At 47.2% G+C, this 54,555-nt stretch overlaps 1 protein-coding gene and 1 non-coding gene across 2 annotated transcripts; one reads left to right on the forward strand and one right to left on the reverse strand.

The window, feature by feature from the left end:
* Positions 1–523: 523 nt before the first annotated feature.
* ATP1B4 (ATPase Na+/K+ transporting family member beta 4) lies at positions 524–27,343 on the reverse strand. The gene is made up of 8 exons (XM_038748494.1): positions 27,032–27,343; positions 18,344–18,503; positions 10,387–10,515; positions 9,787–9,891; positions 8,397–8,593; positions 6,543–6,599; positions 3,909–4,004; positions 524–3,011 (listed from the first exon to the last, which is right to left on the reverse strand). The coding sequence occupies exons 1-8, from the start codon at positions 27,086–27,088 to the stop codon at positions 2,850–2,852; spliced, it is 963 nt and encodes a 320-aa protein (XP_038604422.1). The 5' UTR covers positions 27,089–27,343; the 3' UTR covers positions 524–2,849.
* An 18,766-nt stretch (positions 27,344–46,109) lies between these two features.
* On the forward strand, positions 46,110–46,166 carry LOC119930310. Its single transcript, XR_005451790.1, has one exon. It is a non-coding gene; the product is annotated as a small nucleolar RNA U82P (small nucleolar RNA).
* Positions 46,167–54,555: the final 8,389 nt, after the last annotated feature.

Here is a 54,555-nt window from a genome sequence, read left to right on the forward strand (position 1 = left end):
AGACTAGATGTGCCTGGATTACACCCCTTCTTCTGGGTCCAGGCTCCATTTTATGTTGGGATTCTTTTTCACCCAACTCTTCTGCAGTGCTCCTTCAAAGCGCAATGGATGCCAGAGGTCCGCCCATCAGAAACAAACTACAATAATCAAGCAGTATGCCCAGCAAAGATCTTCTCAGGAGCATTTGAAAGGGTTCAGTCACTCTAAAAGAAAATCATTCTCAGCTGAGACCCAACTTTCAGTTTCACCCATCTCGGGCCGAACAACCTTTTCTGCACTCCTGAAAAGGGGTTTTAGATGATGCAAAATTCTGAAATGTGGCCAACAGCTAGGCTAGCTTCAATAAAGCAGCTTTGACTTCCTGCACGTGATTCAATAGCCTTTTAGACTGTAAGCTGCTTTGAGGACAGGGATCGTGGTGACTAATTCTGTTGTTCTGTCCTAAACACTTAGTTCTGTGCTCTGCACACAGTAAACGTTCAAATGCCATTGAATGATCAAGAGCCAAAGCGTGTTACAGAAACGCCATGCATTTTATTTTCATTTAGGTTTATTAGGGTCAAATCCCCTATATAAAAAAATCAGGCTTTATAAGGAACAATATCTGAGGGCCAGAAATACCATCCAATACCAGTCTGGCCACAATGACAGGACATATTTGAACCAAGATACCTGGGGACTAAATATCTCCTTGACAGCACTTAGGTACCAATCTTTATTTTTCGATAGTAATGTCTGTCTCCCACTCTAGACTGTTAACATAAGAATATGCTATGTTGTACTCTCCCAAGCGCTTAGTGCAGAGCCCCGTAAGAGATCAATAAATATGATTGACAATAATGGAATATCTACTGGATAGTAGCTGGCAAACTAGGGTTTTGGGGTATGTACTGTGCTAGGATAAATTACAAATGGGGGAAAAAAAACCACCTCAGGGCGGCATGTTATTAAATTCACTTTCCAATGGCTCTGCACATACATTCATTCGTCCATTCAGTTGTATTTATTGAGCGCTTACAGTGTGCAGAGCACTCTGCTAAGCACTTGGAAAGTACAATTCGGCAATAGAGACAATCCCTGCCCATACCGGGCTTACAGTCTAGAACCACAGTTCCACTTAAAGGCATTTTTCAGTGACCCTTCTTGGTTAGTTGAGGTTTCCATCCTTGGAGAAAGTTGACCCAAATTACCCCTTCCCAGGGGAGTCAGAGTTGGCCTAGCAGAGTGCAACATTGGACACAAAACTTAAATGCTTTCTGGTGAGCTGAATTGGGGACCTGTAAATGCATATAGATGGAATTGTACTTGCACAGCCCTCCTCACTTTAAAGGTGGGAAATCTTAAGAATCATGAAATTGGCCACTTTCAATTCTCCTTATAACTGCAGCCAAATCTTGATTACTTGTGGTAATGGAAGCTAAAACAACCTGGACATTTTGAAATCCACGGCCAGTCCAAAACATTACTTCACTTCTAACGTTGCCAACGTCTAACTAGAATGAACATAAAATGGAACTGCTTTGAGTGCAGTTTCTCCTTTATTCCCCGCCCCTGTTTCCTCTCGGTTACAAGGAGCTACCAGGAATTACAATGAAGCCAGCAGGCAGATTGAGAAAGGAAGAGGAGGATACGGACCTCCTTGAAATTTGCTAAACTTTCTTGCCTTGCCACAGGCTGCGGCTGGATTCTTCCCCACCACCAAACTGATGTGTGAGGTAGGGGGAAAGAACATCTCTAGAGTGGGATTTGGTTCTTTTCTGGCCCTAAAGCTGAGTGTGGTCATTTCCAGGCTGTGTATCCTAGCAATATGTGGAAGAGAAAACCTTGCTGTTCTGCCAGAGGCTCAGAAATATCCATGGAAGAAAAACGGGGTATTTACCTTGGAATTTACATGTTAGGAGAGGAAAGATCACTGAAATTCATCCAAAGGACTTGTTATCAATATCAGCCACTCATCTCCCTCTCAGCCAACCGAGGCAACTGAGAACTAGTTAATCGTATTTATCGAGTGCTTACTGTCTGCAGAACACTGTACTAAGCGATTGGGAGAGTACACTATAACAAAGTTGGTAGACACACTTCCCACGTTGGGAGAGACATTGAACTAAACCCGAGCGCTTCCCTCTCACCTGCCGTAAGGCCGAGGCGAAGTGGGTTAGTCACAAGAATTTGGAGGCTAGGTACTTTTTGGAGGGGGGATTTGCCAGATTTGTGCAACCTGTGGATTTGTGTGGAGGTTTTTAATCTTTGTATTTGGCATTAAATGGTCTCAGATTGATGGGAGAAATTCAACAGCCCGGATAGAAAGCTAGTAATCAAAACTAGTTGGGACTGAGGATTGTTCAGGTAACTAAATCCCATTTGGCTCAGCTATCTGCAATTTGTTTCTCAGACAGACACATACCTAATTATTTCTTAGTACTGGGGCCTTACCTTGGCTCAGAACTGGCTGGTCAGTTAACCATCTTTCACATTATTTGATCTCTACTGAACTGGGAGGGCACAATAGTCAAGCTCTGAAGGGACCATCTGAAAATACTTAGAATTCAAAGGAAAGAGTCTAAATAGAAGTTCTGCTGCGGACTTGCTGCTTCTCTTTTGGAATTATACTACCCTATGGCTATAAACAGAAGGCTACTTTTATCAAGTAAATAGAAAACAGAATTCTGTTGATTTTTCACAAGGGTAGAGCCCATCCACGCAATCCAACAGTGCTATTTGACATTTCAAGTACAGAGAAATCCAAGATTGTCCGTTCTCCAGATTCTCCGAATTAACAGGGGGGAGAGAATTTGGTGTCTACTGATGGTGACGGCGTGGAACCGAGCCACAGGGTATCCGAGACGCGATTACCCTCCGATGTTCAGTGTGAAGAGAACTCGGCCCACAAAGCGGTCGTTGTTAACGTTATTCACGACGTCGTTGCCTAGCAAGAGGCACTGTAGAGCCACAGGATGGTTCTTCTTCACCTCAGTGAAGTGCATAGCCACCAAGGGGGAGGTGTAGTTTACCTGGAGGGGAGAAGATGTCTCTGAGTGGTGTAGGAGGCCGTCAGGGAGACTGTGGGACTCGAGCAGAAACCACAACCGACAAGCCCTGTTGGTGCCAAGCAGAGCGCAGCAAAGCTCCCTGAATGTGCTCACTTTGCCTGTATTGCCTTTCCAACCCGGGCTTTTTGGTAAAGATTTGGAGGCTCTCAGACTCTTGGGCCTGGAGCAGGGGCTGTGGTGAGGCCTTTGTCCGTGTCCCAGTGATCAAACGGTGGCAGCTTCTCGAGGGTGGAAGTTGGCTGCCCTCATCCCTGACTTTATCGCCCACTTCTTCCTTGTGCCCTGTATCACTGCCTCTTTTATAGGATGATTAGGAGGGACTTGTAAGGGCAGAATTAATAATAATTGCAGTATTAAACGTTTACTCTTTCAAGGGCTCTCTGTGCTAAACAGGAAAGAGACCTCGGTTTTCCCCCCCCATATCCCTCTAGGTCAAAATTTTGAAAGCAAAACCTCTCAAGGCAGGAGACTTTTTCCGATTTGGTGGCTTTGGACCAGTTCTGCTGAACTTAGGTGGGTCACAATCCCGGACTCCTCTGTGCTCACAGAAAGGATTACCCCGGTAGTCATCCTCACATCTCCATTAGATACCGACCGAAAGAAACTGAGAAACGAGGACCGAAAGGTCACTGAGCTTATCAGCCCTAGAGCTGGCTGGAAGACCTGAGAAGTTCTCACCCGTACTTCTCCTTCCTGGCTGCTTGACCACACCGTGGAGTAAACCCTTTGTGTTTCTCTCTGTGGTGGACTACTGCCTGTTTAATGCAGTCAGCCTGGGCTATTTCTGGTTGGCGTGCCCTTTGTGCGGAGAAACTCCAGTCAACTAAACGGCGGGGCTTCGTCTGAAAATCCACTTACGTGGGTGAGCTTGCCGTAATAAGGGTAGTACATGAGATCAAACGTGCCGTTCTCCGGATAGAAGTCCACAGTCTTGAGGTCGCTTTTGTTGCCTTTCTGAAATGAAAAAGTGGAATGAGGGTGGGGAACACAGAGGGTTTAGGGAAAACTCTCTTGAGCTTCCTCAGGCCAAAGAACTGTGGCAAATGCCGGGGTACTGGCTGTAATAACCGCCCTTACTGCAAACGAGGAATGCTACAGAGCTCGGGCTCTGGGTATTTCAGGCCAAGTATCTACCCAGCTTCTGCCTGGATCACTGAGGGAAAGGTGGAGGACTTTTCTGAGGTAGGTAAAAATTGTGTCCTACTTTCCAGCTCAGAAGATGTTTAAAGGGTCGGACGAGTGGGGAGAATGGAGAGAAATACCTGATTGTGATGCCTGAGATCAGACTAGACTGTGCGCTCCTTGTGGGCAGGGAGCGTGTCTATCAACTCTACTGTTTTCTCCCAAGTGCCTAGTACAGTTCTCCGATCCTATTGATTGATTGAGAAATCCAGTGAAAACCCTCTTCTCTGGACCCCGAGAAGTGAAGAAAACTGGGCCGTCGAGACTTTCCCACGACATCCACCCTTGCCATTAGATGCAGATGTTTGAACCTATGAAACTACTTATGCCCAAAGATGACGATGTTACAGAGCCCTGTACGCTACTGCAGAATCAGTGATGACATGAATTGGACAGGACGGTTCATTCAACTTATCTGCAAGCACGATCAATGGGAAAATACTGCTCGATGCACATTGAGACTTCAGTTATGTAGGTGAACTTAGGAAATAAATACGGGCGCGTTTCAGGTGAAGTAAACTCCATTTTCTACAGTAGTCTGTATCCAAACTTCCCTGGGTCTCAAGCTCTTACATTCTGGATTATTGAGAAGAGCTTTATAGAGAAGTAGCGTGGTCAGTGGAAAGAGCAACGGCTTGAGAATCAGAGGTTGTGGGTTCTAATCCTGGCTCCACTACTTTTCAGCTGTGTGACTTTGGAACAAGTCATTTAACTTCTTTGTGCCTCAGTTACCTCATCTGTAAAATGGGGATTAAGACTGTGAGCCTCACGTGGGACAACCTGATTACCTTGTATCCCCCCACCTTAGTGCTTTGAATGGTGCTTGGCACATACCATCATCATTATTATTATTATTAAGCATTTTCCTGTAATTGGGAGGAATAGGCCAAAGCCAGGGAAGGAAAGCTTAACTCCAGAATGTGAAAACGGGACGTAATTGGTGATTTTTAAAAAGAAATTCAACATGCCCATTTACTATTATTTCTTCATCTCAGCGAGGAAAGGCTGACTCCAAAAATCTTCAACAAGATTTCATTAACAATAAGAATAAGAGGGGCCAAGAATAAGAACAAAAACAATGAGGGGCCATCACCCTGCTGAAGAGGCAGTCAAGAGTAGGGGGACACAGGTCCTTAGGGGGACCAGACAGGACAACTGCCACTTCCAGCTTGGTTTCTGCCCTGCCAGAAATAACAATTCTGGAGTATCGAAGGAGAGGAGCTAGGTGGGAAAAGATTAAGGGGAGGCAAGACTTCCAGGTAGAGGATGGAAAAAATCCCACTCATCTGGCTTAATGGATAGAGCACGGGCTTGAGAGTAACGTGGTCATCGGTCCTAATCCCGGCTCCACCACTTGTCTGCTGTTTGACCTTGGGCTAATCACTTTACTTCTCTGTGCCTCAGTTACTTCCCAGTACTTTCCTATTGATGGTGCTTGCAGATAAGTTGAATGAACCGTCCTGTCCAATTCACGTCATCACTGATTCTGCAGTAGCGTGCAGTGCTCTGTAACATCGTGATCTTTGGACATCAGTAGTTTCATAGTTACTTCATCTGTAAAATGAGGATTGGGATTGTGTCCAATCTGGCTTGTATCCACCCCAGTGCTTAGAATAGTGCCTGACACATAATAAGCACGTAACAAATACCATAATAATTATTATTATTATCATTATTATTTTAAGATGTGGCCCAGACAAAACAGTTAAGGTTTTAGTCTAGGTTACGGCTTGGGCTGTGTGGGACTGACCTCATTTCTACACTTGTCTGCAGTATTGAAGCGTAACCCTTAATACGCCAGAGCTGTTGCTGCCTGAAAAGGAGCACCAGGCAAGAATATCCCTCTTCCGGCACTCTGCCTTTGTGCTCAAGTTATGTGAGTTTATGCCGTATATAAAAAGTAACGGAGTAGAGATTTGTGGTGGGACACTAAAGGTACTTGTACAATTTCTCACTGTTTAGGTCCTTCCTTGGAGGTTGGCAATAACACACTGCCTGAGCAATAGTCCCATAATCTAGTGCAGAGCATAAGACAGTCATTGTCAGGATGCTTGAGAGAGACTGAAAAGAATAGAAGCAAGAGGATGACTGCCTCTTCTCCAGTTACTTGAGAGATACCAGAGTCATTTCTTGTCACAAAAAGATTACACCTTTAGTTGAGGCCCAAAAACCAAAGTCTCAGTTAAAGCCTAGCAAAGGCCTGCTTGGAAAATAAGCTAAGTCAGTCATATTGTGACTTGAGGGCTGATGGGTTCTTTTTTGGGGGGGGCATGAAGTATTAGTGACCGAAAGCAAACTAAACATTTTTACCTGAACTTGGCAGTCAACATTCACAGGTTTTCCAGAGCCCGGTAGGAAGCCTATGATCTATTTAAAACAACAGGACAACAAAAAAGCCTGTTACGTCACAGCAATGTAAAAATCACAATGAAAATGTAAACCTATTGTTGGGGCCTGGAGGACCATTGGGGGATTTTCAGGTGGATTGAAGCGGCTGGAACCGCAGCCCTCCATCTAGCTGATGGTGGGGGTGGGTGGGTGGTGGCTTAGTACAGTGCTCTGCACATAGTAAGCGCTCAATAAATACGACTGATGATGGTGGCGGCAGCAAACTGTGGACTGTGTGAGTGGGTAATCCAGCCTCCTCCACTCCTGTGTGTTTTCCCTGCTCAATGGGATTTATTGAGCGCTTACTGTGTCAAGAGGGAGACAGAGCCTAGTCTGGAGAGGAAAGGAAGGAAGAAGGTGGGATGAGCAGAGCCCTCAGACTGTTTTTCAAGTATAAAGAGTCTGGGAACTGCTGATCTTCAAAACCACAGGTTTATCTCTTCCTGGCTTTGTTTCTCTGTCTGATCATTTGTTATCCGTTATTGTGGTTGCCAACTGGAAAGAGTGAAAACTATCTACGATCCCTACTGTTTCTAGGTCAGTGAATGGCTGGGCTCTCCTAAGTCATTTTCATTCAGGTCCTGAACTGCAGGAGGAAGGATCTGAGTGAGCTTTAAGGAAGAACTTCCTAACTGCAAAGGGGGTCAGAGTAAATGAGGGGGCCTCTAGAGTGGTGCCTATCAGCCTGGGATGCCTCCTTCCCGCCCCTGCACAAAAAGAAGGACTGCCCTAGGTTACTTGCGGAGCTGAGAGTCCCTCATTCTCTGCAGAAGGGAATGGCTCAGGTGCCATCCGTGTGCTAGTTTCCAGAAAAGCTGTGGAGGGATTCTGATTAGACTTTAAAACCCTCCACAATTCCTGGAAGAAAGCCAGTGCCGTACTGGCAAGCAGCGTGGCCGAGTGGAAAGAGCATGGACCTGGGTTCTTATCCCAGCTCTGACAAATGCTTGCTGTGTGACCTTGGGCAAGTCACTTGACTTGGACATGCCTCCGTTCTCTTGTACTCCCTTCTACTTAGACTGTGAGCCCCAGGCGGGACAGGAACTGTGTCCAACCTAATTCACCCATATCTACGCCAGAGCTTAGAACAGTGTTTGGCACATTGTAAGCACGTGGGGCTCCCAGTGGCTCAGTGGAAAGAGCACAGGCTTTGGAGTCAGAGGTCATGGGTTCGTATCCCGGATCCGCCTCATATCTGCTGTGTGACCCTGGGCAAGTCGCTTCCCTGAGCCTCAGTTCCCTCATCTGTAAAACGAGGATTAAGACTGTGAGCCCCACGTGGGATGACCTGATCACCTTGTATCCCCCCAGCGCTTAGAACAGTGCTTTGCACATAGTAAGCGCTGAACAAATGCTATCATTATTAAGTACCATTAAAAAACAAACAAAAATCTCATCGGTATTTATTCAGCGTCGGCCGCGTGCAGAGCAGTGCTGAGATCTTGAGTGCTCCCACTGAAAGTGATAGACCCGATCCCTGCCTTCGAAAGGCTTCCGATCCAACGGGGAGCTTACAACAAACTGATCGGCCAAGTGTCATCTTGCCCATTTCTGTGGCACTAAAAGGGCGTCTGTCCCGCCACCCGACTGGAGCATCCGAGAGGTTTCCACCACCATTCGTTCCCTCAGATTCTGGCACGGGGAGAGTGATAACGGTGAGAACCTACGAAGTGGCTGAAGTTTACCTCTTCCTGCCTAAGAAAAACCCTCCCAGGCTTATGTGAAGCCAGTGACCCACGTGGGGACGTGGCAGCGATGTCCGGAATGGAGTCTCACCCGGTTCATCTTCAGCAGGATGCAGGGTTGGCCGGTGGAATATCCGAAGGTCGGGTCCTCGATGCCGGAGCAGTTCCCCAGAAAGGAGCGTTTAAACTGGCAGGCTTTCTTCTCTGCGTCGTCTTCCCCATCCTGGAGAAAGTACTCTCCACGAAAGCAATTTATGTTCTTTTCGTCTTGAAGGCTGTCATTATATGCTGAGGTCAGAAGAGAGATCTGGTTAAGCTGATTCTTGGGGAGCCTGTGATTTCAGCGGTCTCCCTCGAGTCTCTTTCCAGCCTGGGCCCGCCCAATCTTCCCCCTCTGTTGGCAGCTTAACCTTGGGGCCCAATCCTAGGAACTGGAACCAGACCGCAGCAGAAATAGTAAGATCAGGGGGAGGTAAACTTGGAAAACTTCTTTGGCCCATTCTGACTTTCTGCAGTAATAGCTCTCATCTCCTGCTGCTCATTTCCATGGCATTAAAAGCTCCCGTGATATGCATGAAGGTGAAGGGAAAGAGAACTTAATGTAGATATATGGGGATATAACTGCAGCTACTAAAATTCTCTAGGGTAGTTTGAAGCCCACAGTCATTCAAAAGTCTAACCTGCTGCCACGGTGCAAGCCCCTGGAATTCTGAAATTCTCTTCATTTGGCTGAGGCCTCTGGTTTTCCAGTAGTTTTATATCTCACGCGGGGTTGTTTCCTTACCGCGCATTGGCCTTGAGATAAAAAGGTGGGTTCTCTGACTCCATGATGAGGCATTTTGCCCCCTAGTCTTCTGAAGAGGTCTATCTATCCTGTACATTTTACAGTTTCTTACTAAGCCACTTTGGCGCCTGGTTTTTCTTTGTCGGAGAACTGTGTTTGCATAAATAACTTTGAAAGAGAAGCAGCAGTCAAGGAGGAGCGGGGCACATGCTAATGTTTCTCCTGCAGTATTTCCACTACTAATAATGTGACAGTCTCTTGACCCTTCCTGCCAAACACCAAGGTGCAGGAAAATGAAACTGATATGGTGCCTGCGCGTTATTTTGGACTCTAAACCGTGCTCCTCTTTCCCAGCACCTATTTCTTACTTCCCGGCACAGAAAGCTTGATTAACTTGTCCGTGTGGTTGCCTCCAGTTTACCTGACCGAGGAGGTCAGTTGTTGGTTGAAAAGATTCTCATTATCTAGAGAGAACAAAGTCATTCCCCTCCCTTTCTCCCCTCCCTCTCAAAGGGTGTGTGTCCATATGGAGCACTTGAATTTCCAGTTCTCTTTATAACATCCCTGTGAGGTCGGGTTAGGCAGACATCATTTTAGAGATGAGATGAGAATGCAAAGTGGTCACCCAGCCAGCCAGAGCAGAGAGAACCAGAACTCAGGTCTCTTGACTTTCTATGCTCACTTACCTAGAACTTACCTTCCAGAAAGTGATGTAAGCTGTCCACGTAAGATGACCACGAACTGCGTTCCGATGCGTTGAAGTTAACGATGAAGCTGTGTGTGTAGGGTCTAATCATAACTCCTGGTAATGTAAGCAAGCACACGGACTGGGTGAACTCAATCCTGGATGTTTTATAGGTTCTTAAAAGTCTTAAGTTGCAAATCACAATTAAAAGGATCACAATAACAATGCCGGTATTTCCCGAGGGCTCACCAGATGCCAAGCTCCGTGTTAAGCACTGGAATAGGTACAAAACAATACCATCAGACAGAGTTCCTGTCCCTCATGGGGATCCCAGTCTGAGGGAAGGAAAACAAGTATTTAATTCCCATTGTACAGTTGTGGAAACTGAGGTCACACAGAAGGCCGAAAGAGAAACTCAGCTCTCCTGACTCTCAGTCCCGTGCTGCTTTCCAACCATAATTTGCCTGATGTCATTAAAATCCTACTCTTAATTAAATCCCCAAAGTTATTGCCAGAAAAAGCCAAGCCTAACCAGGCTGAACATCTTGTGGCGGAATATTTCAGGCCAGCAAATTGAGAAATAGCAGGACATTTGTCAGCTGCCTTACTTACCGGGTGGACTGACTCGATCTCTGTAAGTAGGTAGGTAAGGGCTGATGGTAAGCATCATTGTGTACATACAAAGTGTGAACATCCCAGCCAGAAACGCATATAAAATAAAGTAAAAGAGTAAAATCAGACCTGCAAAACAGCAAAAAGAGGGTTTCATTAGTGGGTTCCGAAGCATCTTGGGGCTCTTCCGATACTTTGGAAATGGCAAGTGGGCTTTCTCCCCTGAATTGGTATCCTTCCTGACAAAACTTAAGGAATTTCTCTGCTTAAAAGGGAACGATTGCAAAAAAGAGTAAGACAACAAATTCGGTTTCAAAAATTCCATGCACACCAGCGTGGGTCCGAAGGCCAGAAGTAAACAAACTTGGGTCCCGAAGAAACAAGGCTTGGGGAGGAAACGGATTGAGTCAAAAGAAAAATAAATAAATACGTGGAATCGGAATTCCAGCACCGACCCCCGAAGCCAGCTGCCGTCATCTGTATCGTTACGAAGACCCGAGTGTCTATGGGAAGGCTGGTGTGTAGTTTATTTTCAGAGCTGTATCAGACCGCGCTCACTAAAAGTCCAACCATGTGAACGGCATGAAAAGAAAACAAGAGCAGCACAGATGCATCTCTTCGCCCTCAGTAGCCCTTAGCCCTGACGTGACTTGGGCTGCGTTCGCTCGCTCAGAACCGGATTGTCAGCTGGAAACGTCTCGGGAGACTTCCGGGGAAAGAGCGTCACTTTCAGATAATAAAGGGAAACGCTAGAATGCGGCTCTCCCTAGGGAACTCTTCCCAGGCCGAGCTCAGGGACAATCAGATGTGCCTTTCCTCCTCCAGATGCTCGAGGTGCTTGTGTGAATGGAAACCAGTTCGTGGTGGGAACCGGACCACGGTAGGTCCGCGATCCACCCGGGGGAAACGGCCGGATGACGTGGTCCAGGTCGAACCCCTACCAGGGCCGGGCTGCTCCAGAGAACCTGGAAGCGTTGGCTGGATTTCTTCAGGCTTTTCCGGGAAGGAAGAGAAGCAGCAGCAGGACATTAAAATCACCCTTGCCCTGCTGGTTACCCCTGCTTTTAGTTACATATGGTGTAATTAATCACACCGTAAGGGAGGGCACCAATCCCCAAAGTTCCGCTCTGCTAAATTTAGACTCCTGGCATCAGGGGAATTTATTTAGAGTAAGGTTAGTTTAACCCCGGTCCTACCCAGATGGAGGGGAATTCAGCAACCTTGAGAGTCCTTGAGGGAAAGGCAAAATAGTGGTACTCTGCTCTCTCCCTTTATGAGACCCCAACTGTCCCCAGGGAAATTGCATGAGATGACCGGGCCTAGACGTCAGAGGATCTGGGTTCTAATCCCGGCTCTGTCACTTGTCTGCTGGGTGACCTTGGGTAAGTCACGTAACTTCTCTATGCCTCAGCTTGCTCCTCTGTAAAATGGGGATTAAGACTGTGATGGAACAAGGACTGTGTCCAACCCAATTATCTATCTAATAGATAATTATAGATAGATAGATAATTATATCTATCCCAGCGTAAGTGACTGAAACATAGTAAGCACTTGACGAATACCACAATTATTATTGTTATGAAGGACAAGATGGATTGCTTCAGCCTTAACTGTCCTTTATTCATTCATTCATTCATTCAATCGTATTTATTGAGCGCTTACTGTGTGCAGAGCACTGGACTAAGCGCTTGGGAAGTACAAGTTGGCAACATGTAGAGACGGTCCCTACCCAACAGTAGGCTCACAGTCTAAAAGGGGGAGACAGAGAACAAAACCAAACATACTAACAAAATAAAATAAATAGAATAGATATGTACAAGTAAAATAAATAAATAAATAAGAGTAGCAAATACGTACAAACATATATACATATATACAGGTGCAGTGGGGAAGGGAAGGAGGTAAGATGGGGGGATGGAAAGGGGGACGAGGGGGAGAGGAAGGAAGGGGCTCAGTCTGGGAAGGCCTCCTGGAGTAGGCCTTGCACAGAGGCGCATCAGCTTTTTCTCTAGCTTTAGAGCGAAGTTCCCCAGTTGGGCCCCTTAAAGGGGCTGGGCACCTGCTCACCCTCCTGGTCCTCATTTCTGACAATATCAAGGGAGACGGACTCAAACATCCCTGGAAGTCTAGCGCTAATCAGCACCATGTGATTGGATCAAGTGTTAAACAGTCACTTGGAGGGTTAGTACAGTGCTCTGCACATAGTAAGCACTCAATAAATACGATTGATGATTTATTTCCCTTCAAGGTCCTACTGAGAGCTCACCTCTTCCAGGAGGCCTTCCCAAACTGAGCCCCTTCCTTCCTCTCCCCCTCCTCCCCCTCTCCATCCCCCCCCATTTTACCTCCTTCCCTTCCCCACAGCACCTGTACATATGGATATATGTTTGTACATATTTATTACTCTATTTATTTTACTTGTACATATCTATTCTATTTATTTTATTTTGTTAATATGTTTGGTTTTGTTCTCTGTCTCCCCCTTTTAGACTGTGAGCCCACTGTTGGGTAGGGACTGTCTCTATATGTTGCCAACTTGTACTTCCCAAGCGCTTAGTACATTGCTCTGCGCACAGTAAGCGCTCAATAAATACGATTGATTGATTGATTGATTGATTAAGCACTTACTATGTGCCAAGCTCTGTTCTAAGCGCCGGGGAGGTTACAAGGTGATCAGGTTGTCCCATGGGGGGCTCATAGTCTTCATCCCCATTTTCCAGATGAGGGAACTGAGGCCCAGAGAAGTGAAGTGACTTGCCCAAAGTCACACAGCTGGCAGTTGGCGGAGCCGGAATTTGAACCCATGATCCCTGACTCCAAAGCCCGCGTTCTTTCCACTGAGCCACGCTGCTTCTCTGGTATTAGTTAAGGGCTTACTATGTGCCAACTGTACTAAACGCTGGGGTAGACACAAGCTATGCAGGCTGGATGCAGTCCAAGTACCATGGCGGGGGGGGACTCCCAGTCTTAGTCCCCATTTTCCAGATGAGGTAACTGAGTCCCAGAAAAGTGAAGTGACTTGGCCAAAGTCACACAGCAGACAAGTGGTGGAGCCGGAATTAGAACCCAAGTCCTTCCGACCCCCAGGCCCGGGCTCTACCCATTAGGCGACACCACTTCTCCCTCCTATTCTCCCAAGTCCCGGGGTTCCGGAGGTGGGGTCCAAAGAGTCCCCACCATTGCCAAACAGAAGCCTCACTCCCTTCCTCCTTCCTGAAGCCCATAAAACGGCATCCAGCGCTTAGAACAGTGCTCAGCACATAGTAAGCGCTTAACAAATGCCATGATTATGGTGCCACCAAACTAGCTCTCTTCCTCCCTTCAAAGCCCTACTGAGAGCTCACCTTCCCAGACTGAGCCCTGCCTTTTTTCCTCCCCTTCCCATGGCCCCCCTCCCTCCCTCTGCAATAATAATAATAATAATAATAATAATAATAATAATAATAATAATAATAATAACAACAACATTTGTTAAGTGCTTACTATATGCAAAGCACTGTTCTAAGCACTGGGGAGATACAAGGTAATAATAATAATAATAATGGCATTTATAAAGCACTTACTATGTGCCAAGCACTGTTCTAAACGCTGGGGAGGTTACAAGGTAATCAGGTTGCCCCACTTGGGGCTCACAGCCTTAATCCCCATTTTACAGATGAGGTAACTGAGGCCCAGAGAAGTGAAGTGACTTGCCCAAAGTCACACAGCTGACAAGTGGCGGAGCCGGGAATTGAACCCATGACCTCTGACTCCAAAGCCCGGGCTCTTTCCCACTGAGCCATGAAGGTGATCAGGTTGTACCACATGGGGCTCACAGTCTTAATCCCCATTTTACAGATGAGGTAACTGAGGCCCAGAGAAAAATAATAATAATAATGGCATTTATTAAGCGCTTACTATGTGCAAAGCACTGTTCTAAGAGCTGGGGAGGTTACAGGGTGATCAGGTTGTCCCACATGGGGCTCACAGTCTTAATCCCCATTTTACAGATGAGGTAACCGAGGCCCAAAGAATAGTAATAATAATAATAATAATGGCATTTATTAAGCACTTACTATGTGCAAAGCACTGTTCTAAGCGCTGGGGAGATAGAAGGTGATCAGGTTGTCCCACATAGGGCTCACAGTCCTAACCCCATTTTACAGATGAGGTAACTGAGGCCCAGAGAAGTGAAGTTACTTGCCCAAAGTCACCCAGCTGACAATTGGCAGAACTGGGATTTGAACCCATGACCTCTGACTCCAAAGCCCGGGCTCTTTTCCACTGAGCCACAAAGGTGATCAGGTTGCCCCACATGGGGCTCACAGTCTTAATCCCCATTTTACAGATGAGGTAACTGAGGCCCAGAGAATAATAGTAATAATGGCATTTATTAAGCGCTTAGTATGTGCAAAGCACTGTTCTAAGCGCTGGGGAGGTTACAAGGTGATCAGGTTGTCCCACGGGGGGCTCACAGTCTTAATCCCCATTTTACAGATGAGGTCACTGAGGCCCAGAGAAGTGAAGTGACTTGCCCAAAGTCACCCAGCTGACAATTGGTGGAGCCGGGATTCGAACCCACGACCTCTGACTCCAAAGCGCGTGCTCTTTCCACTGAGCCACGCTGCTTCTCTTATATGTCTACATATTTATTACGTTTGTACATACTTACTATATTTTATTAATGATGTGTGCATAGCTATAATTCTATTTATTCTGATAGTACTGACACCCGTCTACTTGCTTCTGTTGTCTGCCTCCCCCTTCTAGAGCGTGAGCCCTCTGTCGCTGTACGTTGCCGATGTGTCCTTCCCAAGCGCTTAGTCCAGTGCTGTGCATATAGTAAGCGCTCAATCAATCCGGTTGAGTGAATGAATGAATGCTGCTCTGGCTGCTTCTCCCCGCCGGCCCAGTGGGGGGCGCCATGCCTTCCCCCGCCTCAGCGGGGCGCCCGGGTGGCACGTGACCCGCGCGCGGGCTGCCAATTGGACGCGGGGATTCCGCGATGACGTCAGGGCTCGCGGCTGCGCGCGAGCTTCCCACCCAGGCCTGAGGGCGGGAAGCCCGAGGTTGCCCTCAAAATGGGGCTGGTTGTGCTAACCCTTTCCTTTGTCAACGGGGAAGGCCCTCAGGACGTAGCCCGTCCCTTTTTTCCCCTCAAGTTGCTAAACGCAGACCCCAGGGAGCTACCACAGTGATAGCTTTCAGCCCTGTCAGGCTGAGGCCTGAGGAGCGCTTCTTGGGCCAAAGGCAGGGGGGCGGCGGGGTGGCCATGTTGGATCCCCTCACGTCAAGGCAGGGTGTTGGCCATGTTGGAGCGAGTTGGCCATGCTGGAGCGACCGATCCTGTGGCAGGGGGCTGGCCATGTCGGGGCCCTGGGCCTAATTCAGGGGGTTTGTCATGTTGGAGCGAACCTAAGGCAGGGAGTTGGCCATGTTGGGGCCTTGGTCCTGAGGCAGGGGGTTGGCCATGTTGGGGCCTTGGTCCTGAGGCAGGGGGTTGGCTATGTTGGGGCCTTGATCCTGAGGCACGGAGTTGGCCATGTTGGGGCCTTGATCCTGAGGCGGGGAGTTGGCCATGTTGGGGCCTTGGTCCTGAGGCAGGGGGTTGGCCATGTTGGGGCCTTGGTCCTGAGGCAGGGGGTTGGCCATGTTGGGACCCTGGTCCTGAGGCAGGGGGTTGGCCATGTTGGGGCTTTGGTCCTGAGGCAGGGGGTTGGCCATGTTGGGGCTTTGAACCTGAGGCAGGGGTTTGGCCATGTTGGGGCCCTGGTCCTGAGGCAGGGGGTTGGCCATGTTCATTCATTCAATCGTATTTATTGAGCGCTTACTGTGTGCAGAGCACTGTACTAAGTGCTTGGGAAGAACAAGTTGGCAACATAGACAGTCCCTACCCAACAATGGCTCACAGTCTAGAAGGGGGAGACAGACAACAAAACAAGGGGACTGATCATTTTGGAACCCCTGATCCTAAGGCAGGGAGTTGGCCATGTTGGAGTCCCTGGTCTAAGGCAAAGAGTTGGCCATGCTGGGGCCCTGGTCCTAAGGCAAGGGGTTGGCCATGTTGGGGCCTTGGTCCTTAGGCAGGGGGTCGGCCGTGTCAGAGCCTATGGTTCTAAGGCAGGGGATTGATCATGTCGGAGCCTATGGTTCTGAGGCAGGGGATCGGTCATGTTGGAGCCCGTGGTTCTAAGGCGGGGTTGGCCAAGTCAGGGCCCCCGGCCGGGTTTGAGGCTCGGAGCTCTGGGCAAAGGCAGCCTGAGGCAGTTACAAAAAGCTAGCCTGGGCTGAGTGAGTTGGGAATGGCACTTGGGTCCCATTAAAAACCCTGGAAGAAATTCGAATGGACAAAGCTTCATAGAGCCTAATTGAGTCCCACATATTTCAATTTATCAACTCAATTTAACTTTTCAGGCAGGACTTGGCATTGGTTTAGTGAGGACTCTAAACTCTTATGGGCAGGGAATGTGTCTAACCAACTCTGTTATATTGTATTCACCCCTGCTCCACTTATCAGCTGTGTGACTTTGGGGAAGTCACTTAACTTCTCTGCACCTCAATTACCTCATCTGTAAAATGGGGATTAAGACTGTGAGCCCCATGTGGGACAACCTGATTACCTTGTATCTACCCCAGTGCTTAGAGCTGTGCTTGGTGCATAGTAAGCGCCTAACAAAATACCAGGGTTACTGTTATTATTATTACACTGCACTGCAAACAGTAATCACCCGATAAATACCGTTAATCAATTGATTTCTTTCCTTCTCTGTCTGCGCTTTCCTCTCTTTTCCCCATCTGTCACCATCCTCTTCCTCTCCAGACATACCTAACCCCATGGAACATATCTGGTAAAGCCCGCTTTCTCCTTAGAGCAGGCTCCAGCCTTCTTTAGATTTAGGATTTTACCTTATGTGAAGCTTGTTAAAGGCAAGCAACAGTTACCTGGTTCTGCGGTACGAGAACACTAAACCAGAGAGACCCACAGAATAGGTACTGCATGATAATCATAATTATGGTATTTATTCAGAACTGGGGTAGGTACAGTAATTATGATATTTATTAAGAACTGGAGGAGATACAATGTAAGCACAGTGGAGGCGGTTCCTCTCCCATTTGGGGCTCACCAGGGAAAGCATAAGAAAATCACTTGTTCCCAATTAGCCATTACCCAATCATTCCCACTAGTTTGATCTTCCTAAGGAATTCGACCACAGTGACCAGACTGTACCAGGTCTTCCTCGGGTCAGGCATTTCCCTTCTAGCTGTTCCTCACAGACTTTCAGGACTCCAAATCTATCAAAGAAATAATTATGAAATCTGGGGGAAAGGTGACTCCGGGAAAGAAAGGAGCTTCATCAGTATGAACCATCTAACAAAATCATCTACCCCAGCAGGACTCCAGCCACAGAAAACCCACGTCAATATGTCCTGCCATCTTAAATAAGATTTTACTTTCAGATCAGATTCAGGGCATTTGAGAAAAAAGAGAGATAGTTTTATTACATATTATATTATAAATGGCATTTATTAAGCATTTGCTATGTGCAAAGCACTGTTCTAAGCACTGGGGAGGCTACAGAGTGATCAAGTTGTCCCACTGAGGGCTCACAGTCAATCCCCATTTTACAGATGAGGTGACTGAGGCACAGAGAAGTTAAGTGACTTGCCCAAAGTCACACAGCTGACAATTGGCAGAGCCGGGATTTGAGCCCATGACCACTGACTCCAAAGCCCATGCTCTTTCCGCTGAGCCACGCTACTTCTCTTTTTATGATGAGTTACAGTCTCTGTGGCAATTTATTAGTACTTTTTAAGTATTATGCTGTCTCCCGAGACTAGAATAATACCACTTTTAACTGCTGGTCTAAATTGTACAGAAGGAATGCTATTTAAGGAACATCCAGATAAGTGCACCGAGCAGAAAGTAAAGCAGCTCTAGAAGCTCGAAGAAAAATAGAAATGGAATCTGCAAACCTACCCCAACTCTGGCCAGAGCGACCCAAAAATTCTCTCTTCTCTGGATCCCAAAGGTAAGTTTTCACTTGTTGCATGATGTCGTCCCAACTTCTCCTCGCCGTCCCGCTCGTCTCCCCCTCTCTGTCCTCTGAAAGCCGTTGGTTCTCTTCATCCTTATTTTCCTGGAATTGTTACAAAAAACAGCCCCTTTTTCATCAGAACATCCCATCAGCCAAAAATAAATGGAAAACTACTCAATAGTTGGAGACGTTTCAAGTTTTCGTTTTCCCATCATTGCATCCTTTGTTACTAGAGGCAGTATTTTTTCTTTTTGGAGGCTGTTTTATCAAGAGTTGTGTCTACTGGAGAGGAATTTTTGCTATAAATTTTATTTTGCATTTTACCAAAAGCTACGAAGCTTACTCTTGAGATGTTTTGCTCCAAGTTCAACTCTGTCAGTAAAGGGAAAGGGTTATATTTTCTTTCTCTAGTTTGTAGGAATTGCAAAGGTAGTAATAATAGCACTTATTGAGCATCTGTCTGGTGCTGTGCATTGTACTAGACGCTTGGGAAGTACAGAATGTCCAAGTGGTACATTTCCTGCTCACAGGCAGCTTAGACTCTAATGGAGGGAGAGGGAACAAACAAAAATGTTTCCAACTGGAGGTGTCAAAAATAAATTAGTTGAACAGATGCGTTAATGAGGACTAGTGAGGGGGTAGAATTGGAGAAGCAACGTGGCCTAGTGGATAGAGAACGGACCTAGGTTCTAATTCTGACTCTGCCACTTACCTGCTTTTTGACCTTAGGCAAGTCACTTCACTTCTCTGTGCTTCAGTTACCTCATCTGAATATTGGGGGTTAAGATTGTTTGTTCCAAGTGGGACAGGGATTGTGTCCAACCTGATTATCTTGTATCTACCCCAGTGCTTAGAATAATAATAAGAATGATAATTCATTGATTTGTTAAGTGCTTACTATGTGCCAGGCCCTGCACTAAGCGCTGGGTTGGTTACAAGCAAATCAGGTTGGACACAGTCCCTGTCCCACGTAGGGCTTACAGTCTTCACCCCGTTTTACAGATGAGGTAACTGAGGCACAGAGAAGTGAAGCGACTTGCCCAAGGTCACACAACAGACAAGTGGTAGAGCCGGGATTAGAACCCACGGCCTGTGCTCTATCCACTACGCCCTGGAACATAGCACATAACAAATACCATTTTTTAAAAAATCATAGGTACAAGAGGTAGCTGAGGGTGAGTAAGACTTAGGGTGCTGGAAAATTAATTGGGGAAAGTTTATTGAGGGAGGTGGGATTTTTTTTAGGAGGAATTTGATTGTAGGAAGAGCTGTGGTCTAAAGTGAGAAGGTGGGAGACGCTAAACTGGGGAATAACGCTTTCTGGCATATAGCAAGTGCTTAAATACCATTCAAAAACGCAGCGTGAGGGCAGGGGTGGAGGTGGAAGAGTAAAGAGGTGGGTCTAGCTAAAAGGACGGCTTGGGTGGAACAAAGCATTAACTGGGGACTAACGGTTGAAGAGGTAGGTAAGGTGGGGCCAGTTGGCGGAAAGCCTCGAAAGTGGTCGCGGGGAGTTTTGGTTTGACGCGGAGACACGAGGAGTCAGTGGGGGCTTTGGAGGAGAGATGTGGGTCGGGGGGTGCTTAAGGAAAATGATCCGAGCAGAAGTGTATTGTATGGATTGGAGGGGAGAGAGGCTGGAGATTGGAAGAGCAGCAGAGAGGTTAATGGAATAGTCTAACTGTGGTAAGAGCGGAGCCTGCTTGGGGCAGGCAGCAGGTGGGGTGGAGAGGAACATCAGCAAGAGTAACTCAATACAGCAGTGGCACTGCACATACATTCCCAATAATTATTATTAATCATTTTAATAGTACTAAGGTGGTATTTGTTTAGCACTTACTGTACTAAGTGCTGGGGTAGATACAAGATAATCAGGTCCCACGTGGAAGTAGAAGGGAGAACAGGTATTGAATCCCCATTTTGCAGATGAGGGAACTGAGGCATAAAGTTACAGTTGCAATTACAACCATCTTTCTTCCCTGAAGAGCTCAGGATGTTTCATCCGCAAGTACACCCACCCCCACTTTCAGGTTGGAGAAATTTAGGCACAGAGTGAGGTACCTAACATATAGACTCCCAGTGACAGTGGCAGGCACTGGGGCAAAGACTTGGGGTTTCCAGAGTTGGTCCGATGAGGAAAAGAGCTGGGAGTAATGGAGGTGGTGCGGAAGAGGAAGGAGGCTGGTGAGAAGGAAGGAGGGACCTGTGCCCTGCTGTCCTATAAAATCCCCAGGAAGTCAGGATTGCCCATTTCAAAATTTCCACCACCCCCTGAGGGCTGACATTCTGCAAATGGCTGATTCTCATCAACCCGCCTCTTGTAAACCAGGTTTTGAGAACTAGGGCAAAACCCCAACCTTCTAGGTGATTTTTTTTCATGCAACATTGTAGGAGGGGTTAGCTAACACACATCTGACTCTAGACACCTCCCCAACCTTGTCCAACTTGTTTGACCTTTGCTGCGGTTTGCAAGGGGGTCCGCTAAAAATTGCTGCTTCAGCAGTAGCAGGGCCGCCTTCCTTTCCTCTTACTGATGAGATTTGATTGACACCTACTCCTGTTGGAGTAGCAAAGGTGACAGATGATACCCATCCTGGCTGCCTGAAAGCTGGGAGGGGAGGGGGCACAGAACCCAGGAACATTCAATTTAAATGCACGTATTGTTTGTAATAGTTTTTGCCAGCTCTGGATCACTGAGAAGAAAAACATTCGGGCAGTACTATTTTTTTAATGGTATTGGGTAAGAGCTTACTATGTGCCAGGCACTGTACTGAGTTGTGCTGCAGACATAAGATAATTAGGTTGGACACAGTCCGTGTCCCACGTGAGGTTCACAGTCTTAATCCCCATTTTACAGGTGAGGTAACTGAGGCGCAGAGAAGTGAAGTGACATGCCCGGTGTCACACAGCAGACAGGTCGCAGAGCTGGGATTAGAACCCAGATCCTTCAGGCTCCCGGGCCCTTGCTCTGTATTTGAGCACTTACTCTGTGCGGGTATTGTACCAAGTGCTACAGTTAGCAGCCATGATTCCTGCCTTCGAAGAGCTGAGGATAATAACCCCCCATCACCCAATCCGTTTTTCTCTGTGTGATGCTAATCGATAATGCTGGCGATTGACTGGTTACTGGGAGACCAGTAGGCCTCTTGAATGATTTTAGGTTTGAGTCTGCCATTCCAGCCACCTGTCATGTCTTCCATCAGGATGAGAATTAATTCTCTAGGAGATGGAAACAGTGACTTCTGGGCATTGAGCGCATTGGTGTCCTTTCAATCGATAGTATTTATTGAGTACCTGTTGTGTGCGGGGCACTGTACTAAGTATTTGGGGGAGCATGATAGAATTAAGTAGATAGATTCCCTGATCTTGAGGGGCTTAAAATTTAGAGGTGGGGTGGGGCCAGACAATGAAATAACTTACAGGTAAGAGGAAGTACTTGCCTGCTGTGTGATTTTGGGCAAGTCATCTAACTTCTCTGTTCCTCAGTTTCCTCATCTGTAAAACAGGGATTTGAGTCTGTTCTCCGTTGTGCTTAGACTGTGAGCCCTGTGAGAGATAGTGTCCAATCTGATTGTCTTGTATCTATCCCGAGTGCTTAGTACAGGTGCTTGGCACAGAGTGCTTAACAAATACCGTGATTATTAATAGAGTATTAAAGATAGGTTCAAAACTGACACCAGGCGAGGTGGGGGGATGAGGGGTAAATGTCTAAATGTCTACGTGGGGTGAAAGTTGCAGGGATCAAAGTTAAGGAAGCTAGAAATGAAATGGGGACAGCCTCCTAGAGATGTAATTTCATAAAGACTTCGAAGAGAGGGAGAACTGTGGTCTGCTGGATGTGAAGGGCAGCAAGTTTCAGGAAGGAGAGATGGTGTGAGCCAGTGGTTGGTGGGGAGAGAAAAAGATGAAACGTATTGTGTTGAGATGAACAGAGAGCGCAAATTCTGTAGTGGCTTCAGTGGGAGAAGAGGTCGGTAAGTACGCGGAGAAGCTGAGTGAATTAAAACCAATGGTTAGGAGTTTCTGCTTGATGTAGAGAGAAGTTTTTGAGTTTTAAAAATGCGCAAAATGGCATTGTAGAAAAATCATCCAGTAAGCAGGATGAAATATGGACTGGAGAGAGGAGCAACTAGAAGCAGGGAGGTCAGCAAGGAGACTGATGCAGTAATCAGGCCACGATAGGACAAGCGCCTGGACCAGCATGGTGATATGGGATGGAGATAAAGGGGTGGATTCTGTAAATTTTGAGGAGGAAAAATTGACAGAATTTGGTGACAAAACTGAAAATAGGGGGCTGAAAGAGGCAAAAAGCCAAGGAAAATGGCCAGGTTACAGGCTTAAGAGATGGCGAAGATGGTGGTAGCATCAACCTTGATAAGCAGGTTAAGTGCAAGCAGGATATCCATTCAGAGAGATCCTGGAGGCAGGAGGAAATCAATCAGTGTTATTTATTGAGTGCTTAACATGTGCAGGCCACTGTACTAAGCACCAAGGGAGAGAATAATACAAAAGAGTTGGTATATCTGATCCCTGCTCAAGAGGAGCTTACAATCTAGAGGCACACACATTAAAATAAACTACGGATCTGTACATAAGTGCAGTGCGGCTGAAGGTGGAGTTGATATCAAAGGCTTAAAGGGGTACAGATCAGAGGAAATTTGAGATTGCAGAGGAGAGAGATGGGGACTAGCAAGGTAGATTTGGGAGTTGGTGGTTGAAGCCCTGGGAACGGATGTTACCTGAGGGAGTGAGGGTAGGTTTAAAGAAGGTGACCCAGAACTGAGACTCAAGAAACACCTGCATTTAGGGAGTGGGAAGCAGTGGAAGATCCAGAGCAGGAGACTGAGAAGCATTAAGCAGACCGGTAAGAGGAAAAAACTGTCAGAAAAACCAAGGTTAGGATATGTCCAAGAAAGGGGAAGGGTCCTCAGAAGATGCAGATAGATTATAATAGTTTACTAGGTCTCTTTTTTTTTTCCTCCTGATACCTTAGCCACTTAAAGTGTCTGGCTCCCGAGAGACGTCTTCCTTTCCTGATGACTTGTGGATTTGAACTTTGAGTAAAATATTAAGTCTAAATTCAGCAGAACATGTGGGTTGTTGAGAATGATAATAGTTTGACTCCTAAAGACTTCATTCCAATTCATAATCACCATCATCACAGCTATACAGTATTCAAAGCCCTATTCAAAATTGAGCCCATGATGACCCTAAGGCACGATCCTTGGCCTTCATAATGGGGAGCGGGCGGGTACAGAGACAGAGTAACTCTTAAACACTATATCAAGTCATCTAGACCGTGCGCTCCTCCTCTAGACCGTAAGCTCCTTGTGGGCAGGGAATGGGACTGCCAATTCTATTATTTGTTCTCTCCGAAGTTCAGGGCTCTGCACACAGTAAGTATTCAGTAAATACCATTGATTGATTCAATATCTCACAGTAACAACTTAAAATTTAAAACCAAATTTCAGCAGTTCATTACTGCTCAGATAGTGGTAGATTAGGCACTGCTTTGCTCATGACATTTTATAAATGAGGAATTTAATCCTATGGTACCTCTGCTAAAGGAGGAGCTCTTAAGGATTCTACTGTTTGTCGGCAGTCGTCGTCACCTTCTCTGGGTTTTAGGTGTTTTCCTTCTGCAAAATGAGGAGAATGTGCTAGTTTCCCTCACCAGGTGTGCTGACAGAAACAATGAATGAAAATGGGGTAACAAGTTTTGCAAATCCGCTTTTCAGTCTTAACAGGGGACTTGATTACAGACGGACGATTCCGCTAGTCTAGTCTGACACATCTGCGTATTGAAATCTGGGGCTGCGTAATTACTGTCAGCGTGATCTACACTTCATCCCACATAGTTGACTCTCTTGTCTATTTACCTTTCAATCATTCATTCATTCATTCAACCATATTTATGGAGTGCTTACTGTGAAAGCACTTAGAAGAGCAATTATTGGGTAAATCCTTAGAAGAGTACAATATAACAACAGACACATTCCCTGCCCACAGTGAGCTCACAGTCTAGAGAGGGAGACAGACATTAAATAAATAAGAAATGCCTTTGGTTTTCTGTTCAAAATTCTTTGTGAAGCTGCAGAACCCTAAAAGGGGTAATTGACTAGCCTTTCTCTTGGCAGGGACGGGGTGATGGGAGTATGGTGGGAATGGAAGAAAGGAAGGAAGGGGCTGGTGCTATATTTCTGTTTATTCTGATGACTTGACAACTGTCCGCATGTTTTGTTCTGTTCTCTGTCTCCCTCTTCTAGACCGTTAGCCCGTTGTTGGGTAGGGACTGTCTCTATATGTTGCCAACTTGTACTTCCCAAGAGCTCAGTACAGTGCTCTGCACACAGTAAGCGCTCAATAAATACGATTGAATGAATGAATAAATAAAGGGTGGAGCCTTTGGATGTGTTTCTCTCTCTCTGTTTCTCCCTCTTCCCCCCCTCCCTCCCTTCCCCTTCACTCCCCCCCCACTTTTTTGTTTCCCTCTTTCCCCTTCTCACCCCCTCTGATTTCTCTCCCCCTTTTAGACTGTGAGCCCACTGTTGGGTAGGGACTGTCTCTTTATGTTGCTAACTTGTACTTCCCAAGTGCTTAGTACAGTGCTCCGCGCACAGTAAGTGCTCAATAAATACGATTGATTGATTGATTGATTGAATTTCCACCCCAGCCTCATCAGTGAAACAACTGAGGTCCTCGGTGGTCGAAAGAACTTGGTTTGTCGAGTTTCTGTGCTTGTGATGAGACATTTCTTTTTTCAGCCTGGCAACCTATAGTCAGCTCTGATGAACATCTTTGATTTTATTGCTGTCATAGGGCCCTGATCCCTTGATTAACTTCCTGAGGGGAATGGGTACAGGGATGGAGGGAGTTAGGGGAGTCGAAGGGTGAAAAGGTGCAGAGGTTATAAGGTTGTGTAAGAAGGGAAATAATATATTTAGCCCCAGCCTTTAGGTACTAAAGGCTACCAGCTTTTCAAAAAGTTAACTTCCTCCCATTCTCCCTCACTCCCCGAGGCTATCTACAGTCTCTGAACACTGTGTTCTCCTACCTATGCAGCTGGGAAAACAGGGCCAGCAGTGCACAGAGGCTTTCCTCTTTTTCCACAATGTCCCTTCTCCTCCCCACCTCCAGTTCCTGCCCTCTGCTTTGCCCGCAACGTTGCAACCTGTGCAGGGAGCTTCCCCGCCTCAGTGCCATTTTGAAATGGGGACCACGTTGTGGGGAAGGTGATGAACCTACCTACAGTGCAACCCTGCGTAGACTACACTTTTAGATATCACGGACATGTCTTTCTTTGGGGCACATAAACCCTCAAGCCTGAGCCTCAGTTTACTCCAGGTAGCTCAGTCCTCCTTGCAGATTGAGGTTTCCTCGGGGGGCAGGGACTGCTGGTGCCCCAGCTGTTTTCCTCCTTTGGGGGGCCGACTCAGGGGCTCCTGCGCCTGTGTAAGAGACCCAGGTGAGATATCCTGGCCTTTCTCAAGGCTCAAGGAGTGCAGCTCTCCGCGACTTGCACTGCCAGCCTGGTAGGTTTGTTACCAACAGTGGCTCTCACTGCAGCTCACCCCCATCGGGGAACTCGGGCTCTCAAATTTCCTGGTGCTTTCACCTCCCAATATGGTGTGTTTCAGGGACTGCTCATCTTCTGGACTTAAACCACCAGGTGAATCTCCCAGGTACCCATATATAACACTTTTTTTAGTCTTTTCCCATTTATCTCTGTAGACAAGAGGGAAATGGAGAGCTACGTATATAAATACTCAGATACATATCCGCCGGATATAAATCTACACAGCTTACATGGCTAAGAGAAAGGGAGGTGTCCCTGCTAGGTCTCTGGTTTCCAGCCCAAGCCCATCCTCCAGAACAGAACAGAAGTTCTGCAATTCAGGTTTTAGAAAGGGCTCGAGCTGGTTTATACGAATTAGTTGGTCTTTAAGGCTGAAACCGACCAACATGTGATTGTAAACCCTGTGAGGGTCTCTGACTCTGCTTCAAAGGGAATTGTTAGCACTTCATTCAGTATTGTGCCCCCACCCCCATTAATAAATCAACCACGGTTCGTGGTCCTGGCAGAGAATGATTGTTTGCTTGTTGAGTGTTTATTAATGTTCTGCAGTAATTGGGACTCTTGCCAAAATAGAAAGTACACAGCCCTTGGTCTTGGACTGTAAACTCCTTGGAGTCAGGGTTCGTATCTACCAATTCTATTGTAATCTTCCAATACAATACTGCTTAGAGCAGTTCTCTGCACACCATAAGCACTCAGTAAGTACCATCGATAGATTAAAGGATAAGATTTTCTTCCTCTCCTCCTCCCATCCGAATACATCGTTAAAATCAGAAGAGGAAACTTTAGGAGGTGTTGGCTTGTCCCACTGGCTTGGATGTCCTGGCTGCCCCAAGAGTGTCCCTTCTCTTACAGACCAAGAAGAAGGCGCCCCAGGTCAGTGGCACAGGTCCGCCTTATTAAAATGACGGACCTGTGCCATCACAAAGTCGCTGAAACGAGATCATCCCCTTTATGCCACCCTATTTCCTACCCCCCGCCCCCCCCCCCCCCCAACACATACATCCCTCCCAAGAGGAGAAGCACACCAAAGCACTGTGGCCCCAGGACTCACCAGGTCGGGAGGGAGGCTCTGAGGAAGGGATTCCGCCTCCTGGGCCCTGGGATTCATTTCCACAGCTTGGTAGGGAATGCAGGAAAACGGCAATGTTAGAAGTCTCCGAAGCTCTCTCCGTGCCGAGGATACAAACTGCTGTCGGCACTTGCCCCCTCAGACCACTGAGCTCAGCAGGCAACGATTCTGGCCTCCCAGATAATCTTACCCTGCCACCACTTCTTGACCCTAGTCACCTGGAAACCTTTGTGGGGCAAAGTCCACTCATCGCTTACATGGATTCAGACAATCCTGGCAAGTGGTGAGAGGCTGTGCCCATTTCTGATCGCTGGAATCAGATGGATCGAGTGAAAGGCTTAGCTTTTCGCCCTGGCCAAGATGTGTTGGATGTTAGTGGCAGGCGGAGGGAACTGGAGGGAGTGGGGAGAGAGATGAATGGCTTGCTTTCATCACAGGACCGAACTGAGATCACGCAAAAGGATCTCCGGGACCCCGGTTACAGATCTCTTCAGCCCAGAGCCACTGACTTGTGGAGTGCTGTGTGGTAGACCTGCGTTCCAAGAGAAAATCCCAATCCCCTTGGTAAAGCGATCCATTCCTTTGGCCACAGAGGACTCGAACACTTAAACATTTCTGCCTTGAGCTATTCAATGTACATGTGTCAATATGGTCTTGTCAGTCACTGTCCCCCTCTCCCCCCTTTTGAATGCTTGCAAAATCTTTTTAGTGGTTGAAGTTCTATATTTATCACTTCGAATCAAGACAGGGAACAAACTGGGACTTTGCAGTGTCAGTTTCCCAGACATATATAACTCCCGAAGCCAGTGGGATCCAGCAGGGGGGAAAAATCCAGGGACACAGCCAAAAACATCAGGCAGCGTTGCTTTACTGCTCATTCTGCTGGCATACTGGGGTACATTAGCATTCAGTTGGGCATAATCTTTACCGGATAAGGCATTCTGTAGCATTTTGGACAATTGTGATGTAGCTCACAGTCATCACACCTGGAGAAGAACCAATGATTTCACCGAATTTGTCCTTTTTGGCTCCAATGGAAACAGTACTCATTGGAACAAAAATACCCACCCAGTATGTACAGACCGCATTAGCATTTCTATGAAACATAGGTATATTAGTAAGTCCACTCATCACAGTAGTTAATTTGGGCTAAAGCAGCATTATTTATTGGAGAACAAAGTCTTGGTGGAATAAGGTGAGATGATTCTATACCACTTCACTAGGAGCAATATTTACGATTTAGCATTTAAACACTCCTTTGCCAAATGAAAAATGTTTCCTGCTTATTTAGAATAGTATCCTGTAGGATCTCCACGACCCTGCCGAGGGCACTGGTTATAAATGGAGCAGGTGTGATTGCAAGTGAAATGTTCAGATTGTAAAGTAAAAAGTGAATTCCAGGGGTTGTTTCGGGCAAGTCCTTAAAAGCCCCTAAAAACTAGCTCTACTCAGTGCTAGGAGGGTGGGAGGATGGGAGCTAACAGCTGCTCAAATACTGCTGCTTTGGTTTTCTCCACCAAAACAACTTGAGGCTGAAAATAGCAACTGGTCAATGACTTGTAAATAAGCATATGCAGTAGTGGTTAGGCAATTACCCGAAGGAAGAAATTAATCAGCAAAATCCTCCTAGAATAGTGCCTGCTCGAGGGAGAATTTTACTTCTTCTACCTGGGCTGTAGTCATTTTTAGAAATCTAACGAAGGGCAACTGAAAGCTCGACCAAAGGACTGAATGGTCAATCATTTCTTTCTACTTCACCCCCCGCCTTCCTGGTTGGGGCTACAGCAAGGAGGAAGAAGTGTGGATTTGTGATTTCCAAGCATGCAGTTAAATAGTTATTTTTTACTATTAGTGTGGTATTTATTGAGCACACCGTGCTAAGCACTGGGGTAGATCTACTTGATAATCAGGTCAATCATAGACTGTGGCTATGAGGAGGAGAGGAGGGGTCATGCGTGACATTGCCTCTTCTGCCCCCAAAACACTCAAGTTGCTACTATTTTATCCTGGAAAAGAAAAAGAGCCATGGTCCAATCTTAACAAATCTGGACTCCTCTCCTCCTCTTCAGTATCAGTGGCACATTCTCCACTCTCTGTGCTAATGGCACAGATAATGAAAAATAGCAGATAAAGGGCCACCCCCAGAGTCTCCTCTCCCTTCTATAACAGTCTAAGAAGCTTCCTGGGAAGAAGGGGGCACCTAGTAGAAACAGTAGAAACCTGGGAATCAGGGGACTTGAGTTCTAGTTTCAGTTCCACCACCTACTTGCTCTGTGGCCTTGGACAAATCACTTCTCTGCACTTCAGTTTCCTCCAATGTATGTAATCCAGGGCTTGGCACATAGTCTGTGCTTAACAAATATAATAATTACAGTTATTATAAATTTAAAAATGAATCCTTGATTAAATCCCACACTCTTCTAACTCTGGCTTTAAAGTAAGCATCATCATCAGCAACGTTTATTGAGTGTCTCCTGGGTGCAAAGTGTTGGTCCTGGGGACTCGGGAACCTAATTTCAAACTCAGTTTCCCACTCTTTCCTCTGCCCATCATCAGAGAAAGACCTGTCTCTGCTCTGAACTCTGATGTGAATAGCACTCACCATTATTATCAACATCAACAAAAATATTTCTTGAGTGCCTACTATGGGCTTGGTACCTGGGAGAGTACAAAATAGGAGACCCCAATCCTGCTGTCATGGATCTTAGAGACCTGCAGGGGACTTTCTGGCAGAGATGGGAAAACTTTGAATTTGGGAATTTTTTAAAAAATAGGTTCGTGAAGAAGGTGTCTGGGGTTTTTTGAGCTTGGAGCCCAGATCCTTCTCAAAAGTTAGCAAAGGTTAGCAAGGGAAGAGAGACTTAGAGATGAGTTTTTTCTATTAGACTTAAAGCCTGAATTAAGAGTCCTTTTTTGGTCTTTAATTAGCGGTAGGGGTGGGGAGAAGAGAAATGGGCTTCAGTACCAGTTGCAGAGACCCCCCCTTTTGAGTGGATAATCCACAGTGTGGTTAATCCACTTGCAGAAAATTGGCAAGGGCCCCATATAGGTGTATACAGGATTCTTTTTTTTTATGGTCTTTGCTAAGCACTTACTATGTTCCAGGCACTGAACTAAGCACTTTTGTTCTGTATGCTAATAAATGTTCTCTTACTGCGATACTGAAGATCATAGTTCATTCTAGTGGTAAAACTGAGTCACGAACCCCTCCGTCCCTAATTGACTCTACTGGGATGTAACCTGGTGGATTTCTCTCCCAGAAATGGGAGGGATTAAAAACCAACAGCAAAATTCAAAAGCAGTTTTATAATCCTATCGCTGCCTTGGAGCATCAAACAGGGGCAGTCCTGGAAAATTTGCTGATTCACAGTGACTTTATTGCTTCAACAGTATTTATGTCAACACACTAAATGTCTTAGTTTGCCACTGCGACTGTCCCATCTTTTGAGTTTTATCATTATTTTAAGTGCTTGGGTCCCAGGGACTGGGGTAGCCATGATTCATGTTGATCCTTGGAACAGCAGCTGCATTTTGCATCCATCAGTGGGTCTGCCGTTCTGGTAAGTCATGCCATCTTTCCATCTGAGACAGGGTTACCAAATGACATACATTTGACATTGTTTGACATTGTGTGGCTTTGGGCAAGTCACTTCTCTTCTCTGTGCCTCGGTTACCTCATCTGTAAAATGGGGATTAAAACTGTGAGCCCCCTCGGGGACAACCCGATCACCTTGTAACCACCCCAGTGCTTAGAACAGTGCTTTGCACATAGTAAGCGCTTAACAAATACCATTATTATTATTATTATTATTATTATTATTATTATTATCTGAGGTGAGTGACTCTCAAGAAGGTTCTGGGAAGCCAAGAGGTAGTGTGATCTCACGAGCATCAGACTGGCCACTGACCCCTGAGCAGCTCCTTTCTCCTCTCTGTGCCTCACCCGGTTCATCTGCTTGAAGGGGGGATGCTGGAAGAGGGGCTCGGGAAGTTTGGGGAAAAGGATCTCTTTATTGAGAAGCCATCGTTTTCTCCTAAAATAAAGGAACACCAACCTTTTCCGTCCCTTTCCGGATGCCTGGGATGGTGACTCTGGCCCATAAGAGTTCAAGCACATTCCAAATTCCTTCTCCCTATTTTCCATTCCATATATACTAACTTCTCCTCAGGGGTTTTTTCGAGCAAGTTCCCAATCTACTCGTGCTGCTCCCTGAAATGTTTTTCAGATCCCTGGACTGCTCCAAACCAAACAAACCCGGGATTCCAAGTTAAATGTGTTCCCTTCCTGCAAGATCAAACCAACTGCCTCGTAGACAGAGACTGGAGGAGCAAATGTCATAGGGAAATGTGGTCCTGATGATTAAAAAAGCCCATCCTTCCCCACTGTCTTCACTGTGGGCTTCTCTGAACTGGAAGCCAGCTTTTTCTTTGTGCTAGAAAACAGGTCTGTGTTTCAGAACAATTTTGTCAGTGGGTTTTTTTTTTTTTAATGACATTTTTAAGCGCTTACTATGGGGCTGGGGTAGATACAAGATAATCAGATTGGACACGGTCCCTGTTCCATGTAGGGCTCACAGTCATAATCCCCATTTTAAAGATGTGGTAACTGAGGCACAGGGAAGTGAAGTGACTTGCCTAAGGTCACACAGCAGACACATGATAGAGCTGGGATTAGAACCCAGGTCCTATGACTCCCAGAACTGTGGTCTTTCTGCTAGGGCATGCCGCCTCTCTAAAGAAATCCAACGGCCTGCGGCAAATGGAGAGTGTATTGGAGTCATTTGCCAAACGATGCTGAATTGGAATGCTTCGAGACTATTCCCTGCTCGACGTGCCCTGGCAGGATTTCTTCACGGACCAAGCCAACCATGATTTAGGGCTTGTGAGTCTTAAATGAAATGCCGTTTCTCATCACCACAGCCGTAATTGAAATGGTGCTCTGGCCGGCTGGAGCCCGTTGGCTAAACCCGGGGTCATTCTGGAATAAGAGTCGGGAGGGAAGAAGGTGGTTGACGTTAGGGGCTCCTAGGGTGGGAAGGGGGCAGAGCGTGAGGTCCGATTCCCTTGGGCAGAAGCGGAAGTTTCCCCCTGGGGCGGTCAGCCTTCCCGTACCTTCGGAGCCAGCACCTGTGGAGCTGAAAGCCCTTTCAGCTCTGTGGAGGAAAGATGCTCTAAATTTAAATTCTATATATAATGTTAACCTGACTCTGGGGTCGCTGCGGTAGAGTTACCCTGGATACTGGCTGTGGGAGGGAGTTCAATCTGGACCTTTTTCCTTTTTTTATGGTGTTTGTTAAGTTCTTACTATGTACCAGACTTTGCACATAGTAAGCGCTTAACAAATGCCATTATTATTATTATTATTATTACTAAGTGCTGGGGTAATTGCAAGATAATCAGGTTGGACACAGCCCGTGTCCCAGCAGTAGGAGGAAGGGATAAAGTATAAAGATATATACATAGGCACTATGGAACAGCGGTGAATACCCAAGTGCTTAGGTGAAGCTGAAGTGACAGCAGGGGATGAAGCGGGCAGACTAGAAATAAATCAGGGAAGTCTCCCTGGAGGGGGAGTGATTTCAGTGGAAGCAGCGTGGCTCAGTAGAAAGAGCACGGGCTTTGCAGTCAGAGGTCATGGGTTCAAATCCCGGCTCTGCCAATTGTCAGCCGTGTGACTTTGGGCAAGTCACTTCACTTCTCTGGGCCTCAGTGACCTCATCTATAAAATGGGGATGAAGACCGTGAGCCCCCCGTGGGACAACCTGATCACCGTGTCACCTTCCCAGTGCTTAGAACAGTGCTTGGCACATAGTAAGCGCTTAATAAATGCCATCATTATTATTATTATTCAGTAGGGCTCTGGAAATGAGGGTTCCAGGAAGGAGAGAGGGAATTCCCAGCAGCAAGGAGCGTTTAATCGATCAGCGATGTCTACTGAGCACTCACCGCATGCGGAGCGCTGTACTAATCGCTTGGGAAAGTACGAGACAACGGTAGACGTGGTCCCTGCCGCCCAGGAGCTTAGCGTCTTCAAGAGCGAGAGGCTGGTGGCAGGAGTCCCAAGAGCGGGGCATAGTGAGGAGGTTGGATTGAGAGAAACAATGCCCGTGAGCTGGAGTGAAGTGGGAGAAGAGAGCGAAAAAGTCAGAGAGATTGTGCTGAGAGAGATCCTTAACTCCAAAGTCAGACTGCTACAGGACAGGAAGCCTCCCCAGTTTAATCTATCTCTGAAATTTAGCCGGTTCTTCCTCTACCCTCTTCTACTCCCTGACTTCACCCCCACAAACCTCCCAACTGTACGTCACCTCCATCTTCTTCACCTTTCTCTGGGTCGGAATGCCCTTCCACGCCACTTTGCCCTCCCTACTCCCGAGCCCCCTTTGCAAAGTCCTCCTAAAACCTCACCTTCTGTAGGTGGCATTCCCAGTCAAATCCTCCGCCTTCCCGTTCTCGCCATCCCAGCACCCGTGTGTATATTGATCGATTTTTCTGGCCCATTATTGGTATCTCTTCTCATTCTTCCTCCTATCGTGTCTCTGACAATTTCGGTCTCGCTTGGCTGGAAGGCCCTGGAGGTACGGATCGTATGTTTTCCTTCTGTCGTATGTTTCCCCACGTACGGTGCTCGGCACCCAGCAGGTGCTCAATAAAGGCTGCCGAAGCCGGTGATGATAGACTAGAACTGTGCCAGCCTGGCTGCTAGAGTGGGGACACTTCCTAGTCAATGCCACCCCATCCTTTCCGAGTTGATTTTTTTAAATGGTATTTGTTAAGCGCTTACCCTGTGCTAGACAGTGTATAAAGAGCTGCCCTACGTACAGGCTAGACGTGGGGCTCACGGCCTTAATCCCCATTTTACAGATGAGGGAACTGAGGCCCAGAGAAGTGAAGTGACTTGCCCAGGGTCACACACCAGACAGGTGGCAGAGTCAGGATTAGAACCCAGGTCCTTCCGAATCCCAGGCCCACGAGGCCGTCCTGCTTCTCTGTCTCCGAAACCCACAGCCTTAGCATTGTCCTTGACTCCTCGTCTATGTCAGCTCACCAAATCCTGTCAATCAGCCCTTCTCAGATCCCCTCTTTTCCCTCCCTCTCTCACCGGGGGGTCAAAAAACTCTGTGAGAACCGCCGCCACGATTGTGGAGCGGGGCTGCGGCAGCGTGGCCGATCTTGTGGTGATATTTTGCTGTAGCAATGCATCAGAGCCTTTTGGATGGTTGGTGGGAGGGGTGAGGAGGAGGACTATTAGAGATTCTCATCCAGAACTTCTCAACGGGCTGATCTTTGCCAAAAGCTCAGTCATTTGAAGCACAACCTCGGGAAGCCAGAAAAAGCACTGTTGTCGCTTGCTTATGGTACTTGTCAAGTGCCTAACAGGAACCGTACTAAGTGCTGGGGTAGATAACAAGCTAATCAGGCTGGACCATGTGGTCCATGTCCCACATGATGATGATGGCATTTATTAAGCTCTTACTATGTGCCAAGCACTGTTCTAAGCGCTGGGGAGGTTACAAGGTGATCAGTTTGTCCCATGTGGAGCTCACAGTTTTCATCCCCATTTTCCAGATGAGGTAACTGAGGCACAGAGAAGTTGTGACTGGCCCAAAGTCACACAACTGACAAGTGGCGGAGCCGGGATTTGAACCCATGACCTCTGACTCCAAAGCCCGGGCTCTTTTCCACAGAGCCACGCTGCTTCTCCTGGGGCTGACGTGACAGCCCACATGGGGCTGACGGTCTTTCTTTAAGAGAAACAGCGTGGCTCAATGGAAAGAGCCCGGGCTTTGGAGTCAGAGGTCATGGGTTCAAATCCCGGCTCCGCCATTTGTCAGCTGTGTGACTTTGGGCAAGTCTCACTTAATTTCTCTGGGCCTCATTTCCCTCATCTGTAGAATGGGGATGAAGACTGTGAGCCCCCCGTGGGGCAATTTGATCACCTTGTATCTCCCCCAGCGCTTAGAACAGTGCTTTGCACATAGTAAGCGCTTAATAAATGCCATTATTATTATTATTATTAATCCCCATTTTACAGATGAGGGAACTGAGGTACACAGAAGTTAAATGACTCGCCCCAGGTCGCGTAGCAGACGGGTGGCGGAAACGGGACTAGAAACCAGGTCCTCTGACTCCCGGGCCTGTGCTCTTTCCACGAGGCCACACTGCTTCTCGTTCCGGTTGTTCCGAATATTCCGACAGTGCAAGGCTGAGGCGGCTAAAACCAGGGGTTTTCTAAAAGCAGCAGCAAGCGGTTAATCCATTTCCCACTGTGGGCTGAAACTCCTCGTTTGATTCGGTCTTAGGTATCCCTGGCACCAAAGCAGGAGAGCTCTTGGATGGGAAATTGCTACTTAAAAAAGGTCTATCCCCTGCCACCTCTTGAGAGGGGAGTACCAGGTGTCTGCAGAGGTCGGCAAATCATATTTATTGAGTGCTTTCTGTGTGCAGAGCAATCAATCAATCAATCGTATTTATTGAGCGCTTACTGTGTGCAGAGCACTGTACTAAGTGCTTGGGAAGTACAAGTTGGCAACATATAGAGACAGTCCCTACCCAACAGTGGGCTCACAGTCTAAAAGCGCGGGACCAGAGGAGGGAGGACGATAATCACCACAATCACTGCGACACTTGTTTAGGGCATGCACTAGAAGGAGAGAAGGGAGGTGAGATTTAGAGCACTGTACTAAGTGCTTGGGAGAGTATAATAGAACAGAGTTGGTAGACACGTTCCCCGCCTGCCTAACTAGCTTACCGACTAGAGGCGGGGACAGACGTTAATATAAATAAATTATGGATATGCTCATAAATGCTGTGGGGCTGAGAGGGGGTGAATAAATGGTGCAGATCCCAGTGCAATCAAAGTGCAAGGGTGATGCAAGGCGGGAGTGGGAGAAGAGGAGATGCGGGCCCAGGCGGAGAAGGTGGGAATGTGTTTCCAGTGCGGAGCGCCGAGAGGCAGCCGTCTAGCTTGGAAACAAATCCACAGCTACTGGGCCTCTCCCCTTCTCTCCCCCTACCCTATCGAACCCTCCCACCATAGTCGATTCCACACTGATGCACTAACCCGTGGGTCAGCTGGCAGAAACTCTCTTTGACCCTCTTTGGAAATGAATCCGAGAGGACCGGACAGAGTACTTGAGGATCATTTGTTTTGCCTCCAGGAACTGTCAAGATGGAAAATAAATCACCGCGGGCCATTCAGACGAATGACAGAGCGAGCGCGATAAAGTGCCCGGTCGGCATCTTAGGAACCGAGTGCGATCGTGGTTGGGAAGCTCTACAGCTGAGAGGATGGGACTGCGGGGGGGCACAGGGATGATGGAGTCTCCTGTCGAGAATCAGTCTAGTCACAGAGGTCCAGGAATGGCTCCTGGCCGGTCCAGCCTCCCCTGGGTGGTTATTCCCACTCCAAGTGATCCCACTGGGCCAGAATCGCTCAGCTAGCCCAGCCTCAGGCTGGCAGCCAGTCAACCTGCACTCAGCTCCCTGCTTCCAGCTCCTGCTTTTACTTGTACATATTTATTCTATTTATTTTATCTTGGTTAATATGTTTTGTTGTCTGTCTCCCCCTTCTAGGCTGGGAGCCCGCTGTTGGGTAGGGACCGTCTCTCTGTGTTGCCAACTTGGACTTCCCAAGCGCTTAGTACAGTGCTCTGCCCACAGTAAGCGCTCAATAAACACGATTGAATGAACGAACGAACCCTTAGTAATTGTACCAGGTTATATATTGAATGGCTGGTTTCCCAGGCCAGGATGAAGATTGACTGAGCTGTAACTGGAAGCAAAGACAAAGAGGGAGACCGAGCGAGAGAGCCCAGGAATGTTCCCTTCACAGGGAAATGGGCTGGGGTAGGGGCAGTCTCCCGGGAAGCCCTTAATGAGTTCAGCCCCAGGCTGGTCTGTCTGGGAAACTCCCATCTCTGTCAGGGCACTTAATAATAATAATAATAATGATGGCATTTATTAAGCGCTTACTATGTGCAAAGCACTGTTCTAAGCGCTGAGGAGGTTACAAGGTGATCGGGTTGTCCCACGGGGGGCTCACAGTCTTCATCCCCATTTTACAGATGAGGTCACTGAGGCACCAGAGAAGTTAAGTGACTTACCCAAAGTCACACAGCCGACAATTGGCGGAGCCGGGATTTGAACCCCCGGCCTCTGACTCCAAAGCCCGGGCTCTTTCCACTATTCGTGGACAAACACTCCGATGGTTAAATCGGCAGCCAGGTTCATTCATTCAATTCAATCATATTTATTGAGCGCTTACTGTGTTCAGAGCACTGTACTAAGCGCTTGGGAAGTACAGGTTGGCAACATATAGTGATGGTCCCTACCCAAGAACGGGCTCACAGTCTAGACGGTCTAGAAGGTTGAGGCAATGGGGCCGGGGTGGTGGTGGGGAGACAGCTGAAAGCAGCGGACTGCCGGCAGCCTGACTCTCCCCTCCCCCAGAATCCTTGGATAGATATAATAGACAAAGATATCTAATTAATAGATATCTAATTTCCGATACCCAGCCCAGCACAGTGAGTATGGGAGTGTGTCTGATGAGGCCCAATCAGTCAGTGGTACTGACTGAGTGTCCATTATGTGCAGCGCACTGTAGTAAGTGCTTGGGACAGGATAATACAGCAGCGTTAATAGAAATGTTTCCTGCCCACAATAAAACAAATGACAGATAATGTGCATAAGTGTTATGGGGTTGAAGGTGGGGAGGATATCAACTGCTTAAAGGGTATAGCCCGGGCTTGGGAGTTAGGGGACGTGGGTTCTAATCCCGGCTCCGCCACTTGTCTGCTGTGTGACCTTAGGCAAGCCACTTCATTCATTCATTCATTCAATTCATTCAATCGTATTTATTGAGCGCTTACTGTGTGCAGAGCACTGTACCAAGCGCTTGGGAAGAGCAAGTCAGCAACATATAGAGACGGTCCCTACCCAACAGCGGGCTCACAGTCTAGAAGGGGGAGACAGACAACAAAACAAAACATATAAACCAAATAAAATAAATAGAATAAATATGTTCTCTGGGCTTCAGTTCCCTCGTTTGGAAAATCAATCAGTCGTATTTATTGAGCACTTACTGTGTGCAGAGCACTGTACTAAGCGCTTGGGAAGTACAGGTTGGCAACATATAGAGACGGTCCCTACCCAACAGTGGGCTCACAGTCTAGAAGAGTGGGCTCACAGTCTAGAAGTCTATTCTAGAAAATGGGGATGAAGATTGTGATTCCCACGTGGGACAACCTGATTACCTTGTATCCATATAGTGAGTGCTTGACAAATACCATCGTCATCATCATTACAGATCCAAGTACATAGGTGACGTGAAATGGAGAGGAAGTAGGGGAAATGAGGGCAGGCCTCTTGGAGGAGATGTGATTTTAAGAAGGCTTTGAAGGTGGGGAGAGTGGTCATCTGCCACGGTTGAGCGGGGAGGGAGAGGTCGGCCAGAGGGAGGACGTAGACAAGAGACTGTAAGCAGGTAACTATGGGCAGGGGACAACTCAGGTTGTGCTCTTCCAAGTGCTCAGTACAGTGCTCTGCATACAATAAGCACTCAACAAATCAGATGGATTGAGTTGGACAAGATCAAGATACAGCGAGTAGGTTAACGTTAGAGGAGCGAGGTGTGCAGGCTGGGTTATCGTAGGAAATCAGCAAGGTATGGTGGGAGGGGACAAGCTGATTGCTTTAAAGTCAATGGTCAGGAATTTCCGTTCGATGCGGAATTGGATGGGCAGTGCCTGGAGCTTCTTGAGGGGTGGGAAGGTGTGGACTGAACGGTCTTAGAAAAATGATCCAAGCAAGAGAGTCAAGTGTATAGACTGGAGAGGGAAGAGGCAGGTGGCACTGGGATCAGCAAGGAGGCCGATGCAGTAGAAGACAAGTTGGGAAATAAGTTCTGGGATCAAAATGGTAGCAGTCTGGAGGGAGAAGAGGGGGTGGATTCTAGAGATGTTGTGGAGGTATAACTGACAGGATTTGGTGACAGATTCAGTCTGCGGATTGAATGAGAGAGGTGAGTTGAGGAGAAGGCCAAGATTCCAGGCTCGGGAGGCAGAGAGAATGGCGGTGTTGTCTCCAGTGTGAGGAAAATCACAGGGAGGACAGGGAGGTAGGAAGCTGAGTTCTGCGTTGGACAGGTTAAATTTGAGGTGTCGGCCGAACGGGCAGATAGAGATGTCGGGATGGCAGGAGCAAACGCGAGACTGAAGAGAAGGAGAGAGGGCAGAGCTGGAGGTAGATTCGGGAATCTGCCCTGGTAGAGATGGCAGTTTGAAGCCATGGGAGTGAATGAGTTCTCCTCATGGAATATTTTGCAAATCTTCTGACAAGTTCAACGAGGGAAAACACGGTAGCATATTTAGAAAGCTACATAACATGCCAAAGAACATAATCCTTTTCTATCTGGCAATCTGATGAAATGCATAATAAATACACAAGATTAAATTGTGAAAGCTAAGGAACGACCGGGTCGCGGAATGTAGCGAGCATCCGAGTAATATTTAAGCCCGAGAATGGAGCTGGGAAAAGTTGTCTTGGCCCGGGCAGAGCCAGAATTTTGTGTTGTAGTTGTTTTTGGCTTCCTGGATGCCTCTTTGCCCTAAACCCACCCATTAGAATAGCAAGCTATTTTATGCAGCAATCCAACAATATGTACCTCCAGGTATTGCAGGCAGGAAAACTCAGGTGAACTGAACTGAGGTTACCTGCCGGGGTCGTGGTCGCATGATGAGTCCATGATGGAGCTAGGAAGAGAAACAAATTTCTTCTACCAATCTTCTGCTTTAACCACTCCATAAGGTTCCCTCTCTGCCTAATCTCCTATAACCCTTCTCCTAGAGTTCGCTTCTCTAGGGAAAAATGTCGGGGCCAGGGTGTTCCACATGGAGGGGCGGAGGAGCTGGAATGTCAGACTACAGCAGGGTGACACCGTGTTATTTGTGAAATCAACTCCAGAGCGATTTTTCAGAGAGGCTATTATGGCAAATTTTTCTCTAAGAAATACAAACCGCAGGCTGACTTGACTTGGGAATCACAAAGGCAAAATTAACTGGCAACGTACACATGACCCTCTCTGAGGACTTTGGAGAGTCAGGCAGAATTTCCACTGAATTGAGAAATACAGAGCGTACGGCGAGTTCGACTTTAAATCCCAGAACAGGTGTAGTCTATGTAAGGAAAGTAATGTAAGTCTCTATCACGTGTACGTCACGTAATCCTAATCCCTTGCAATGCGTTTCACTGGCTTCAAATTTTAACGGCTGTAACGAATGTACTCTAGCATACCAAACTGTTCAATATATCCTTTCCTATCAAGTTGCCATCTACTCTGCATTTCAAATTGCGTTATGTTTTAAGTAAACACAGTGTTATTCCATTATTGATACAGTGTTGTGGTGTTTTAATATAACAATACCCAGTGTTCTGTCTGCAAAGACAAGATGCTTGGCTTCTCAGAACGGAGCAGAACTGCCAGACCCAGCTAGTGGGTATTTGGCCAAAAAAGAAATAACACAATCTAACTACTGTATTCCCCTCTTCCAGTTATGCTGAGAATATCTCCCTCCGGGAAGAGTAGCTGGAGATAAGATAATCATTTGAACATGATAACTGTTCTGTAGGCATGAGAATTGGAGAGAAAAGCATTTAACGCCAATGCACTATTGACAGTGTTGACGTTTTTGCTTCAGAGGGGCATTTAAAACCGTCATTCTGTTTTCAGTTTGGGGGTCCCTTTCATTCTCTGAATGACCGGGGTGGCCCGGATACTTCATGAAATTCTAACTAGAAGCTTCAGATGGAGTACTGTATTTCTAGATGTCATAATGTCATTAGTTACACAGCCCACAGGGACTGAAACATTGATGAATGTCATTTCGTTCATTTCCAGCAACAGGGAAATTTAATTTCCAGAATAATCACGGTAGGAGACGCCTCGAGGCAAATTTAGCTGTTAGAATTGGGCCTGTTCTGGCAAAAATAGAACAAATACACAAACAGCAAAGGCCCTGAGAACAGAGCCCCCTTCCTCTTCCCTCCCCCAGGGGACCTGCTTGTCTTTCTATCCACACTGCTTTCCTCGGTTCTCTCCCCGGGCCCAGAACAAGCCTGCCTTTTACAACCTCTACCCCAGCGAGGGGAAGGCAAGGGAGGTGAAGAGGTAGGGGTTGAAACAGCTCCTTCCCTGGCCCGATGTCTTGCCTCTATTTGGCCCCTGGAGCCTTCCCTGGACCGATGTCTTGCCTTAATTTGGGGAGGGGGCAGTTTAAGGAGTGGGTCAGTAGTTCCGCCGTCTTTTAGTCTGCCCTTCTGACCTCCGAATGCTGATTGCCCAGGGCCACCCTACTCCCTACTCGTGGAGAATGGATTTGGGAGTACAGCAAATCCTTTCCAGATGCAAACTCCTTGTCCCTTAGTCCTTGCTTTGTGAAGCCAGGCACCGGGACGGATCATATCGTTCCCCCTCACAAGCGGGAAGCAGTTACCAGGATCCGGCAGGACAAGAATTCCCAGCCCGTTTCCCCTGTGCCCACCGAAAAAAAGAACCGGGTCCGAGGCCCTGCCGGAGCGCACGGGCTCCCCAGAGGGACGTGTTCTGCACTTGGGCCAGCAAAGCTACAATAGGAAGAGATCCCTTGGGTCGAGCGCTCGGCACAAACCAGACGCGTAATGGGGGATCGCTTCCAGGATCTCCTTGGCCTCGGCGCTGAGCCGTCTGACGCTCCTGACGGAGCCGATCCGGGGTCAAGTTACTGACGTCGGGACGAGAAGTCCGCGTCCTGTCCACGGAGGCTTTGGCTATTAATAACGGGCAGCATAACGTTTCCTGAGGAGCAGCGTGGCTCAGTGGAAAGAGCCCGGGCTTTGGGGTCAGAGGTCACGGCTTCAAATCCCGGCTCCGCCGATTGTCAGCTGTGTGACTTCGGGCAAGCCACTTCACTTCTCTGGGCCTCAGTTCCCTCATCTGTAAAATGGGGATGAAGACTGTGAGCCCTCCCCGTGGGACAACCTGATCACCTTGTACCTCCCCAGCACTTAGAACAGTGCTTGGCACATAGCACTTAATAAATGCCATCATCATTATTATTATTATTATTATTATTGTTACCGTGTATCAGAGAAAGCTGCGGGAATCCCACTGCCCTCTCCTGGGTGCCTTGCTGGCTAGAATTCCAGAGCCTTTTCTGCGTACTGCTGGTCCGGACTCCCTTGCTCTTGGCACAGGTCCAGGGGTGCTCTTACCCCGCTACACCTTTCTGGGGCTTCATCTACACTGATCTTAAGTATTTATTGTAAGGGCGATGATAAGTCACTTTGCCGCAGGTAACGCGGAGTCCAGCAGACACATCTGCAACTTCCCTTGGTCAAAATAAAGCTAATTATGTAGGGTGTCCCTTGAGGCTATGATCGTCCCCCTGTCTCGCCAAAGAAAGGGCCCCATTACGCGTCTAAATAAGGGACAGCCCGTTCTCATAACAACCTGAGTTAGACTTGACTCAAAACAAACTCGTTCTGGTTCATTCATTCATTCAATCGTATTTATTGAGCGCTTACTGTGTGTTCAGAGCACTGTACTAAGCGCTTGGGAAGGACAAGTTGGCGACATATAGACGGTCCCTACCCAACAACGGGCTCACAGTCACCAGACCCAGTATGGCTCAGGTTGGGGATTGAAATGGTTCCAGTTGTTGGTTATAATGTTAGTAAGGAGGCTGCTGTGAAAATGTCAGTCTTTTGCCTTCCCTCAACTTGATTTTATTATGATTTTTAGACTGTGAGCCCACTGTTGGGTAGGGACTGTCTCTATATGTTGCCAATTTGTACTTTCCAAGCGCTTAGTACAGTGCTCTGCACATAGTAAGCGCTCAATAAATACGATTGATGATGATTATGATGTAATTAAACTTGACTTCTGCTTTCTCCTGCTCCTGCTGATCCACTCACTGGTAAATCAAATTGTCTTTCAGCTTTGGAGTTGAATCTTGCCCCCATGAGCTGCTTCAGAACCTTAATAATTGTGGTATTTGTCAAGATAATGATAATAATTCTGGTATTTGTTAGTCGCTTACTGTGTGCCAAACACTGTTCTAAGCGTTGGGGTAGATACAAGGTAATCGGGTTGTCATTCATTCAGTCGTATTTATTGAGCGCTTACTGCATGCAGAACACTGTACCAAGCGTTTGGGAAGTACAAATCGGCAACATATAGAGACGGTCCCTCCCCAACAACGGGGTCACGTTGTCCTATGTGGGGCTCGCAGTCTCAATCCACTTTTTACAGATGAGGTAACTGAGGCACAGAAAAGTGAAGTGACTTGCCCAAGGTCACACAGCAGACAAGTGGCAGATCTGGGATTAGAACCCACGACCTCTGACTCCCAAACCCGTGCTCTTTCCACTAAACCACGGTGCTCCTCGTGCTTACGATCTTACTGCGGGCCAACCACTGTACTAAGCTCTAGGGCGGATATAAGATAGGCCCTGTCCCACAACTCCTGAGCCCTTAGTACAGTGTGCTGCACACAGTTGGCGTTCAGTAAGTACCATTGATTGGTTAATCTTCTGAAAACAGCAGCATGGCCTAGCGGAAAGAGCGTGGGCCTTGGAGGAGGAGGAGCTGGGTTCTAATCCCGGCTCCGCCACCTGTCTACCGTGTGCCCTTGGGCAAGTCACTTCACTTCTCCGTGCCTCAGTTCCCTCATCTGCAAAATGGGGATTCACTGCCTGCTCTCGCTCCTGCCTCGACAGTGAGCCCCCATGTGGGACCTGATTATCCTGTACGTACCCCAACGCTTAGGACAGCGTTTGGCGTATAGCAAGCGCTTAACAAATACCCCGGTTATTATAATCTTCACTAAAGCAAGAGCCCCAGGATGTCCCGAGCAAAACAGTCATCAGCATTCCGACCCGCCAGACCTCAGTGAACCATTCTGGTAACATTGAGCGCCACAGATTCTTATTTCTACTCTATGGTCCACAGCGACAGTCCAAACGAATGGGAAAAAAAATTTTCAAAGAGGTTGTGAAGAAGTAACAGTAGCATCCCATCAACTTGGCCAATGAACAACCATTTAATATCAAAAGGCACCTGCATTTGAGACAAAGAAAAATGTAAGCCAATTGGCTACAAAGCGAATGAAAAATGAACTCTGCTTCTAAGTGGTTCCTTTTGCCAGTTGCTAAAACAAGTTGCTCCCGTCAGAAGAAAAGCGGCCTTGGGTTTATCGTTTTCTACAACCTCCTGGTTCCTCTCTTCACATTTATTTCTTCTCCGTCACGTCTCCTTCCGTCTGGGTCCGTTATGGGTGTCCCTGGGGGTTAATGTTCCTACTGGGCTGCAGCTGCAGTTCCCTAAGCCAATTCCAGCTTTTCTCCTGGCCATCACGCAAGTAGTCCAGGGGCCATTGAGATTTTTATTAAGCTTACACATCAACTGCCATTCATCTTCAGCTTTCCTCACTCCTGTCCCTTGGAGCGAATTCATCGCTTCTTGTCCAAGGAGTTCAAAACATGAGACAAATGTCAGCTGTATTTGAAAGATGAACGAGTTGCCTGCCTCGTCTTGCAGTAGGGAAATGAGAAGCAGCAAGGTTTGGGGGGCAGGGGAGGAGAAAGAAGAGGGACGAAGAAACATTCCCTAGATTAAAGCATGTAACTTGGGGGCAGAACTGCTCTGGGGGGGCTGTAGAACCAAAATTTTTGGCTCTTTGGTCTCCAGCTAGTGTCCCCCCACCCCCGGCCACTTTGGTAGTAGGTAAAGAATCCCCCAGATTCCAGCCTCAGTTTGACCCAACCCAAACCTGGAGAGGATGAATGGAAATCGGGTTCAATCCTCCAGCCAGTAGCCAATCCTTCACGTTTCTACCTTCAGCTACAGACTGACCAACCTCTCTGCTAATTTTCTGAGAACACAACAGCTCCCAAGGAACGGCAACCCCCTGGAAAGTCTGAAAGAAATGTCCAGGTAATAATCGTAGTTCTTTTATGGCCTTTAGAGAAGCCGCGTGGCTTAGCGGCGAGAGCGCGGGGTTGGGAGTTGTCAGAGGACGTGGGTTCTAATCCCGGCTCTGCCGCTGGTCTGCTGCTGTGACCTTGGGCAGGCCATTTAACTTCTCTGTGCCTCAGTTACCTCATCTGTGAAATCGGGATTAAGCCTGTGAGCCCCATGTGGGACAACCTGATTATCTTGTATCTACCCTAGCGCTTAGAACAGTGCTTGGCACACAGTAAGCGCTTAACAAATACCATCATCGCCTTGCCATAGTTTTCGTACTGAAGGATCCCTAAAGCGTTGATCAGTGAGTATTCCCTTGCTTCACCAATGAAATTCAGCCTCCCCTAAAGGGAGGAGCAGGAGTTCGGAGGCACACTACCCACACCAGGCTGCAACGAGGCCTTACTCCAAAGAAAGCTTAATTCAATACATTTTTAAAAACCTTATCGTTTACCTCTTTCCCCACAAGTCCTCCCAACGAAACCATGCCTGGAGTTGAACAGTGTCTTGTCTCTTTTTCGTTAGAATAAATAACTGAGAAATGCAATGGGTGGACAGAGAGATCTGCCTGAGATCCCTGATGTCAGAGAGCAGGGTCCCTGATTCCCAGCTGAGCTCTAATGGCCCTGGGCTTTTCTGTTGCAGCACAGTTCCCTCCCATTAGGTAACAGTCTGAAGTACACCCCTTAGTCGTTTCTCCTCCTTACAAACTTCTCCTGGCTAACCAGATCTTCTTGCACAAAATAAAAACTCCTGACCATTGGCTTCAAGGCTGTCAGCTGCCTCCCTGTTACCTTTCTGCTCTCTTCTCCTGCCATACTCCAGCTCACCGTCACAGGATCCTTGTTCATGTCACTCCCACCTCTGATCCATTGTCCACACTCTCCTCCCCATCTGGAACGTCCACCTCAATTCTGCCCAACTAGAACTGCTCCGCTCGGCTCTGGCGATCCCGCCTCCGCCCGATGAGCTCGGCTCCGCTTGCCGGTGGAAAGGGCTCCTTGGAAGCCGGCAATGAGCCAGGACTCCTTGGCCCCGGCGCCTTCCGCTCGCCCCCGAGGGGGGCCGATGAAGGGCCGAGCCGAGACCCCCCTCCCCAACTGTGCTCTGCTCCTGAAGGCACAAATCCAAGAAGAAGGCCTTCACCAAGTACTGCAAGAAGTGGCAGGATGAGGAGGGCAAGAAGCAGCTGGAGAAGGACTTCAACAGTATGAAGAAGTACTGCCAGGTTATCCATGTGATTGCTCACACCCAGGTGAGTGGCCCGGGGTCCCGCGGGAAGACCCCCGTGGGGATCAAGGTCAAGATGTATCCAACTCTAGTGGTTCAGGCTCTACTGAAGCCTGACCGGACTAGCCATTGGAGCAGACTGGACTAGCCAGAAGTTAGTAGCCATTGGAGCAGACTGGACTAGCCATTCTGCCCTGGCAGCCAGCCCTTCAGGCTAATAATCGTCCCCCTCTCCATCCCCCCCATCTTACCTCCTTCCCTTCCCCACAGCACCTGTATATATGTATATGTGTTTGTACATATTTTTTACTCTGTTTATTTATTTTATTTGTACATATCTATTCTATTTATTTTATTTTGTTAGTATGTTTGGTTTTGTTCTCTGTCTCCCCCTTTTAGACTGTGAGCCCACTGTTGGGTAGGGACTGTCTCTATATGTTGCCAATTTGTACTTCCCAAGCGCTTAGTACAGTGCTCTGCGCATAGTAAGCACTCAATAAATACGATTGATGATGATGATGATTCCTTCCCATCTTCAATACCCTGATAAAAATCAATCAATCAATCAATCAATCGTATTTATGGAGCGCTTACTATGTGCAGAGCACTGTACTAAGCGCTTGGGAAGTACAAATTGGCAACACATAGAGACAGTCCCTACCCAACAGTGGGCTCACAGTCTAAAAGGGGGAGACAGAGAACAGAACCAAACATACCAACAGAATAAAATAAGTAGGATAGAAATGTACAAGTAAGATAAATAAATAAATAAATAAATAGAGTAATAAATATGTACAACCATATAGACATATATACAGGTGCTGTGGGGAAGGGAAGGAGGTAAGATGGGGGGGATGGAGAGGGGGACGAGGGGGAGAGGAAGGAAGGGGCTCAGTCTGGGAAGGCCTCCTGGAGGAGGTGAGCTCTCAGCAGGGCCTTGAAGGGAGGAAGAGAGCTAGCTTGGCGGATGGGCAGAGGGAGGGCATGAAGGATGTGGGCCGGGGGTCGACGGCGGGACGGGCGAGAATGAAGTACAGTGAGGAGGTTAGCGGCAGAGGAGCGGAGGGTGCGGGCTGGGCTGGAGAAGGAGAGAAGGGAGGTGAGGTAGGAGGGGGTGAGGTGGTGGACAGCCTTGAAGCCCAGGGTGAGGAGTTTCTGCCTGATGCGCAGATTGATCGGTAGCCACTGGAGATTTTTGAGGAGGGGAGTAACATGCCCAGAGCGTTTCTGGACAAAGACAATCCGGGCAGCAGCATGAAGTATGGATTGAAGTGGAGAGAGACACGAGGATGGGAGATCAGAGAGAAGGCTGGTGCAGTAGTCCAGACGGGATAGGGTGAGAGCTTGAATGAGCAGGGTAGCAGTTTGGATGGAGAGGAAAGGGCGGATCTTGGCAATGTTGCGGAGCTGAGACCGGCAGGTTTTGGTGACGGCTTGGATGTGAGGGGTGAATGAGAGAGCGGAGTCGAGGATGACACCAAGGTTGCCACCTCCTCCAAGAGATAGTCCCTGAAAAATACCCCACTTTCTCAAACTGCCCCATCAGTCGCTTGCACTCATATGTAGAACTGAATTTATTTATCTGAATATATACTTTTGTTACAGGGGTTTAGGATTGGTATCTATCCCTTTACTCTTTCATCTGTTGTTCTGGGCAGTTGGCGTTTGCTACTGCCTTACCCCAGCTCACAAGATCCCCTTCTAATTGTGTTGATTTCTCGATTCTCCCGTCTCCAGCCCTTTGCTCACGTCCTTCCCCGTGCCTGGAAATTCCTCCTCACTTCAAATCTGCCTGACCTCAACTCTCCCCATCTTCAAAGCCCTTGTGAACTCCCACCTCCTCCAGGAACCTTTGCCCGATTCAATCTTCTCATTTCTGGATCACCTGTCTACACGTTTTGTTTTGTCACCTGTCTACATGTTTTGTTGTCTGTCTCCCCCTTCTAGACTGTGAGCCCATTGTTGGGTAGGGACCATCTCTATATGTTGCCAACTTGTACTTCCCAAGCGCTTAATACAGCGCTCGGCACACAGTAAGCACTCAATAAATACGATTGAATGATTGAATCATCATCATCAATCGTATTTATTGAGCGCTTACTATGTGCAGAGATTGAATCCACCCAACTGTTATCCCAGCCCTTTGAATCAGCTCAGCCCTTATTCATTCATTCATTCAATCATATTTATTGAGCGCTTACTGTGTGCAGAGCACTGTATGAAGCGCTTGGGAGGTACAAGTTGGCAACATATAGAGACGGTCCCTACCCAACAGTGGGCTCACAGTCTAGAATGCCCTCACAAAGTCACTTCACACTATTTACATAGCTTTAAGCGCTTCTTCCTCCTATTTGTAAATTCTTTTCTATCTCTTCTGTTAGACTGTAAACTCTTTGAGGGCAGAGACCGTGTCTCCTAGAAGCAGCATGGCGTAGTGGATAGAGCACAGTCCTGGGAGTGAGAAAGTCATACTAATAATTATAGCAATAATTATAGTATTTGTTAAGCGCTTCCCCTGTGCCAGGCACCGTACTAAGAGCCGGGATGGATGCCAGCAACTCCGGTTGGACATAGCCCCCTGTCCCACATGGGGCTCAGTCTCAATCCCCATTTTACAGATGAGGTCACTGAGGCCCAGGGAAGTGAAGTGACTTATCTAAGATCACACAGCAGACAAGTGGCGGAGCAGGGATTGGAACCCATGGAAACAGCATGGTGTAATGGCTAGAGCACGGGCTGGGAGTTAGAAGGTCATGGGTTCTAATCATGACACGGACTGTGTCCAACCCGCTTTGTTTGTACCCACCCCAGCAATTAGTACAATGCCTGGCACATAGTAAGCACTTAACAAATACCATAATTAATTAATCAGCGCCTGTTCTCTATCAAGCCCTTAGTACAGTGCTCTGCACACAGTAAGCACTCAATAAATACGATTAAATGAATGAATACAGTGCTCTGCACACTGCAGACTTTTAGACTGTGAGCCCACTGTTGGGTAGGGACTGTCTCTATGTGTTGCCAACTTGTACTTCCCAAGTGCTTAGTACAGTGCTCTGCACACAGTAAGTGCTCAATAAATACGATTGATGATGATGATGATGCAGGTGCTCAATAAATATTATTGACTGACAGCCACCTCAACGATGGAGAAACTGAGGCTTAAAATGTTTAAGCGACTTGCCTCAGGTCATCCAGGGATTCAGCAGTTGCCATTTTCGAAATTTCTGCTAAAGCACTATATCTGTCTTGGATATAGCGTGCAGCTTTACCTCCCCTAGGAGGGTTTTATATAATCAGTGTAGTCATTCATTCAGTTAATCGTATTTATTGAGCGCTTACTATGTGCAGAGCACTGTACTAATCACTTGGGAGAGTACAGTACAGTAGAGTTGGTAGACGTGATCCCTGCCCACCAGGAGCTTATAGTCTAAAGGGGGAGACAGACATAAAAATAAATGACAGAGAGGGGAATGGCAGGGCATAAGGATATGTACATGGGTGGTGTGAGGTTGTGGTGAGGTAAATATAATAATAATAATAATGGCATTTGTTAAGCGCTTACTATGTGCAAAGCACTGTTCTAAGTGCTGGGGAGGTTACAAGGTGATCAGATCGTCCCACGGGGGACTCACAGTCTTTATCCCCATTTTACAGATGAGGTCACTGAGGCCCAGAGAAGTGAAGTGATTTGCCCAAAGTCACACAGCTGACAAGTGGCGGAGCCTGGATTTGAACCCATGACCTCTGACTCCAAAGCCCGGGCTCTTTCCATTGAGCCACGCTGCTACATTAAAGCGCTTAGTACAGTGCTGTGCACACAGTAAGTGCTCAATAACTATGACTGAGTGAATAAAGTGCTTAAGGTATACAGATTCAAATGGGCAGGTGGCCCAGAAAGTAGAGCAAATAGGGGAAATGAGGGAAATATTTTTTAACACCTGCCCCCCGCCCCCCACCTCCCTGTAGGCAGGGCACCCGTCCGACCTGTGCTCTCCCAAGCACTTAGTCCGGTGCTCTGCACACAGCAAGTGCTCAATAAATACGCTTGAATGGATGGATGAATGATTATGGCAACTTGTCCTTCCCAAGCGCTTAGTACATTGCTCCACACACAGTAAGCGCTCAATAAATACGAGTGATTGATTGATTGAATGGATGAAATCCACAATTTTTAAAATACCTCTCCACCTCCACGCCGTCCAGCTCCCTGTAGGCAGGGCACCCTTCCGACCTGTGCTCTCCTAAGCACTTAGTCCGGTGCTCAATAAATACGCAGTAAGCGCTCAATAAATACGATTGAATGAATGAATGAATATGTCAACTTGTCCTTCCCAAGCGCTAAGTCCAGTGCTCCGCACACAGCAAGCGCTCAATAAATACGATTGAATGAATGAATATGGCAACTTGTCCTTCCCAAGCGCTTAGTACATTGCTCCACACACAGTAAGCGCTCAATAAATACGAGTGATTGATTGATTGAATGGATGAAATCCACAATTTTTTAAATACCTCCCCCGCCCCACGCCATCCAGCTCCCTGTAGGCAGGGCACCCTTCCGACCTGTGCTCTCCTGAGCACTTAGTCCGGTGCTCCGCACACAGTAAGCGCTCAATAAATACGATTGAATGAATGAATGAATGAATATGTCAACTTGTCCTTCCCAAGCGCTAAGTCCAGTGCTCCGCACACAGCAAGCGCTCAATAAATACGATTGAATGAATGAATATGGCAACTTGTCCTTCCCAAGCGCTTAGTACATTGCTCCACACACAGTAAGCGCTCAATAAATACGATTGATTGATTGAATGGATGAAATCCACAATTTTTTAAATACCTGCCTCCCCCCCGCACCTCCAGCTCCCTGTAGGCAGGGCACCCATCCGACCTGTGCTCTCCCAAGCACTTAGTCCAGTGCTCCGCACACGGTAAGCACTCAATAAATACGATTGAATGAATGAATATGGCAACTTGTCCTTCCCAAGCACTTAGTCCGGTGCTCCGCACGCAGTAAGCGCTGAGGAATATACCTGTGTATATGTATATATGTTTGTATATATTTATTACTCTATTTTTCATTTATTTATTTTACTTGTACATATCTATTCTATTTATTTTATTTTGTTAGTATGTTTGGTTTTGTTCTCTGTCTCCCCCTTTTAGACTGTGAGACTTAGGACTCACAGGACTCACTGTGCTCTCCTAAGCACTTAGTCCAGTGCTCCGCACACAGCAAGCGCTCAATAAATACGATTGAATGAATGAATGAATATGCCAACTTGTCCTTCCCAAGCGCTAAGTCCAGTGCTCCGCACACAGTAAGCGCTCAATAAATATGACTGAATGGATGAAATCCACAATTTTTTTTAACACCTGTCCCCCCTCCCCAGCTCCCTGTAGGCGGGGCACCCGTCCGACCTGTGCTCTCCTAAGCACTAGTCCAGTGCTCCGCACACAGCAAGCGCTCAATAAATACGATTGAATGAATGAATATGCCAACTTGTCGTTCCCAAGCGCTTAGTACATTGCTCCACACACAGTAAGCGCTCAATAAATACGATTGAATGAATGAATATGCCAACTTGTCCTTCCCAAGCGCTTAGTCCGGTACTCTGCACACAGCAAGCGCTCAATAAATACGATTGAATGAATGAATGAATATGCCAACTTGTACTTTCCAAGCGCTTAGTCCAGTGCTCCGCACAAAGTGAGCGCTCAATAAATTCCCAGACTGAGCCCCCTCCTTCCTCTCCGCCTCCTCCCCCTCTCCATCCCCCCGCCTTACCCCCTTCCCCTCCCCACAGCACCTGTATATATGTATATATGTTTGTACGGATTTATTACTCTATTTATTTTACTTGTACATATCTATTCTATTTCTTTTATTTTGTTAATATGTTTTGTTCTCTGTCTCCCCCTTCTAGACGGTGAGCCCGCTGTTGGGTAGGGACCGTCTCTAGATGTTGCCGACTTGGACTTCGCAAGCGCTTAGTCCAGTGCTCCACACACAGTAAGCGCTCAATAAATACGATTGATTGATTGATTGATTGATTGAATGGATGAAATCCACAATTTTTTAATACCTGCCCCGCCCTCCAGCTCCCTGTAAGCAGGGCACCCGTCAGACCTGTACTCTCCTAAGCACTTAGTCCCGAGCTCCGCACACAATAAGTGCTCAATAAATACGACTGAATGAATGAATGAATTTGGCAACTTGTCCTTCCCAAGCGCTTAGTACACTGCTCCACACACAGCAAGCGCTCAATAAATACGATTTAATGGATGAAATCCACAATTTTTTTAAATACCTGCCCCCCCCCCCCCCCCCGCCGTCCAGCTCCCTGTAGGCAGGGCACCCTTCCGACTTGTGCTCTCCTAAGCGCTTAGTCCAGTGCTTCGCACACAGCAAACGCTCAATAAATACGATTGAATGAATGAATGAATATGCCAACTTGTCCTTCCCAAGCGCTTAGTCCATTGCTCCGCCCACAGTAAGCGCTCAATAAATACGATTGAATGAATGAATATGCCAACTTGTCCTTCCCAAGCGCTTAGTCCATTTCTCCACACACAGTAAGCGCTCAATAAATACGATTGATTGATTGAGTGGATGAAATCACAATTTTTTTAATACCTGCCCCCCCCCCTCCAGTTCCCTGTAGGCAGGGCATCCGTCTGACCTGTGCTCTCCTAAGCACTTAGTCCGGTGCTCTGCACACAGTTAGGGCTCAATAAATACGATTGATTGATTGATTGAATGGATGAAATCCACAATTTTTTTTAATACCTGCCCCCCTCCCCCCCCAGCTCCCTGTAGGCAGGGCACCCGTCCGACATATTTATTACTCTATTTATTTATTTATTTATTTATTTATTTTACTTGTTCATATCTATTCTATTTATTTTATTTTGTTAGTATGTTTGGTTTTGTTCTCTGTCTCCCCCTTTTAGACTGTGAGCCCACTGTTGGGTAGGGACCGTCCCTATATGTTGCCAACTTGTACTTCCCAAGCGCTTAGTCCAGTGCTCTGCACACAGTAAGCGCTCAATAAATACGATTGAAAGAATGAATGAATGTGCGTACTTATTACTGTGTTTTATTTGTACATATTTATTCTATTAATTTTATTTGGTTAATATGTTTTGTTTCGTCGTCTGCCTCCCCCTTCTAGACTGTGAGCCCGCTGTTGGGGAGGGACCGTGTCTAGATGTTGCCAACTTGTACTTCCCAAGCGCTTAGTCCAGTGCTCTGCACACAGTAAGCGCTCAATAAATACAATTGAATGAATGAATGAATGAATGAATGAACGTACGTACTTATTACTCTATTTTATTTGTACATATTTATTCTATTAATTTTATTTGGTTAATATGTTTTGTTTTGTTCTCTGCCTCCCCCTTCTAGACTGTGAGCCCGCTGTTGGGTAGGGACCGTCTCTAGATGTTGCCAACTTGGACTTCCCAAGCGCTTAGTCCAGTGCTCTGCACACAGTAAACGCTCAATGCTCCCCTCCCCATCCCCCCCTTACCTCCTTCCCCTCCCCACAGCACCTGTATATATGTATATATGTTTGTACGTATTTATTACTCTATTTTTTTATTTATTTTATTTGTACAGCCTTATTCTATTTCTTTTATTTGGTTAATAGGTTTGGTTTTCTTCTCGGTCTCCCCCTTCTAGACTGTGAGCCCGCTGTTGGGGAGGGACCGTCTCTATATGTTGCCAACTTGGACTTCCTAAGCGCTTAGTACAGTGCTCTGCACACAGTAAGCGCTCAGTAAATACGATTGATTAATTGATTGATTGACCTGTGCGGCTCTCCCAAGCGCTTAGTCCGGTGCTCCGCACTCGGTAAGCGCTGAGGAAATGCGACTGAATGAATGATGGAATGGATGGATGCCGCTGATCTCCTCACCGTACCTCGTTCTCGCCTGTCCCGCCATCGACCCCCGGCCCACGTCCTCCCCCGGGCCCGGAATGCCCTCCCTCTGCCCATCCGCCAAGCTCGCTCTCTTCCTCCCTTCAAGGCCCTGCTGAGAGCTCACCTCCTCCAGGAGGCCTTCCCAGACTGAGCCCCTTCCTTCCTCTCCCCCTCGTCCCCCTCTCCATCCCCCGCATCTTACCTCCTTCCCTTCCCCACAGCACCTGTATATATGTATATATGTTTGTACATATTTATTACTCTATTTATTTATTTATTTTACTTGTACATATCTGTCCTATTTATTTTATTTTGTTAGTATGTTAGGTTTTGTTCTCTGTCTCCCCCTTTTAGAC

The sequence above is a fragment of the Tachyglossus aculeatus genome, chromosome 6, assembly GCF_015852505.1.
Source record: "Tachyglossus aculeatus isolate mTacAcu1 chromosome 6, mTacAcu1.pri, whole genome shotgun sequence".
Lineage (NCBI taxonomy): Eukaryota > Metazoa > Chordata > Mammalia > Monotremata > Tachyglossidae > Tachyglossus > Tachyglossus aculeatus.

Bases quoted from the DNA above. Each gene is read 5' to 3' on its own strand.
- ATP1B4 (XM_038748494.1), bottom strand. From the start codon at position 27,088: ATGAATCCCAGGGCCCAGGAGGCGGAATCCCTTCCTCAGAGCCTCCCT. The intron at 9,892-10,386 runs GTAAGTAAGGCA...TTACATTACCAG, and splicing joins AGATCGAGTCAGTCCACCCG to GAGTTATGATTAGACCCTAC. The intron at 6,600-8,396 runs GTGAGACTCCAT...TGTTTTAAATAG, and splicing joins TCCTGCTGAAGATGAACCGG to ATCATAGGCTTCCTACCGGG.